Genomic DNA, 72,089 nt, shown 5'->3' with positions numbered 1-72,089 from the left:
GCAGCGTGTGTCCTTCTTCTAGCCTCTCGACCACCATGGCCGCGCTGATGACCTGAGTCGTTGCCGCAACATAGAGGAGGAGAGGCTCAGCAGGTCGAGGGGGCACCAAGATTGGAGCAGAAGTTAGCATCCTCTTGAGCTTGTCAAGGGCCTCCTCAGCCTCGACGGTCCACGTGACGCGCTCGAATTTCTTCAGGAGGTGCTACAAAGGTAGAGCTTTTCCCCAAGTCGTGAGATGAAACAACTGAGTGCTACCAGGCAACCTGTTACCTTCTGTACACCCTTGATGTCTCGAATCGGTCCCATTTTTGTGATGGCCAAGACTTTCTCGGGATTGGCCTCGATGCCACACTGGGAGACAATGTAGCCTAAGAGCATACCTCAAGGCACGCCAAAGACACATTTCTCGGGGTTGAGCTTGATGTTATTGGCCCGCAGACAACTGAACGTGGTTTCAAGGACCTTTATGAGATCCCCTACTTTCTTAGACTTGACCATGATGTCATCGACATAGGCCTCGACCATTGACCCTATATGCCCGCCAAAAACATGTACCATGCACCACTGATACATTGCCCCAGTGTTTCGAAGCCTGAAGGGCATGGTAACATAGCAGTACATACCAAAAGGGGTGATGAAGGAAGTCACGAGCTGGTCGAACTCCTTCATCTTTATTTGATGGTAGCTAGAATAAGCATCAAGGAAAGAAAGGGTTTCTCATCTAGCGGTAGAATTGACAATTTGATCAATACGTGGTAAAGGAAATTGAACTTTTGGACATGCTTTATTTAAACTTGTATAATCGACACACATCCACGTCTTTCCATTCTTTTTCTTAACGAATACAGGATTAGCTAACCACTCGGGATGATGAACCTCCTTGATGAATCTGGCAGACAAAAGCTTGTGAACCTCCTCCCTAATGATCCTGCACTTCTCCTCGTTGAAGCGGCGCAGACGTTGCTTCACTGGTTTGGAGCCGGCCCGGATCTCCAAGGCATGCTTGGCGACCTCCCTCGGTATGCCAGGCATATCAGAGGGACTCCACACAATCATGTCAGAGTTCGTGCAGAGGAAGTCGATGAGCACGGCTTCCTATTTGGCATCGAGGTCGGCGCTGATCGTCAGCACCCTGCACTTGGAGTTGCTAGGGTCGAGTGGGATCTTCTTGGTGCCTTCTGTCGACTTGAAGCTTCTGACAAGGTGCTTTGGTTCTGGAGCCTCGGCGGCGAGGGCCTCGAGACTCGAGGCAAGCTCAGTGGAGCTCTCGACTACCTCCCCATACTTGACGCACTCGACGTCGCACTCATAGGCGTGCTTGAAGGAGGAGCTGACAGTGATGACTTCCTTGGGCCTGGGCATCTTCCGCTTGAGGTATGTGTAGTTGGGGACGGCCATGAACTTTGCATATCCTGAGCGACCGATGATGGCATGGTAGGTGCCATGGAAGCCCACCACCTCGAAAGTCAGGACTACTTTTCTAAAGTTGGCCGCCGTGCCAAAGCAGACCGATAGGTCAATTCGACCTACCGGGAGGGCCTTCTTTCCCAGTACAACTCCATGGAAGCCTCCCGCGCTTGGTTGGAGCTGAGCTCTTTCGATCCCTAGGAGGTTGAGGGTCTCGAGGTAGATGATGTTGAGGCTACTGCCACCATCCATCAGCACCTTCGATAGTCAGGCATTGATGATGATGGGGTCGATGACGAGCGGGTATACACTAGGGCTGATAACGCGGTCGGGGTGGTCGCCATGGTCGAAGGTGATGGGGGTGTTGGACCAGTCGAGGTAGTGAGGCACCGCCATCTAGATCGGAAAGACTTCCCAGCACTCCCTCTTGTGCTGTTGAGATGTGAGCTATGTCGTAGGCCCGCCATAGATCATGTAGCAGTCGTGAACTACGAGGAACCCGTCATCTTCCTTGCTGACACCTCTGTCGTCGTCCTTGTCCTTCTTCTGGTCATCCTTCTTTAGACCCAGGCTGTTGAAGTATTTCTTCAGCATATGGCAACCCTTGAGCTTGTGGTGGCCCCTCCCTTGTGATAAGGACAGGGCTCCTTGAGCATCTTGTTGAAGACAGCCCCGTCAGGAGGGCCTCGAAGCTTCTTACGTTGAACCGCGACAACGAATTCGTCGTCGATGGCCTCGCGCTTGCATTGCCGCGCCTTCTTCTTCTTCTTCTTCTTCTTCTTCTTCTTCTTCTTCTTGGGTCCTCTGCTAGGGCCCTCATCGTCATCCACCCATGCCTTTCCCTTGTCATTTTCATTGCTAAAAAATGCGCCGACTGTTTCCTCGCCAGCCGCATAGTTAGCCACCACATCCATGAGCTCGTCGATGGTCTGTGGGCGATTACACTCCAGCTCTCGCACTAGGTCCTTGCACGTGGTGCCAGACACAAACGCCAAGATGACTTCGTGGTCTGGGATGTGTGGGAGCTCGGTGCGTGTTGACGGTCCTTAATGCTCACTTTTAACCGTCAACTAATCATGGAAAAGGACCGATATGCAACCAACATCCAAAATTAGGGTTTCATCTGACAAAATTCCATGAGTTTTGGTGTTTGTCTATTTCTGCAGGAGGTTATCAGGAAATACAGAGGAAAGGCCCACACGTCGGGTTTACATAGAGATATTAACGTGTGCGGCAATTTTCTATCATCTAGAAGACTCCAGAAGCCACGGGAACGAACGGGAGGCCGAGCGAGCCCGGGGGCAGGGCGCCCGCCCTCCCCCCTTGGGCGCCCGCCCAGCTACAGGAGCCAATCAGGCTCTTCCTCGCGGATCATGCTCCACCGACCTAAGGGATTAAGGAAAACCATGCGATTAAGGTCGGTTTGATCCGATGGCCCACATTCTTTTGAGGGGGCTATATAAGCAAGGCCTCATCAGCCCCTGGAGACATACCTCTTCTACAGAATAAAAGCTAGGGTTTCAATTATTCATCCAAGTAGAGAGGATCCCTCTAGTTCATCTAGTTCTAGTTCTAGTTCTAGTTTTAGTTAGTTCTAGTTGTAATCTAAAAAATAGGGAGAGAGAAGAGGAGAGCGGAGGAGGAGCCGGATCTGTCGGATCTTCCTCAACATTGTACTTTTGCTGCAACTGGTTCGTTCTTCATCGTTCTCCAAGTTCTTCAATTCATAATTCCTGAGTTCTTTAATTACTTTTATTTACATTCAAGTTATTTATTGGATTCCTGCTTTCATCAAGTGCTCTAGTCTTTGAAACGCTAGAGTAGTAATTAATAGATTAGACGTGGTGTTTAGTCTTGCAATTACCTAGAATTGCACCCAATCCTACGGATTGTTGTGGTAGCCCTAGGGTAGTGACAGCCCTAATGGTCGACGTATTCCACCTCGTTCGGATCGGTGTTTGTAGGACCGTAGTCAGAGCTTCCTAGCCCCCTTCTCATCTCTTTCTGTGGTTAGTGTTCTGATGTCCCGAAATAAATAATCTTTGAAGTAATTCTTGATTCTTAGATCAACTAGAGAAATCCTAGGAAACTTCCTCTCTTCCCACCAAGAATAATTATATACTTATCCTTGGGCGATCTTGAATCTTAATTTGTACACTCACGTTCCCTATGGAAAATCGATACTCTAGAATACTCCCGGGTGAAAGCTACATCGGTATCCGTGCGCTTGTGGATTTTTCTGTTTGCGTTTAAAATACCCAACAAGCTTTCTGGCGCCGTTGTCGGGGAACGGTAGCTGTGCTAGTTTCGAACCAAGTCGTCTGTGTATCCTTTTTCTTTTCCTTTACCACACTCACCTTACCATTTTCACCGTACCACATGGATTTCACTCCAAACCCAAATGAGCATGGAATTTATTTCATAGCCACTTTGTTTACTCCATGCTCATATGCAACATCTTCCCAATCTATTGGTCTCTCCAACATCACCACATTCAAGATCTCCAACCCCCTCTTCCTTTCTATTTAAAAAAACTTTAAAAGGGCGGTTGTCGATACATATGTCTATAATAAATATTGCAGATTCTTGACACTAGTTAACACCACTTAGATACTGGGTTGTCATCCCCAGTATGGTGCCAGAGTGTACAAAGGTATTTATAAATATCGAGGCTCTCTAGAAAATAATCTATTCTATCCGCAAGTGCACAGATAAACCACCTCATTGTAGCATTTCACTAGGAAAGTATTCCAGGTATCGTTATTTATAATTTTGCTTAAGAGAACAAGGGTGAAATTAAGATAACGATTAAATCTATCAAGGCATAGACTAGAGATAATCTTGCAAGAACATGATTACTAATGAGAAACTCGTCACACAGTCACTTACTTTGGCAGAGGGTAAGCCATAATAATAATGATAATAAAATATAAGCTCATGGGTAAATAACACAGCGATTAGAAAATAGACTACTCCTCATATATGTAAGGTGACGTCGGATTAGCTAGAGAATGGATTCTAAGTTATCTACTATCTACTAAGTCACAATCTACTTTAGTTATCTACAAGAACATATATAGTATAAAAGACTCTTCATTCATGTATAAGGAACATTGCTAAAGTAAATCAGAGCATCGCAAGACTTACTCCGCAATACAAATTCTGCCAGTCCTATCAACGGAGGGTGGACTATATAAGAATCAACGAAGCTGTCACTATCACGAACTACCACACAACCCGGCCAATAGGATATATTTGCAGGTAAATAGTATCTAAGCACCACGCCTACATATGATCTACCACTTAACTCACTACGAGAAACACAAGGCTTTTTAACGTTCAGTTACGTCACAATATATGAAATTTATGTTACAAATTAAGATTTGTGACATCAACTTGACAAAAACCAAAATGTGGAAAAGCCCGCATCATAAAATGATTATGTGACATTTATTTGGTTCATGTCACAAGCATTTGACATTGGTTTATTGTCACAAAATCGTAGGCCTTGCCACGTGGCAGCTGACATGGCAGGGAGAAAAAATGTCACAAAATGAGTTTTGGCCCACTAAAACCCACATAGCTCATGGGCTGAAATCTATTTGGAGTGGTGTTAGCTGGTCCATTATTTTTAATTACAGCCCATATAAATTTCAAGCCCACAACAATTCAGCCCATATGATTTTTTTTGTCCTCACAATGTAGCCCACTATTTCAGCCCATATATTTCTGGTCATTTTTTCTAAGCCCAAAAAATTCAGCCCATACAATCTAGTCCGCAAATTCAGCCCATTTTGTTTCCAGCCCACAAAATTCAGCCCACACAATTCAGCCCATACACAATATTTCATCATATGCAATTGTGTTCATATAATTTTTCAACACATACCAAATCAGATTCAAATTCAATACCATTACATCCATCCACCAATTCATTACACATCCGATAAGTCTCAACTCTCAAATTTCAACTTGCTAGAACATAAGTGCAGTAGCAACACAACTGCAGTAACAGCACAACACCCACGACAGTAGGAGCACATCTCTGTGGACTGCGGGCCAACATTGCGAAGAAACGTTAATTTCGGCAGAACATGAGCTATAGCTTGGCGAGGAATGTTCGGATCTTTACCTTCTTTTGTTGATTCAGCAACATAAGTCTCCATTTGAGCCTAGCAACAATAACACCAAATAATTAAGATTTCTATACTTGTGTCTGGAACATTCTATGTTTGTGAGTACAACAAGTTATCCTTGGTAGAATGGTATGAAAATTTGGTAGTAGTCTACTGGGAACATATGCTAGCTGCTGTAATTTTTGTAGATTTTATATGCACGTTTATTATATGTTCACAAACAGGGGCGAAGCGAGAAAAATTGGTCGCTGGGTCAATACTCACAGTAGTAAGTGCTAAGTCATAGGTTACAATAATAGGGTTTTTAATTTCGGTATTGTAAAAATTTCTGCCATAATAGGAAGTTAGTCACTCACCTGTTTTTAATGTCACTTGTTGCTTATTGTCCTCCTCAAGTTGAGACATCTGAAACAACACAATTAGTGTTAAATATCATATGCAAAGGCACACGAAAAGATTTTAAAACTACTGCAGACATTCTAATGTATAATTTAATTATCAGATGAATCAAATGAAAAGCTCAAGGAGGTAAGTTAATTTATATTTAACTATCTAATATACCAACACGTTAATTGTGACATAGGCTGCTCTCTACTAATTCAAAACAGTGTAAACTAAATTGCCTACTTATCTCTCTATTAATTTATATGTTCCTGAGGACCTTCCCTGCGTTCTTCACCTTCTTAAACATCCTGTAAACAAAAGTTGACAAAAACACAACTAGTGAAAAATGTGAGAGAAAATGTTAGTGGTCAGCTGTCCGGAATGTCAGCAGTCCAGGGGTTACTCGTTCAAGACAAGTTTTTATTTTGGCAGCACCTCCCTAAACAACTTTTACTTTCGCTTTGGACAGCGGGATCACTACTTACTAGGTGAACCTTACTCTCTCACTCAGAAACTATCAACCTCTCTTCCACTCTTCTCTTCCTCTCTACTCTCTTCTTACTTCACTACAAGAGCTCCTTCTCTAGAAACTGAAACTTGCGTGGTTTTCTGGAATGCTTGTGTGAAGAAGATGGAGGCAGGAGGTGGCAATTTATAGGAGGAAGAGGGGACAGGGCAGGCGCCCTCTATAGGTGGGCGGGCGCCCACCTTTCGTGCCCATCCTGGCTGCCTTTTCTCCACTCCCTCCTTTGCTTAATCTTTAAGCCAAAAAATAATTCAATGGTGGTGGTTGGTTGGTGGAAAAGTGCTGGTGAGTGGAGTTATGTTGGTGGATTAAATAATGTGATGGGATGTGTGTGAGGTGTGGTGTATGACATGTGGGACCCAAGGAGTGTGGGTCATGCTTCTAAAAGGTTGCTATAATTAAATATAGTGCAGAAAAATCTATGAGAATTAAAACTTATTGAAATGATACTGGAAAATATTTTTGTGCCTCCACAATAATTAATAAATATGGGTTGTTACACACCATAAATATTATTTATATGGGGCTTTTCATTATTATAATAATGCTATGAATAAATATGACTAATGGAAGAATTAAATATGAGAGAATTAATGATGCGGATAAATACCGATTTACCTCCCGGCGAGGGTTTGGGATTTTTTAGGTCCCCCAAGCTGGACCTCCAAATCTTTTAATCTTCTGTATTACCTTCCTCCAGAGATGGTGTCTCCAGTGGTTCTTCTTCATGAACTTCCTTCACTGTAGAGTCTCTCTCTGGTCTGGGCTTAAATGTGAAGTGTTCTTCTTTTCCGTTTATGTTGAACTTGATTTCTCCCTTCCCGACATCAATGTGGGCATTGGCAGTGCTCAGAAATGGCCTTCCAATGATGATGGATACTTTTGAGTCAGGACTCATGTCCAGTACCACGAAGTCTACCGGCACAAGGAAATCTCTGATCTTGACTGGAATGTTTTCGGCGATGCCCAACGGGTGTCGAACTGATTGATCTGCTAGTTGTAGGCACATTGATGTTGGTTCTAGGGTCGTATGCTCAAGCTTCTCGTAGACTGATGCTGGCATCACACTGACACTTGCTCCGAGATCACAAAGTGCATTGTTGAAGTGTTGGTTTCCGTTCGAGCAATGAATAGTGGGGCATCCTAGATCCTTCTTCTTCTTCCTTGGTGGTATATTGAGGATGGCTGCACTATATTCTTCTGTCTGCTTGATAACCTCAGTGGTGGGCAGTGGTCTCTTCTTGTTAAGAATATCTCTGATGTACTTTGCATATGTGGGTACCTGTATGGCATCAAGCAGAGGTATGTTGACATATAATTTCTGAATGACCTCTACAAACTTACCAAACTGCTCATCCGACTGCAGTCCTCTGTTTCTTCTAGGAAATGGCAAATAGTTGGTGTCGTAAAAATCTTTCCTCATTTCTCCAGTTCTTTGTGGTTGTAGCAGATCTTCTGCTTCAACTAGGCTTTCTTCTTCTATCACTGCTGGTTGCACTGGTGCTGATGTTCTTTGTTTCTCTTTTGGGTATGGGGGATCCCTGGTGGCTTTGCCTCCTCTAGTAGTTATGTTCTTTACCTACTCCATGTTAGGGCAACAGGTAGTGCAGCAACTAGCTTTATTAATTTAAGCTCTACCCTTTTATTAAGAGTGTTTTGCTCATCAAAGGCAGTTAATAGAAAATCCATTTTATTGTGTATATCTTTTAGAGATGATTCATTTGTGTCTAGCCTTTGTTTAACTTCATTAGTTTTTGTTTGTTGAGCAATTATCTCTTTTAATGAAAGTTGCTTGAAAGTATTACCTGAATTCATACCTTTGGTATTGGGTTGACTCAAGGTAGGTTGATATTTGTATGCTGTCTCAATGGCCCTTTGATCTTCTTTGAACTTGGCCCTCTGGTCAATGCAATGGAGCAAATTTTCCATCTTGGTTGATAATGCTTTTACTTCTTCTGGTATTTCTTCAGTTTGATGACATTGTTGAGCTTCATCTTGGAACCAGCTTTGATTTTCTGCTATCTTATCCAAAAGTATCTCTGCTTTTCCAATTGTAAGCTCCAAGAATGATCCTTTAGCAAATGCATCTAGGCACTCACGAGCCTTCTGAGTTAATCCATGGTAGAAGGTCTGCATAAGTAACCATGTGGCCATTCCATGGTGAGGACAATCTGATATGTATCCTTGAAAAGGCTCCCATGCTTTTGAAATGGTTTCTGTCTTCTGCTGTTGGAAACTGACAATATTTCCTCTTAAGGCAGTTGTTTTGCCTATAGGGAAAAACTTTGATAGAAAGGTATCTGACAAGTTCGTCCAGTTGTTGATGTTATCTTGATGAGTGTAAAACCACTTCCTTGCTTTCCCTTCTAGTGAGAATGGAAAGAGGCAAAGCAGTATGACGTCTTTGTCGACTCCATTGATGTGGATTGTGCTTCCAATTTATAAGAAATTCTGCAAGTGTGCACTAGCATCTTCATGTGCCTTTCCACTGAATTGTGTAGCTTGTACCAAATTGATGAGGCTTGACTTGAGCTCGAACTCGGGTGCTTCTTCTTCTACTGCAAATCTTGGACCAGTTGGAATGTTCTCAAGACTTGGGGCAGAGAATTCTTGCAAGGTCTTTTGTGCCATAGCTTCAGCAATTGGTAGCAAGCTTCTTCTTTCTTTCTTGATTGCTTTGGTTCTGATGATGAAGAGTTGAATGTACCCAAAGTCAATCCTGATATACCCTGTATAAAAATATAAACATAGAAAAACAACAAGGTGAACCTGCCAAAGCAGAGGTGCCTTGTTATGATTTCTCAATTAGTAGCTGTTTTGTGCAATTATTTCTCTATAGTCTAGTCTAATATTTTATATGAATAACCTTGACTGATTTCCTGACTTTCCTTACCGTTCCTATGTGTTTCCCTTTTGATTTCCCTGGCAACGGCGCCAGAAATGCTTGTTGACACTAGCTAACACCACTTAGATACTAGGTTGTCATCCCTAGCATGGTGCCAGCGTGTACAAAGGTATTTATAAATGTGGAGGCTCTCTAGAAAATAATCTATTCTATCCGCAAGCGCACAGATAAAACACCTCATTGTAGCATTTCACCAGGAAAGTATTCCAGGTATCGTTATTTATAATTTTGCTTAAGAGAACAAGGGTGAAATTAAGATAAGGATTAAATCTATCAAGGCATAGACTAGAGATAATCTTACAAGAACATGATTACTAATGAGAAACTCGTCACACAGTCACTTACTTTAGTAGGGGGTAAGCCATAATAATAATGATAATAAAATATAAGCTCATGGGTAAATAACATAGCAATTCGAAAATAGACTACTCCTCATATATGTAAGGTGACGTCGGATTAGCTAGAGAATGGATTCTAAGTTATCTACTATCTACTAAGTGACAATCTACTCTAGTTATCTACAAGATCATATATAGTATAAAAGACTCTTCATTCATGTATAAGGAACATTGCTAAAGTAATCAGAGCATCGCAAGACATACTCCGCAATACAAATTCTGCCAGTCCTATCAAAGGAGGGTGGACTATATAAGAATCAACGAAGCTGTCACTATCACAAACTACCACACAACCCGGCCAATAGGATACATTTGCAGGTAAATAATATCTAAGCTCCACGCCTACATATGATCTACCACTTAACTCCCACGTGTCAAGAGCTAAGCGCTTTGCAAACTTATACATAAACTCATTATCAATCATAACTATATCAAATATAGAACTAGAACAAACTAAGAGCATAATAAATAGAGACATAATGTAATTAGAACAAAGTATTAGAGAAAGATATGAAATAATGCCAATCTTTATTAACGAAGATCCGAATCCAGAGTGTAGTGCTCTACTTCTCTAATTCCTATCTAATCAATCCTCTAAACTTGAAGGATTAGGGAGTAGCTAATTCTAATTCTCTGTGGGAGAGATGTCTAAACCCTAACTTTGATGGCTAGCTCTGATAATGATTTCTCCTCTCTCCCCCTGGGGTGGAGAGGCCTTATATAGTCCTTTCAAGTGAATTTGGGCCGTCGGATCAAACCGACATTGATCGCACGGTTTTCCTTGATCCTTTAGGTCGGTGGAGCATGATCCAAGAGTTTGGTCCAGATTGGCCCCGAGGCCAGGGCGGGCGCCCAAGGGGGGAGGGCGGGCGCCCTGCCCCCGAGCCCGTCCGGTCTCCCGTTCATTCCCGTGGCTTCTGGACTCTTCTAGATTAAGGAAAATTGCGCGGCACGTAATTATCTCGTTGTAAACATGACATGTGGGCCTTCTCTCCATATTTTCTAATAACCCCCTGCAGAAATAGATAAGCACCAAAGCTCGTAGAATTCTGTCAGATAAAACCCTAATTCTAGATGTTTGGTGCATATTGATCCTTTTTCATGTTTAGTTGATGGTTAAATTTAGTATTTAAGGACCGTCAACATAGATCTCGTTGAGTTGATCTTGATATAGGTCAGCGTTGGAGGGGAAACCACTTCGCCGACATAAATTGATGGTTTCCCAAGGACAAGCTTAGTGTGCTAAAATAAGCACTGATCAGATCGTAACATGAGCTTTTAATTATTTGCAACATTACCTTGTGTATTGAGCATATAAGGATAATTGTAAAAAATTCCTTCAGGTATTCTTGTCACTAACCTTTCTAGGATTGGAGCAAGAATATCGGATGAATGACAAGCACATGGTATGTCCAACCAATCATCATACAACATTGAATTAAATTCATCCAAACTTGAATTTTGCAAAATTCAAGCTTGGGGGAGTACTTTACATAAAAACATCCTTTGCCATGTTGCTATGTTGGTTGTCCCTACCTTTGAGACATGCTCAATTTGTTAAATACTAATCACACTACTTCATCTCTACTTGAGTAGATCTCTATAAATGCTCTCATGCTACCTTTATTTGCTTTAGTATATGTCTAGGTTTGGAGTACTTTCATTTATCTCTTAATTAAGCATGGTGCTTAGTTTAGGAATGATGATCTTACTTCCAAGGGATTTGAAATTAAGCATGGTGCTTAGGTTAAAATGCCCTCCTAAATCAAATTAGACATGGTGTCTAGGTTGACTTTTGAGCTGATAGTATGTTATAGTAGATATTGGATATTTTGTTGGACTAACCCCTGCAGGAAAACTTTCAATATCGACCTGGGAAGTCCTGAGATAAACTCACATTGGAGACAAAGAGAGAGACACATGAAGGTTAACAATTTACACAAGGAACGCATAGCTCACAAGAGATGATCCATGGAGGGTGCCACAAACACGATGCACAACCGCTAAGAAAGGAAAGCTCCCACAAGGCGATATTGTACCATCACTCTTCAAGTAAGGTAACATCTTAAAGTACTTGACTATCACTTTTATAAGATTCTCCTTGGTTCTGGTGTTCACATGAATAAAAGAGACAAACATGTATGATTTACAACTCTAGATTAACCAACCCAATCGATTCAATATGTTTAGTCCTTCCACCTTTGTGATCCCACACTCCTAATCATATGAGCTAAAATGTTGCACACGCAATCTTTGGAAGATATATATAAAAAAACATAAGTATAGATAGATTATCTTTTCATTAGGTTGAGCGATCTGATCTGACAAATGTTTTCAATACTACACTCATGATCTTATTATCCATCAACTTTGTCTTGCTCACTATGCTTAAGGTTAGAGAAGAACAAATACACTTTTGGTTCTGTTGGTGTCTTCCACCAACAGGGCCCATGAACTTGATCTCTGCCTTGTCTCTATGAGCAGGTACGCTTCGAGCAAAATATGAAGGAGTTTTACAACTCCCAGACTCCACCAAGTGAAGAACCTGGATCTACGAGCACAAACACACTAGAGATACTGGACACTCAGGCAATCACTGCCCTGAGATGCTTGAGGACGTAAACTACATCAACAACAACTACTACTACTACAACCATCCTCAACAAAATCAAGGTTGGAATCAACAGAGGCCTAACTACTCAGGTAATTATCAAGGTAATAATTATTACAACAACAACAACAATAATAATAATAATAATAATAATAATAATAATAATAATAATAATAATAATAATAATAATAATAATAATAATAATAATAATAATAATAATAATAATAATAATAATAATAATTTTCAACCCTAAACCCTAAGCCCCATGTGAGTATGCTCATGGCATAAAACCCATAAGTACATTCACTGTGGTGGCGTAAAACTAAAATAAATATATTCCTGTCCTATAAAAAAGAAAATATAAAAATAAGATTGTGATCCTACTAAAGAGAGTAACATTTATTGAGGAGGCTCAACACGATAAAGGCTAGATACTTATGCTAACACTTAACTAGTTCCACAAAGCTTTGGTGCTATTTGAGTTCCACAGAATTCAAGGATCAAAGAAGACTAACAAACGAAGGACATCCTAAATCGCTGTCAGGGTGCTGCCGACATTCAAATACACATCCGCCACCTGCTAGCTATATTAGACTATGAACCGTACATTTACTTTTTACTGCTTATGAGCATTGAGTGTGGTCCAGCTGTGTAGACCCTTAGTAGCTTGTCATGTGGTTAAAATCAAGATTCACTTGAACGTTCACTCATACATGCTGCTTCTACTCCGGAAGTACGCATCCACATACATCCACTCATTTCCATATCCAGATTCACCCAAAATTATTCTACTCTTATCTAGGAGAGAATAACCAAAAACATTATCCTATCCCTGTTATTCCCCGTGAAATAAATGCTCGAGATATTTTGGTAACTACCACTTGCTATATTATTCCAGGAGGGTGAGTGCTCTGAAAAAAAGTGAATACGAGGAAATAAAAAGGGGCAAGTGCCCGAAACCTCGAAAAAAGAGAAAAAGTGAGACGAGAGGTAAAAATGGACAAGTGTCCGACAGTAGAATTAGGGGTACAAGATACCCACCTGAGAGAAAATAAAAATAAAATATGGAGCATCTCATTCCCCTCAAAAGTCTCAAGTGCAAGGAAGGTATGTACCCACTCAAAAGAGCAAAAGTAGAATTAGACTTTCACCATTATTTTCACCATTATCACCATTCATTCGCCACACATGCACATCTTGATTTAACTTATTGACTTGTTCTTCTGGATCCATGGTTTGACAATGCAATAAATGTCTTGTAAGTATGTATTAGCTGTCTCCCACCTATGAGTTCCAGATATCAAAACCTTATTAGAGTAGGGTGAGAGAGAAGGCAATGCCACTATGCCTCATACAAAAAATACCACATACTTTGAGAGAAGGCATACACTATTACTGCCTTGGTAAGGATCCAGAAATACCACAAAAGAGAGACTAGAGAGAGTCATACAAGGAATCTCTGAGTTTTATTCGAAAATCTGCAAAAACTCCAGAGCTATAGTTAATCGAAGAACAAGAGACATGTCGCTTGACTAGACAGTTCTATCTTTTAACTGCTCAAGACACAAGTGACGGTTGCAAGCTCCATGGTGGAAGGTAAAATGAGTAAGTTTAAATCTTAACAGTTTACCCTAACCCAGAGATGAGATCTTGAGTCCATCTTTGCTCAGGGACGAGCAAAGGTTAAGCTTGGGGGAGCTTGTTGACGGTCCTTAATGCTCACTGTTGACGGTCCTTAAGTATCAAATTTAACTATCAAATAAACAAAGAAAAGGATCCAAATGAAATCAACATCGAGACTTAGGGTTTTATCTAACAGAATTCCACGAGTTTTGGTGTTTGTCTATTTCTGTAGGGGGTTATCAGGAAATAAGGAAGAAAGGCCCACACGTCGGGATTACATAGAGATATCAACGTGCTGCGCAATTATATTACATCTAGAAGACTCCAGAAGCCACGAGACCGAAGCGGAGGCGAAACGGGGCCAGAGACAGGGCGCCCGCCCTGTCCTACTGGGCGCCCGCCCACCCCCTGTAGCCAATCACGCTCAATCTCGCGGATTATGCTCCACCGACCTAAAGGATCAAGAATAACCGTTCAATCAATGTCGGTTTGATCCGACGGCCCAGGTTCACTTGAGGGGACTATAAAACCAGACCCCCTGGCCCCTGGAGGAGGCACCCCTTGATCATTATTCATTATTCATAGACAGAGCAAAAGCTAGGGTTTAGAGATGAGAGCTCTCCTCTCTTCTCTAAACTAGAGTAGATCTAGATAGTAGCGAGATGGAGAGCGAAGGAGGATTAGAGGAGAGGCCGGCCTGTCGGTTCTTCCTCCGGTTGTACTTCGCCATGATCAAGCTCTAATCAAGCTTGCTCATGGGATGACTCTGGTAATCTACTTCTAATTCATTATGCAATTACTAATCATGTATGTTCTGGTTCACAACTCTTTTGAGTACTTCTAATCTATAGGACCCTATAGGTTAGAGTTGTAGTATAGGTGTAAGCGTGGTGCTTAGACCTAGATTACTTGTGGATATCCCCTGACTAGCTGGATCGTGTGGTAGGCCGCGTAGGTGACAGTTACGTTGGTCCCCTGTAGTCCACCTCTCGTTAGCAGGACGGGTAGGGTTTATCGGCCTATGGATAAGCATCCTTTGTGGTGTACTCTTATCACGTGGTTCGTCCCAGACATAGACATACCCCTTTGAAGTAGAGAAACCATAGTTATCCTCTCTATTCTGCTACCATCGCCCATATACTAGAATTGCTCTACTCTCTATTCCCATATTATCACTCACTGTTATCTTACCTTTAATATTGTTCTTATTCGATTCTACCATCTTTCCTATTTACACTTATTTACTTATCTTGGTTAAGTTAGAGCGTAGATCAGTTCTCCCGTTTCCCCGTGGATACAATAAAACCTTTAACCGGGTAAAAGCTTCAACGGTATCCGTGCGCTTGCAGATTATCTGTGTGCGTATAAATACCATAGTACACTCTAGTGCCATGCTGGGGATGACAACCTAGTATTCAAGTGGTGTTAGCAAGTGTCAACACTCACATTTCACCGTCAACTAATCATGGAAAAGGACCGATATGCAACCAACATCCAAAATTAGGGTTTCATCTGACAGAATTTCATGAGTTTTGGTGTTTGTCTATTTCTACAGGGGGTTATCAGGAAATACGGAGGAAAGGCCCACACGTCAGGTTTACATAGAGATATTAACATGTGCGGCAATTTTCTATCATCTAGATGACTCCAGAAGCCACGGGAATGAATGGGAGGCCGAGCGGGCCTAGGGGTAGGGCGCTCGCCCCCCTTGGGCGCCCACCCAGCTACAGGAGCCAATCAGGCTCTGCCTCGCGGATCATGCTCCACCGACCTTTGGGATTAAGGAAAACCGTGCGATTAAGGTCGGTTTGATCCGACGGCCCACATTCATTTGAGGGGGCTATATAAGCAAGGCCTCATCAGCCTCTAGAGGCATACCTCTTCTACAGAATCAAAGCTAGGGTTTCAATTATTCATCCAAGTAGAGAGGATCCCTCTAGTTCATCTAGTTCTAGTTCATCTAGTTCTAGTTCTAGTTAGTTCTAGTTGTAATCTAGAAAATAGGGAGAGAGAAGACGAGAGCGGAGGAGGAGCCAGATCTGTCAGATCTACCTCAACATCGTACTTTTGCAGCGACTGGTTCATTCTTCATCGTTCTCCAAGTTCTTCAATTCATAATTTCTGAGTTCTTTAATTACTTTTATTTACATTCAAGTTATTTATTGGATTCCCGCTTGCATCAAGTGCTCTAGTCTTTGAAACGCTAGAGTAGTAATTAATAGATTGGACGTGGTGTTTAGTCTTGCAATTACCTAGAATTGCACCCAATCCTGCGGATTGTTGTGGTAGCCCTAGGGTAGTGATAGCCCTAACGGTCGACGTATTCCACCTCGTTCGGATCGGTGTTTGTAGGACCGTAGTCAGAGCTTCCTAGCCCCCTTCTCATCTCTTTCTGTGGTTAGTGTTCTGATGTCCCGAAATAAATAATCTTTGAAGTAATTCTTGATTCTTAGATCAACTAGAGAACTCTCAGGAAACTTCCTCTCTTCCCACCAAAAATAATTATATAGTTATCCTTGGGCGATCTTGAATCTTAATTAGTACACTCACATTCCTTGTGGAAAATCGATACTCTGGAATACTCCCAGGTGAAAGCTACATCGGTATCCGTGCGCTTGTGGATTTTTCTGTTTGCGTTTAAAATACCCAACAGTGCGATGCTTGGAGAAGCGTTGAGTGTACTCGCGGAGGGATTCTCCAGGCTTCTGCTTGCATTTGCTAAGATCCCACGAGTTTCTAAGGCGGACGTATGTTCCCTTGAAGTTTCCCTCAAACACCCTGACTAGGTCGGCCCAGTCATGGATTTGGTTGGGGGGAAGTTCTTTGAGCCATCTACGGGTAGTGTCGGAGAGCAAGCGCTAGCTGTCGGATGATGGCTCGATCATCTCTGCAAACTCCGCTTAGCTGGCATGCGAGCCGAAAATCTACCAGCCATAGCTCTAGATTGGTCTCACTGTTGTATTTGGTGATGCTCATCGGAGGGCAAAGGGGTTGGGTAACAGAGTGTAGTTGATCGCCCGGCTAAAGACTCGAGGCCCCGGTGGTTTGGAAGCCCTCAGGTCTTCATCGCTGTCATAGCACCCGCCACGGCATCCCCGTGCTTCCGTCGATGGTGCTCATTGATGTCATGGCGCACGTCACGTGGCTCCCGGTTGTCGATGATGCGGTCTCAGATCAGTGCTGCCTTCTTGCCTCGAGGGGGAGTGGTGGACGGAAACCTCCCTCTCTTGGCGTGCCAGCTCGACGTGCCATTCCAAAGCTGCTCCTCGACGCCTAGAGGTTTAACTCTTGGCTTGTTGTGCCACCATGATGTGGAGCAAACCTTGAACCTCAGCCCATATGTGGCGTGCTTAGGGATTCAAGGGTTCAGGCATGTTGCGCAAGAGCATTATTACCGCCACAATGTTCTGTCCCGCCTGAGGGAAATGGTTGACAAGGCGTACTGGTTCACCATCCTCGATGATTGTTGATGGGAAATAAGACCCAGTTCTATATTCAAGCCCGTCAATAGTCCTCGATTGAAGGAAGATAAGCATCACATGAACATATTTATCACTAATAAAGTTCCACTTGTACTCTTAGCTTGTTCAATGCAGGGAAGAAGGAAATGAGCCCTGTGGGCCCCATAACCTCGGTCGGCCGACCATGGTTTGGGCCCACCAGGGGCTCCCCTCCATGGCATGAGCCATGACATACTCCGAGGAGTCAATCTCAACCCTTGGATCCAAGTGTGCTTGCCCTCAATGGTTCAAACACTTAGCACATGGATCCTTGGGCCCACATGAAAGCAAGCAAGTGTGCAACGAGACTCAACGTTGGACAACACTTCACATGGCAAGTGGGGACACCACCAGGAGGCCAGTGGTGGGCCAGGGGCCCCAAAGGTTGGTCAGCTGACCGACCAATTGGGTCATACCACCTGGCCCAGCCTCCCACCGACCTAAGGACCTTCTAGAAGGTCAGTGGGACCCACTGTCATCCAGATGGCAGGTCGGCCGACCTACATGTGGGCCCCATCTTGAGTCGGTTCACTCCCACCATCGTCCCCATGATGAACATGTGATGGAAATCCCCAACCATTGATCATATGGCGGTTCCAAGGTTGGTTTATCCAATGGTGCAAGCTGGAGGTCACGCGGATTGCTGACGTGGCAGTGGAGTAGCCCCTACTCCACCTCCTGCTATAAATACCCCCTATAGGCCTTTATCATAGCATCTCACACTTCAAGATCCACTTGTTACAATGTAGGGTAGTGGTGTTATTCTAGTGTGGGAGTTAGAGTTGAGTCGAGCGAAGCTCGGAGTCTTCGGAGTCATCTTCTGGAGAGTTTGGTATTTCTCTTTACATTTTCTCTTGTAAGACTTTGAGTATTTAATATATTTAATTTTCCTTTACTTTTCTAAGTATTTACTTTCAGTATTTACTTAGTGCAATATTCTATTGTAGTGTCCTAGTCTGTCTTGTAGTAGTTATATACTAGCTAAGTTAGTCTTAAGTGCTTGGGTTGTTTTCTCTGTCGGTAACACGGTGCTTGGACTAGATCGTATACTTAGTCTGAGTAGTAGGAGTTAGCATAAGCGTGGTGCTTAGACTAAAGCCTGCCCTTGAATACCACCGTATCAAACGTGATTGCGGGCGGTGGCAAAGTGTGACAGGCCTCTGCTTCCTAGTAGGTTCTATTCACATCGGGTACGGTCTATAGGCGCCCATAAGAAACGAGTCTGCTTGGATAGGAGTTTCATCCTCCTATTGCAGTCGACTTCCAACAAACAAGCAGTTTGTCGGTGTTTTTCCCTGGGGGGGGGGTCACACCAACGAGTAAATTTGTATGCGTGCTCCCCTTTCCGGATGGTGATGCAAGAAGACACAGAGATTTATCCTGGTTCGGGCAAAGGAAAGCCCTACGTCCAGCGGGGGGGGGGGGGAGTTTGTATTATCTTGCACCTAAGTGCTTGTACAGGGGCGAATACAAGCGTGGAATGAAATATGTCGCTCTGCTACGTGTGTGCGTGTGTGTGCTTGCGTTGTGATGTCTCCCTCTTCTATTCCTGAGTCCCTCCTTTTATAGCTCCAAGGAGAGACAAAGGGTACATGCATAGATATTAGAGTATGGATCGATAGCCGCATGGAGCGCTGACCTACTCGAGGCTTCCGTACGTCATGGCCTCGAGCCGTCCCATCTTGATAGCTTGGTGATGATTACGCGTGCTCCTGCGTGCTGTCCTGCCAGCCGCCTTGTGCTGATTCTGAGACCGCATGCTCGTATGGTATGGTGGCGGATCCGGCGGAGCAGCTGTGGTGTTGTCAGTCGATGCCCGACTCGTCCCCGAGAAGGGACCTCGTTCGGTCGAGGGTCGGGCGCCGCGTAATAGGCTGACATCCGGAGCGTTGACCTTGGGCGCCTCGAGGGGGTCCTGATTAGACGTTCCATCCTCGTTTCCTGCGTCCTGACGCACCCTGGGTCGTTCGATGGGAAAGCTGCAAAAAGAACGATGGGACAGAAGCTTGTTCCCTATCACGCCTTCCGTGACCCGGGTGTTAGGTGGGAAACGTCAGGTGCATTTAATGCTCCCGCCCGCGTGCGCGCGTCAGGCGGCGGACAGTGTCCTAACGCTCGACGTCTCTCGGTTCGCTCGAGCCCGCTTCCGTCTTCGACGGTAGTCGTTGCTCGAGCCCTGACCGATTCGCTCGACGCTATTTCCGTATTCGAGGCTGCGACCGTCGTTGGCGGCGCGTAAGTAAGATTAAGGCGTCGAATTGGGGGTCCCAACCTTCGTATGGGCAATCTCATAATGCGCATCGCTGAGGGTACCCCTTACCGATACCCTCGACAGTAGCCCCCGAGCCTTCATTCGAGCGCTAGCGCTCGAATGGAGGTTTTGACTTACGGTCGAATTTTCGTGGGGGCGCGCGAGCGACCCCGCGGGGTAGCCCCCGAGACCTCGGAGGAGTTTTTGACTCCTTCGAGGGTTATGTTATCTAATTCGCAGAAACGCTTTCGACACCAGTGGTGGAAGATTCTGACTGGCTCGTTTTTGCCCGCGGGTTTCGACGTACTCTCGATAGAGCGAGCGTCTTTCATCCCAAATTGAGTTCCTAGCGGGTAGTCCAAGTGAGAACCTGTGCCCCTTTCGAGGGGGGTCAGCTGTAGCCCGGAGGCGTCCTCATAAAGCAGGGTCGACGTGGTCGGGGATCCCGGTCTCATTCGATAGAGTCCAGTGGCTCGATGCCTCCCTTCGGGGGGATTCCTCTCGACTGTCTCGATCCTACCTTGAACATCGCCAGCAAGTCCTCGAGGCGGGCCTCGATTTTCGACCGCTCACTGGGGATCCCTGACTCTGGCGCTCGAGATCGGCTGTCGAACCCTTTCGGCGGGCCAGCCATCGACCTCCCGAGACTTTTGCGGTTATGTCCCCTGGCTTACGAGGGAAGGAAACGGTCGTGGCGGTTCGCATTTCTGCCCGTTGGGCGCGTCTTTTTAGGCGGATGACGTTGCGACACCGTATCGGCGAGGAATTCGGAGAGTCCGGCCTGTGAGGAGGGAGAGAGAGCTGTCAGGCGGCGCATTTATGGGGGAGTTACCTTACTTCTCGGATCTGTCCGTTGGCGGTCAGCTGCCTATAAATATGTCGTCGCGTCACCGCCGTTCCTCTCCCTTCCGCCTTCTCGCTCTCGTTCTTTCGCTGCCTTTGCTTTCTCGTCATCTCACGCGCACACGCCCCCTCGAGCCGTAGCGAACCCACCGTCCCGTTAGCCAAGATGCCTGTAAGACTCGTCGCCGCCGATGACTGGCGCCCGTCGTCGATGACGGAGCGCCGGCTGTTGGAGCTCGAGAAGGAGGGACTGCTGCGCCGCCGCACCTCGCTGTCGTCGCCAGAGTGGATCGCGCCGCCAGCGAGCCACAGGACGCCTCAGCCACCTGAGGGCTACGTGGTGTCCTTCGCCAAGTTCCACCGCCACGGTCTGGGCGCGCCTCCAAGCCGCTTCATGCGGGCCCTCTGCTTCCACTATGGGGTGGAGCTGCAGCACTTCTCCCCGAACGCCATCACCGTGGCGGCGGTCTTCGCCGCCGTCTGTGAGGGCTTCCTAGGGATGATGCCGCACTGGGAGCTGTGGCTCCACCTCTACAGGGGCGAGCTGTTTCACGCTTCCACCGGAACCACGGGCGTGAGGAAACCCGTGCGAGCGGGTTGCCTCAATCTGGTGCAGAAGACGGGGAAGACGGACCGGCCGCGGGAGTACATACCGGTAGGGTTGTCGACCAACCATGCCGGTTGGGACTCTCAATGGTTCTACCTGCGGAACGACGACAACCTCCTACCTCCCTACTCGGGCCGTCTGATCTTGGAGCGCCCAGCGGACTGGACGTACGGCGTCGTCCAAGCTCATCAGCCTCGGCTCGACCCTCTCCTCGACGCCCTGAAGAAGCTTCGCCAGGAAGGTTTGACCGCCGCCCTCGTCCTCTCGGCCGTCCATCATCGGAGAGTTCTCCCTCTGATGTCACGACCGCTGAGGATGGACGAGATGGGCCCTGGCGTCTCGTCTCGGGACCTCGAGGCATGTCGGATGTCCAGCGAGCCTCCGACGGACGACGAAGTCGCGGCCCGAGTCAGGGCCGCAATTGCCGGTGATTTTAAGCCGGAGCACGTCAACGGCTTCCCCATGCGACCTGACGCAGGCTCGATCGATCTGGTACGCTTTCTTCTTGCGCGCATCCTCGATTCTAGGTTTCTCCTCTAAGCCTACCTTAGTTTTGGCAGGGTCGGATTGATGTCCGGTCCTCGAGGCCTCCAGTTAAGGAGGACGAGGCCGACCGCGACAAACGGCGCCAATCCGCCGAGAAGTCGAAGTCTGCCAAGGACTCCGCAAAAAAGGGGGAGAAGAAGAAGAATCTCGACCGCCAAGCATTAGAGGCGCGTCGAGCCAAATCCAGGCAGAGGGGGGAGCCTGAGGAGGAATCCCCTAACGACGACGATGATGACGACGAGAGTAGCGACGACTCCGAGGGGATGGCATCGCGTCTCGATCGGATCCTCGAGGGGCCGCCTCGAGATGACGTCGACGCCCCCCGGACGGAGGTGCCGGAGGAGGGTCCGAGTGGGTCTCGTCGTCCCCGGCCCGACGCTCCTCCCGCGCTCAAGGCGGGCCAGGACGCACCGCGCCCTCCTCCGGCGTCCAAGGAGAGTGGTCCGGCGAGGTCCCAGGCGTCGGGGCCGCTGACTCGCGGTCGCGCTGCGGCCTCTGAGAAAGGAGACGCCGGTCGTAGGAGCACGAGTCCCGGCGCCCGCCAAGCGAGATCCGACGTTCCTAGGCCAATTTCTGCCCTTGAGAGGCCTAGCGCCCCGACGCGGGGCGGCTCGAGGCCCGCTGGTCGGGGTGGCGGAAGGCGAGCCGTTCTGCCCGTGGGGTAAGCCCTTTTGTTATTGCGGTCTTTGTCCCCTCAATCTCTCGCTTTTCCTCACATGCTGACTTTTTCTCAGGCTGAAACGGACCCTCGAGCAGGCCCAACCATCGATGGCCAAGAGGCTCAGAACGGGTGCCGCCTCAACGGAACCAGGTTTGTAGTTAATTCCCGGATGTCGCGATATTATTATGTCGGTTATCATAACGTCTGACTCTTACTCTTTGTTTTGCAGGCCCGTCAAGCACCCGACCTTCAGCCGGCGTCGAGATAGCTTCGCCTCGTCCCGCGCCTACTCCGCCGCCACCAACTCATGATGCGACTCCCCAGACACGAGTGTTGGAGGGAGCCCCCGAGCCCCCTCGATTGGGGGTCGAGGGGGAGCCTATCACCATCAGCGATACGTCTGATGGTAACGACGCATCTGGGGGCGTTCGACCCATGGAGGAAGAGGCATCGACTCCCAACGTCGCAGGACGGACCCCCTGGCCCGCAGGCCTTCGAGCCCTCGAGACGCAGAGGAAGATGGAGGAGGAGGAGGCGCGGGATCGCGAGGCGGAGCAGCCGTCACTGGAGCAGCAGCAGCAGCAACCCCAGCCGGAGAAGCAACCGCAGCTTCAGCATGACGAGCAGCAGCAGCAGCTGGGGCGGCAACAGCAGCTGGGGGGCCAAGAGAACGAGCCACTCGAGCCCCCGCCTCAGATTTTGGCCGGACCGGCGCCACAGGCGTCGCAAGAGCCCGGCGATCAAGAGGGAGATTTGCCGGTGTACGGGCCTCCCACCCCAGCGTGGCTTCTCCCGGGGGCGCCTGCCGCGATCCGGGCAGAATCGGGGCGAGCGGACGGAGTGGTGGCGCTCGCCTGCATGATGCGCACCCCCACCGACCCTGAGTCCGAGATCAAGAGGACACTCTACGGCATGGACGGGATCGCCCCAGGGTTCCTCCGGGAGCGTCGAGCGTGGGAGGACCGCTTCCCCTCTGAGGAGGACGAGATCGGGTCGTCTGGGAGTAAGGACGGTACATGGAAAACGGTGGATGACGACGGGAGGTTCCCTTGCCTCGCCGACCTGTTCTTGCGCCACGGGGGTTCCCTCGAGACCGTCGAGAACTTTCTCCGCGGCGTAAAGGTGCGGGCCGATCGGGAGATGGAGAACTGGTGTCCCGATCGGATTCGTATCCGAGCTTCCAGCGACCCGTCCGAGCCCAATATCTTCCTCGACGACAAGAAGGAGGTCGAGAAGTGGGAGCACGTCGAGGAGCTCCGCCTTTGGATGAAACACGTGGTGGGGCTCCTATCGGACGTCATCAACAACGGGCTTGGGCCAGCTTATTTTGTAAGTGTTTCTCGAGCTCCAATCTTGGTGGTGCTTTTGGGTTTCTGTGTTCTAACCCCCCTGACCCCTGATTGGCAGGATATGAGAGAGACCTCCCGCATCAAATCTAGCTTCATTCATGCCACGAGGGGCGGATGGGAGCAGCTTCCCCTCCTCAAGGATCAACTCCTCGAGTCACAGGAAAAGCTGCTTAAAGCTTATAAAGATCTTATAGCACTCGAGGAGGAGAAGAAGGTGAGGGAGGCTGCTTTGGCCGAGGCCCGAGAGGTCTCGAAGAAGGCGGAGGAGGAGGCGGTGCGGTTCGGGAGCGGGCTCTTACGGTCGAGGAGGCCGCGTCCAGAGCCCGGGAGGAGGTCCTGTCCCACAAGGGCATCATTGCGGACCTGGATAAAGAGAAGGGCCTTCTCCAGACCGACCTGGACTCCCTCCGCGATACCTTCCAGAAGATGAAGGTGGCGTTCGTGGACAGTGAGGTCGCCAGGGGTGCCGCCGAGGACGCAAAAAAGAAAGCCCTCGAAGACCTCGAGATGGAGCGAGCTCGATCCCGCAGTCTCTCTGACGACGTCGAGCGTCTGAAGGGAGAACTGCTAGAGAAGAGTGGAGCCGTCGCTCAGGCTGGCAGGGTGATCGAAGATCTCCGCGTTGCCAATACTGAGCTGACGCGCTCCAACAGAGAGATCGAGCGTGCCAATACCAGGTTGGTTGGCGAGAACACGGCTCTAGAGGAGAGTATCAAAGGTATGTTCCCTTTGTCGAATTTCCTTTTCGAGGTGTGTTTGAGTTTTTTCTAAAGCTCCTTTGTATTGGTATTTGTAGGGCTCAAGGACGAACTCCTGGTCGCCCAAGCCGAGGCTCGCAACGCCAAGGCTCAACTCGAGGCTGAGGTTGCTTTGAACCGTCGAGTGCGGACGGCGATAAGCGATCTCTCGACCTCTTGGGAGGTCGAGCCTATGGATGAGTCGAGGGAGGACTCTCGAGGTTACGCACTGGTCGACCAGCTGTGCTACTTAGGTGCGACGCTGCGAGATCGGGTGCGAGATGCCCTCCACATCGGGGTGAAGCGGGCGATGGCGGTTGTCTGCTCGGGCTTCTCCTACGACATGGAGGTAGTATCCCACGGCTTCGTCACCGACATCTCTAAGACCGACGCGGAGAACGAAGAAAGGCTTCACACTTTGATCGATGACGCGGAGGCCCCTGGAGAGAGGCTGGCCAAGCTATTTGAACCTGAGGTGCTTCCTCCTGAGACTGGCTCGGGCGGAGGTGAGGGTGGCGAGGGTCGTACCATGGACTGAGGCCTGCGAGCCTGCTCGGGGTGCCTGGGGCCCCTTGTATAAAACTTAGTTAATCCTGTTTCTGAGCGATACAGTACTTTTGTGGTTGTTAAATGTTTGTTTGTCTTTCCACTCGAGGTTCTTTTGTTTCCTTTGCGCCTACACATGTGTTCCTTGTTCGATTTTTCGTAAAACACAGCCTCGATCGCCTCGAGGGTGAGGGAGTGAGTAGAGTTTCCATAGCCCGGGGGCGTAGGTGTTCTCAGGCTCGCTATCCTTCGGTCCTCGAGGGGCTCGAGGCGCCTTGACTACTCGATCGTTCAAGGTTTACTAAGTAGGAAATAGAGAAACTTTTTGGCTTTTTCGACGCTTGGGGAGGGGTCGTCCCTCTGGTAGCCCCCGAGGGGGTGCGGACTATGATGGGTCATGGTCGGCATCCCCTTTTAACGTCGAGACTATAATTCGTAACTATTTTTGGTACAGAAAGAAACTACTCGAGGGAAAGACTTTATTTATTCATGCGTTCATTTACAAAGTCTTCGTACAAAAGGTAGGATCGTAAATCTAGGACTTCTAGGGGTAGAATCGACGTAGCTGTTCGATGTTCCATGCGTTGGTGAAGACTGCCCCCTTTTCGTCCGCCAATTTGTACGTTCCTGGCTTAAGGACCTCGGCCACCACATACGGGCCTTCCCAAGGTGGGGTTAGCTTGTGGCGTCCTTGGTTGCTTTGCCGGCGTCGTAGGACAAGGTCACCTACGTTGAGGTCCCTCTTGCGCACGTGCTTGTCGTGGTAGCGTCGGAGTCTCTGCTGATATCTAGCAGAGTTGAAGAGGGCCATGTCTCGAGCTTCCTCGAGTTGGTCGACCGCGTTTTCTTGAGCTTCTTTGTTCGATTGCTCATTGTAAGCCCTGAGTCGAGGTGACCCATACTCGAGGTCTGTGGGGAGGATAGCCTCAGAGCCGTAGACCATGAAGAACGGGGTGTATTTGGTGGCTCTGCTCGGCGTTGTCCTTAGGCTCCATAGGACCGAGGAAAGCTCCTCGACCCATCTCTTGCCGAATTTCTTCAATCGATTGTAGATCCTTGGCTTGAGTCCTTGTAAAATCATGCCATTGGCACGCTCGACTTGGCCGTTAGTTCGAGGGTGGGCTACTGCGGACCAATTCACACGGATGTGATGCTGATCACAGAAATCCAAGAACTTTCTGCCAGTAAACTGGGTGCCGTTGTCGGTGATGATGACATTGGGGATCCCAAATCGATGGATGATGTCGGAGAAGAAGAGGACGGCTTGCTCGGAGCGGATGTTAGTGATGGGTCGAGCCTCGATCCATTTAGAGAACTTGTCAATAGCCACCAGCAAATGTGTATACCCTCCTTTCGCCTTTTGTAGAGGTCCTACTAAGTCGAGCCCCCACACCGCAAACGGCCAGGTGATGGGGATCATCTGAAGAGCATGGGCGGGCAGGTGCGTCTGTTTGGCGTAGAATTGGCACCCGTGACACGAGCGTACGAGCTCGACGGCATCCGCCACGGCCGTTGGCCAGTAAAAGCCTTGCCGAAAAGCGTTTCCTACAAGGGTCCGTGGGGCGGCGTGGTGGCCACAAGCCCCCGAATGCAGGTCGTCGAGGAGTTTTCGGCCTTCTTCTATGGTGATGCAACGCTGTAAGATTCCCGTCGGGCTCCGTCGATATAGCTCGTTGTCTTCACCGTAGATCACATATGATTTGGCCCGTCGAGCGATACGACGAGCTTCTGTCCTGTCTTCTGGCAACTCACCGCGGATAAGGCAGTCGAGGAACGGTGTGCGCCAATCGAATGGTCGACCCGGTCGTCGTTCTATTTCCATCACCTCTTCCTCCATCAAGAGCGCATCGACAGCATTGGTTGGTTGGGCGATGGTGGTATCGGCGCCAGCCCCCGTGCTTAAGTCGACGGATGGCTCGTGTAGATCCTTTGAGAATACATCAGGCGGCACTGTGCCTCTGGTAGATGCAATCTTGGCGAGTTCGTCGGCTGCCTCGTTGTAGCGTCGAGCGACATGGACGAGCTCGAGGCCGTGGAATTTGTCTTCGAGTCGACGCACCTCCTTGCAGTATGCTTCCATCTTTGGGTCATGGCAACTCGAGGCTTTCATTACCTGGTCGATGACGAGTTGGGAGTCGCCTCGGACGTCGAGGCGTCGGACTCCTAACTCAATAGCGATCTTGAGACCGTTGACGAGGGCCTCATATTCTGCGACATTGTTAGATGCGGCGAAATGAATCCTGATTATGTACCTCATGTGGACGCCCAAGGGTGAGATGAACAGTAGGCCGGCCCCGGCCCCAGTTTTCATGAGTGACCCGTCGAAATACATTGTCCACAGCTCCGCCTGGACCTGAGTCGGGGGAAGCTGGGAGTCCGTCCATTCTGCGACGAAGTCTACCAGGGCTTGCGATTTGATAGCCTTTCGAGGCGCATAAGTGAGAGTCTCGCTCATGAGCTCGACCGACCACTTCGCTATCCTTCCCATGGCCTCCTTGCTCTGGATTATTTCGCCCAAAGGGAAAGAAGAGACCACCGTGATAGGATGACCAAGGAAATAATGTTGTAATTTACGGCGGGCGAGGATTACGGCGTAGATCAGCTTCTGGATTTGTGGGTAACGCGCCTTGGTCTCCGAAAGCACCTCGCTGACGAAATAGACCGGCCTTTGGACTGGCAGCGCGTGACCCTCTTCTTGTCTTTCGACCACCACCGCCGCGCTGACGACCTGGGTCGTCGACGCGACGTAGAGGAGCAGCGGCTCCGCAGGTTGAGGTGGAACCAGGACTGGTGCCGAAGTCAGCGTCTTTTTCAGCTTTTCGAGTGCTTCCTCGGCCTCGGGGGTCCAAGAAAAACGCTCGACCTTCTTCAGGAGTCGATATAATGGTAATGCCTTTTCTCCTAGTCTCGAGATGAAACGGCTCAGAGCCGCCAGGCACCCCGTGACTCTCTGGACACCCTTGATGTCTCGAATTGGCCCCATTTTCGTGATGGCCGAGACTTTCTCGGGGTTGGCCTCGATACCGCGTTGTGAAACAATGTATCCTAAGAGCATGCCTCGAGGCACGCCAAAAACGCACTTCTCGGGATTAAGCTTGATCCGGCTGGTGCGCAAGCAGCTGAAAGCAACCTCGAGGTCCTGGATCAGGTCTCCTCGTTGCTTTGACTTGACGACAATGTCGTCGACGTAGGCCTCGACCGTTGAACCTATATGTTCGCCAAATACGTGGAGCATGCAACGTTGATACGTGGCTCCCGCGTTTCGAAGCCCAAATGGCATGGTCACGTAGCAATACATCCCGAAAGGCGTGATGAAAGAGGTCGCGAGCTGGTCGGACTCTTTCATTTTTATTTGGTGATAACCAGAATATGCATCAAGGAAAGAAAGGGTTTCACATCCCGCGGTAGAATCGACAATCTGATCAATGCGTGGCAATGGAAAGGGAACTTTTGGACATGCTTTATTCAAACTAGTATAATCAACACACATCCTCATTTTCCCATTCTTTTTCTTAACTAATACAGGGTTCGCTAACCAGTCAGGATGATGAACCTCCTTGATGAATCCGGCCGTCAAAAGCTTTTGGACTTCCTCGCCAATGATCTTGCGCTTTTCCTCGTCGAATCGGCGCAACCGCTGCTTCACTGGCTTGGAACCGGCTCGAATCTCCAAGGAGTGCTCGGCGACTTCCCTCGGTATGCCCGGCATATCCGAGGGACTCCATGCAAACATATCAGCATTCGCACGGAGAAAGTCGACGAGCACGGCTTCCTATTTGGGGTCGAGGTCGGTGCTGATTGTCAGCACCTTGCCGTCGGAGTTGTTGGGGTCGAGCGGGATCTTCTTAGTACCTTCCACCGCCTCGAAGCTGCCCGCATGACGTTTAGGTTCTGGAGCCTCAGCGGCCATGGCTTCGAGCTTCGCAACGAGCTCGGTGGAGCTCTCGACCGCCTCCTCGTACTCGACGCACTCGACGTCGCACTCGTACGCGTGCTCGAAGGAAGAGCTGATGGTGATGACGCCTTTGGGACCAGGCATCTTCAGCTTCAAGTATGTGTAGTTGGGTATAGCCATGAACTTCGCGTAGCCCGGGCGTCCGATGATGGCGTGGTATGTGCCTCGGAACCCAACCACCTCAAAGGTGAGGGTCTCCTTCCTGAAGTTGGCCGCCGTTCCGAAGCAGACCGGTAGGTCGATTCGACCTACTGGCAGTGCTTTTTTCCCTGGTACGACGCCATGGAAGCCGCCGGCGCTTGGCTGGAGGCGTTCTCTATCGATACCGAGGAGATCGAGGGTCTCGAGGTAGATGATGTTGAGGCTGCTGCCGCCGTCCATCAGCACTTTCGAGAGTCGGGTGTTGACGATGATGGGGTCGACGACGAGCGGGTAGACGCCTGGGGCGACCACTTTGTCGGGGTGATCCTCTCGGTCGAAGGTGATGGGAGTGCTTGACCAGCTAAGATACTGGGGCACCGCCATCCTTGCCGCAAAGACTTCGCGACGCTCCCTCTTGCGTTGCCTCGTGGTCAACTGAGTCGAAGGCCCGCCATAGATCATGTAGCAGTCGTGGACGGCGGGGAAGCCGTCGTCATCTTTGTTGTCCTCCTTGCCGCCAGCCTTCTCCTTCTTGGAGTCATCACGCGCATCTTTTTTGAGCCCCTGACCGTCGAAATGCTTTCTCAGCATGCGACAATCCTTGAGTTTGTGGTTTGCGCCTCCCTTATGGTAAGGGCACGGCTCCTCCAACATCTTGTCGAAGATTCCCCCCTCCGGAGGGCCTCGCGGCTTCTTTCGATCCATCGTGGCGACAAGGTCGTCACCCGAATCTCCCTGGTGGAACTGCCGTACTTTCTGCTTCTTTTTATTTTTCTTGAGGCCTCGACCGAAAGTCCCTTCTTCATCGACGGGCTGCTTGCCTTTTCTTCCTTCTGAGCTGAAGAAAGCGCCGACTGCCTCCTCCCCTGCCGCGTAGTTAGCTACTACGTCCATCAGCTCGTCGACGGTCTGAGGTCGATTGCGGCCTAATTCCCGCACCAAGTCTCGACTGGTGGTGCCCGAGACAAACGCCAAGATGACGTCGTGGTCGGGGATGTGTGGTAACTCAGTGCGTTGCTTCGAGAAGCGTCGAGCGTACTCCCGAAGAGTCTCTCCTGTCTTCTGCTTGCATTTGCTGAGGTCCCACGAGTTCCCTGGCCGTATATAGGTCCCTTTGAAGTTACCCTCGAATACTCTGACCAGGTCAACCCAGTTGTGAATCTGATTGGCTGGGAGTTCCTCGAGCCATCGACGGGCGGTGTCGGAGAGGAAAAGGGGTAGTTGTCTGATGATGGCTCGATCATCCCCCCGAGCGCCGCCTAGCTGACAAGCCAGTCTGAAATCGGCCAGCCATAGCTCTGGCTTGGTTTCTCCATTGTACTTCGCGATGCTGGTTGGGGGTCGGAATGGACTAGGCAGGGGCGTGCTGCGAATTGCTCTGCTGAACACCCGCGGGCCTGGTGGCTCGGGGGCCACCCGGTCCTCGTCGCTGTCGTACCTCCCACCGCGATGCGCGCTATAACCACGTTCTTCTGCGTCTCCGTGCCGTCGGCGTCTACTTTCTTTGACGTCGTGTCGCGCGTCGTGTCGACGTTGATTGTCGGCAGGGAGGATGAGAGCGGTCTTTCTGCCTCGAGGGGGAGGTTGTTGCTGGACAGACACCTCCTCTTCGATTAGAGGCTGTTCGTCGCGCTTCTCTGTGGCAGCTCCTCGTCGTCGAGATGCCGAACTTTCGGCTTGTTGAACTGCTGCCACCTGGAGCAACGTCTGAACCTCATCCCGAATTCGTCGGGCCTGGGAATTCGATGGTTCTGGCATGTTACGCAGCAGCATCGTCGCTGCCACTACATTTTGGCCTGCTCGAGGGAAACGGCCGACAGGTTGCTCCGCCTCCGTGTCACCGACGATCTGTCGATGTACCTCTCGAGCGCGTCTGCGCACACTTCCGCCTGGCGGGTAGGGCAGGTCTTGTTCGAGGATTTGCTCGAGCAGGACGAGGCACTCGCGATCTTCGTCGAGCTTCATCTTGAGCTCCCGCAGCTGCGCGAGCTGCGCAGTTCTATCTTCCTGAGGAAGAGGGTCGAACCGTCCGTCGTTCCCAGGCGTCGTGGGGTCTTCTTGTGCCGCGGGGGCTCGTCCACCCGCAACAGCATCCCGTGTCTCGTCGGTGGTTTCTGCCGCTCCGTCGAGGTGATAGCATTCCCTCGTAGGGTCATAATTGTCTGTCTCGGAGTCGGAGTCCAGCTCGGCAGCGTGGAGACATTCACGTCCTTCCTCCAGCCATCGTTGCCTGAGGGAGGTGATCGAGTATCGTCCGGGGCCTAGACGGCGAAGGCCCCGTACTTGGGAAAGGTCCGGCAGTTCGGACGTCGGCCGCCGCTCTTCGGAGCTACGTGGGATGACCATTGGTCTTTCCACGTATGTCTGAGCGTTTGGGCATATCGTCTTGGCGAGCGATGCCGCGGCGTTGTCCAATCCGAACGGCAGTGCCGTCCCTGGAGAGAACAGCCCGCGTGGAGGCAGCCTAGCTGCGTTGGGGGAGGGTGCGCGAGACGCGTCTCCCCCCGTCGTCGCGTGGTGCTGAGTCGTCGCGCTTGTCGCTCGGTCAGACGGTGTTGCCGACCCGTGGCCCGCATCTTGCCTTGCACGAGTTGTTGGTCGTGCCGAAGCAAGGGGGCCGCGATGGTGCTGCCCGCGCCTCTTCTTAGGCGGGGAGGCGTGGTGGTGAGGGCGTCTTGGAGCCTTCGACCGTGCTGGCGTAACGCGGACTCCTCCTGGTCCTTGGACCGAGAGCAAGATCATGTCGTAGCCGAAGCCCGTAGACATGAACTCGAGACTCCCAAACCAAATCACCGTGGAGTGCGGAAGCGGCGAGGCAGGAGTAGTCATCCGGAAAGTGGTGGGAAATCGGTGAAAAACACGCAGGACCCCTACCTGGCGCGCCAACTGTCGGTGTTTTTCCCCGGGGGGGGTCACACCAACGAGTAAATTTGTATGCGTGCTCCCCTTTCCGGATGGTGATGCAAGAAGACACAGAGATTTATCCTGGTTCGGGCAAAGGAAAGCCCTACGTCCAGCGGGGGGGGGGAGTTTGTATTATCTTGCACCTAAGTGCTTGTACAGGGGCGAATACAAGCGTGGAATGAAATATGTCGCTCTGCTACGTGTGTGCGTGTGTGTGCTTGCGTTGTGATGTCTCCCTCTTCTATTCCTGAGTCCCTCCTTTTATAGCTCCAAGGAGAGACAAAGGGTACATGCATAGATATTAGAGTATGGATCGATAGCCGCATGGAGCGCTGACCTACTCGAGGCTTCCGTACGTCATGGCCTCGAGCCGTCCCATCTTGATAGCTTGGTGATGATTACGCGTGCTCCTGCGTGCTGTCCTGCCAGCCGCCTTGTGCTGATTCTGAGACCGCATGCTCGTATGGTATGGTGGCGGATCCGGCGGAGCAGCTGTGGTGTTGTCAGTCGATGCCCGACTCGTCCCCGAGAAGGGACCTCGTTCGGTCGAGGGTCGGGCGCCGCGTAATAGGCTGACATCCGGAGCGTTGACCTTGGGCGCCTCGAGGGGGTCCTGATTAGACGTTCCATCCTCGTTTCCTGCGTCCTGACGCACCCTGGGTCGTTCGATGGGAAAGCTGCAAAAAGAACGATGGGACAGAAGCTTGTTCCCTATCACGCCTTCCGTGACCCGGGTGTTAGGTGGGAAACGTCAGGTGCATTTAATGCTCCCGCCCGCGTGCGCGCGTCAGGCGGCGGACAGTGTCCTAACGCTCGACGTCTCTCGGTTCGCTCGAGCCCGCTTCCGTCTTCGACGGTAGTCGTTGCTCGAGCCCTGACCGATTCGCTCGACGCTATTTCCGTATTCGAGGCTGCGACCGTCGTTGGCGGCGCGTAAGTAAGATTAAGGCGTCGAATTGGGGGTCCCAACCTTCGTATGGGCAATCTCATAATGCGCATCGCTGAGGGTACCCCTTACCGATACCCTCGACACAGTTAAGTTTAGCGATGTTAGTGTGTGTCCGCTACTAGATTAGATTGGTTCACAGAAGTAAAGCTAGAGTCATACGAGTCTTTTCTCACTCGTTGTCTGCCCACCTAGCTAGCTCTCTACCATTTATCTTTAGATTAGGATCTATGTGAGATCACTTACCTATCCTTACCTATCCTTGACCCTTTGGATGACCTTGAGCCTAGTTAGCTCACTTCACGTTCCCCATGGAAAATACGATACCTGGAATACTCTCGGTGAAAGCTACATTGACTACCGTACGCTTGCGGTATTTCTGTTTGCCACTTCGGGAGTGTGGGGGTTTAAACCCCTATACCCTTACAGCTAGGCTTGGGCCAGGAGATTTGGCCCATCACGAGGCAGTTCAAGGCTTGATCCAACATCGGAGTTTCGTGCAAGGAAAAAAGACGTGGAGATCAAGCAGGATTCTAGTCGGTTAGAATAGGAATTGATATCGCATTATCTATGGCAATTGTAACCGACTAGGTTTAGTTTCCAGATCTGTAACCCTGCCCTCTGGACTATATAAGGAGAGGCAAGGGACCCACCTTAGGTCAACTCAAGTCACACAACACAATTCAACCCATCTCAGATCAATACAATCAGACGCAGGACGTAGGTATTACGCCCTCACGGCGGTCGAACCTAGATAAAATCCTTGTATGTGTCTTACGTCACCATCGAGTTCATAGCGAGCGCACCTGTCTACCGATAAATTACTGTTGACGGTCCTTAAGTATCAAATTTAATTATCAAATAAACAAAGAAAAGGATCCAAATGCAACCGACATCCAGACTTAGGGTTTTATCTGACAGAATTCCATGAGTTTTGCTGTTTGTCTATTTTTGTAGGGGGTTATCAGGAAATACAGAAGAAAGGTCCACACATCAGGTTTACATAGAGATATTAATGTGCTGTGAAATTATCTAACATCTAGAAGAGTCCAGAAGCCACGGGAACAAACGGGAGGCCGATCGGGCCCGAGGGCAGGGCGCCTGCCCTCCTTCCTTGGGCGCCCGCCCTAGCCTCGGGGCCAATCAGGTTCAACTTCGCGGATCATGCTCCACCAACCTAAAGGATCAAGGAAAACTGTGCGATTAATGTCGGTTTGATCCGACAGCCCACATTCATTTGGAAGGACTATATAAGCAGACCCCCTACCCCCTGAGAAGAGGACCTCTATCCCTTAGAAACCCTAATTCATTATTCATCTTGGGAGAAGAAGCCTTTGATCAAGCCCTAGAGCCACCACATCAATTAGATCTCTAGTTTAGCATAGCTACATAGGATTAGAACTAGAAGGAGTCAATCTTCGATTGGTTTCCGGATCTGTCAAGAGGATTCTTGGTAATTCCTCTACTGTTCTTCAATTGTTCATCTTTGTTCTTCAATATTATGAATATGACTTTGTTCTACTTGAATATATTGATTATGACTTTGCTCTACTTGTTTATATTCACAATTATATTATTCTTAGTTTATCATAGTTATATGTTTGGCTTAGTTAGATTGGAATTATATACATGTTTAGGATCGTATAGCGTTTATCCATGTGTACAGTGGGTAGATGATAAGTATTGTGTAGGATCGTGGTAGTGATAGCTCCATTGATTCTTATATAGTCCCCCTCTCGTGTATAGGGTTGGTAGAGCAACATTATTATAGGGGAGTGATTGCTATGTTTCTCATATTCCTTGTGTCGGTGTTTTCCCCACGGGGGGTCACACCAATGAGTAAATCTGTATGCGTGCTCCCTTTCCCAGATGGTGATGCAAGAAGACACTAAGATTTATCCTGGTTCGGGCAAGAGAAGGCCCTACGTCCAGCGGGGGGGAGAGAGTTTGTATTATCTTGCACCTAAGTGCTTGTACAGGGGTGAATACAAGCGCGGTATGAAGTGTGGAGCTCTACTATGTATGAGCGTGGTGTTGTCCCGTTCTATTCCTGAGTCCCTCCTTTTATAGCTCCAAGGAGAGACCCAGGGTACATGTATAGGCGTCAGAATAGGAGTCGATAGCAGCATGGAGCGCTGACCTACTCGTGGCTTCCGTACCGGCATGACCTCGAGCCGTCCCGTCTTAATAGCCTGGTGATGATCACGCGTGCCCCTGCATTCTGCTCTGCGCGCCGTCTTGGATTGGTTCGACGGGTGCACGCTTGTACGATCCGGCGGCAAATCCGGCGGAGTGGTTGGGATGTAGTCAGTCGACGCCCAACCCGTCCCCTGGAAGGATCTCTGTCTGGTCGAGGGTCAGACCCCGTACATTGTATTGATATCTGGAGCGCTGACTTTATACGTATCGAGGGGGTCCCGATTAGACGTCCCATCCTTATTTCCCGCACCCTGCCAGGCCCTGGGTCATTCGGCGGGAAAGCTGCAAAAAGATTGATGGGACGGAAGCCTGTTCCCTATCACGCCTCCCGTGACCTGTGCGTTAGGTGGGGAAGCATCAGGCGCATTTAATGCTCCGGCCCGCGTGCGCGCGTCAGGCGGCGGACGGCGTCCTTGCGCTCGACGCCCCCCGGTTCGCGTGAGCCTGTTCCGTATTCGACGGTAACCGGCGCTCGACGCCTGATCGATTCGCTCAACGCTATTTCCGTCTTCGAGGTTGCGGCCGTCGATGGCGGCGCATACGTAAGATTAGAGCGTCGAATTGAGGGTCTCAACCTGCGTACGGGCAATCTCATAATGCGCATCGCTGAGGGTACCCCTTACTCATACCCTCGACAGTAGCCCCCGAGCCTCCATTTGAGCGCTAGCGCTCGAGTGGAGGCTTTATTTTACGGTCGAATTTCCGTGGGGGCGCGCGAGCGACATTAGAGCGTCGAATTGAGGGTCTCAACCTGCGTACGGGCAATCTCATAATGCGCATCGCTGAGGGTACCCCTTACTCATACCCTCGACAGTAGCCCCCGAGCCTCCATTTGAGCGCTAGCGCTCGAGTGGAGGCTTTATTTTACGGTCGAATTTCCGTGGGGGCGCGCGAGCGACCCCGCGGGGGTAGCCCCCGAGCCCTCGGAGGAGTTTTTGACTCCTTCGAGGGTTATGTTGTCTAATTCGCAGAAGCGCTTTCGACACCAGTGGCGGAAGGTTCTGACTGGCTCGTTTTTCCCGGGGGTTTCGACGTACTCTCGATAGAGCGAGCGTCTTCCACCCCAAATTGAGTTCCTGGCGGGTAGTCCAAGTGAGAACCTGTGCCCCTTTCGAGGGGGTCAGCTGTAGCCCGGAGGCGTTCTCATAAAGCGGGATCGACGTGGTTGGGGATACCAGTCTCATTCGATAGAGACCGGCGGCTCGATGCCTCCCGTCGGGGGGATTCCTCTCGACTGTCTCGACCCTACCTTGAACATCGCCAGCGAGTCCTCGAGGCGGGCCTCGATCTTCGACCGCTCGCTGGGGATCCCTGACTCTGGCGCTCGAGATCGACTGTCGAACCCTTTCGACGGGCCAGCCATCGACCTCTCGAGACTCTCGCGGGTACGCCCCTTGGCTTACAAGGGAAGGAAGTGGCCATGACGGTTCGCCTTTCTGCCTGTTGGGCGCGTCTTTTTAGGCGGGTGACGTTACGACACTGTATCGGCGTGGAATTCGGAACGCCCGGCCTGTGAAGGGGGAAAGACTGTTAGGTGGCGCATTAATGGGGGGACGTTACCTCATTTCCCGGATCTGTCCGTTGGCGGATTGCGGCCTATAAATACGTCGTGGCGCCGCCGCCGTTCCTCTTCCTTCCGCCTTCTCACTTCCATTCTCTCGTTGTCTTTGCCTTCTCGCTGCCTTAGCTCTCTCGCCGTCTTACGCGCACACGCCTCCTCGTGCAGTAGCGGATCCACCGCCTCTCTGGCCTAGATGCCTGTAAGACTCATCGCCGCCGACGACTGGCGCCCGTCGTCGATGACGGAGCGCCGGTTGTTAGAGCTCGAGAAAGAGGGATTGCTGCGCCACCGTACCTCACTGTCGTCGCCAGAGTGGATCGCGCCGCCGGCGAGTCACAGGGAGCCCCAGCCGCCCGAGGGCTACGTGGTATCGTTTGCCAAGTTCCACCGCCATGGCCTGGGTGCTCCCCCGAGTCACTTCATGCGGGCCCTCTGCTTCCACTACGGGGTGGAGCTCCAGCACTTCTCCCCGAACGCCATCACCGTCGCGGCGGTCTTCGCCGCCGTGTGTGAGGGCTACTTGGGGATGATGCCGCACTGGGAGCTATGGCTCCATCTCTATAGGGGCGAGCTCTTCAACGCCCCCACTGGGACCACCGGCGTGAGGAAACCTATGCGGGCGGGTTGCCTCAATCTCGTGCTGAAGACGGGGAAGTTGGAGAGGCCGCGCGAGTACATCCCGGTGGGACTGTCGACTAACCACGCCGGCTGGGACTCCCAATGGTTCTACCTTAGGAATGACGATGGCCTGCTGCCCGCCTATACCGGGCGCTTGATCACGGAGCGACCGGATAATTGGACGTACGGCGTTGTCCAAGCTCACCAATCTCGGCTCGACCCCCTCCTCGACGTCATGAAGAAGCTGCGTTCGGAGGGCTTGACCGCCGCCCTCGTTCTCTCGGCCGTTCATCACCGGAGAGTTCTCCCTTTGATGTCTCGGCCGTTGAGGATGGATGAGATGGGCCCCGGCGTTCCATCTCGGGACCTCGAGGCGTGCCGGATGTCCAACGAGGCTCCGGCGGATGACGAGGTTGCGGCCCGAGTCAGGGCTGCAATTGCCAGTGATTTTCAGCCGGAGCATGTTAACGGCTTCCCCATGAGGCCAGATGCCGGCTCGATCGATCTGGTATGTTTTCTTCTTGCGCGCAACCTCGATTCTGGGTTCCTTTTCTTCCCCTCTCCTTTTCTTTTCTAAGTCTGCCTTCATTTTGACAGGGACGGATCGACGTCCGGTCCTCGAGGCCCCCGGTAAAGGAGGACGGGGTCGATCGTGATAAACGGCGCCAATCCGCCGAAAAGCTAAAGTCCGCCAAGGACTCTGCCAAGAAGGGAGAGAAGAAGAAGAACCTCGACCGTCAAGCGTTAGAGGCGCGTCGGGCCAAATCCAGGCAGAGGGGGGAGCCTGAGGAGGAATCCCCCAATGATGATGACGACGATGACGACGACAGCGATGATTCCGAGGGGATGGCGTCACGTCTCGACCGGATCCTCGAGGGCCCGTCTCGAGGCGACGTCGACGCCCCCCGGACAGAGACGTCAAGGGAGGGTCCGAGTGGATCTCATCGCCCCCGGGCCGACACACCTCCTGCGCCCAAGACGGGTCGAGACGCACCGCGCCCTCCCCCGGCGCCCAGAGAGAGCGGTCAGGCTAGGCCCCAGGCGAAGGGGCCACTGACTCGCGGTCGCGCCGCGGCCTCCGAGAAAGGAGAGGCCGACCGCAGGAGCGCCAGTCCCGGTGCCCGTCAGGCGGGAACTGACGCGCCTAGGCCGGCGCCTGCCCTCGAGGGACCTGGAGCCCTGACGCGGGGTGGCTCGAGGCCCGCTAGTCGGGGCGGCGGGAGGCGAGCTGTTCTCCCTGTGGGGTAAGCCCTTTCAATGTTGTGGCTTCTGTTTTCCTGTCCCTCTGCCGATCTTTTCTCATAAACTGATCTTTTCTCAGGCTAAAGCGGACCCTCGAGCAGGCCCAGCCATCCATGGCAAAGAGGCTCAAAACGGGCGCCGCCTCCAAGGAACCAGGTTCGTAGTTTATTTCTGGGCCTTGCGATGTTCTTGTGTCGGTTATTATAACGTCTGACCTTTTTACCCTTTGTTTTGTAGGCTTCTTCAGTTCCCAACCTCCAGCCGGCGTCGAGAGGGCTCCATCTCGTCCCGCGCCTACTCCGTCGCTGCCGACTTGTGATGAGGCGCCCCAGACGCAAGCGTCAGAGGGAGCCCCCGAGCCCCCTAGATTGGGGGTCGAGGGGGAACCCATTACCATCAGCGATATGTCTGATGGTAACGAAGCTTCTGGGGGTGCCCGCCCTATGGAGGAGGAAACGTCGACCCCCCACGTCGCGGGGTCGACTCCCTGGCCCGCCGGCCTCCGCACCCTCGAGGAGCAGAAGAAGAAGGAGGAGGATGAACAGCGGGAGCGCGAGGCGGCGCGGCATCTGCAGGAGCGTGAGGCGCAACAACAGCAACAGCAGCAGCGACAGCAACAGCAGCAGCAGCAGGAGGAGCAGCAACAGCAGCAGGAGCAACAGCAGCAGCAGTAGGGGCAGCAGCAACAGCAGCAGGAGCAACAGCAGCAGCAGCAGGGGGGCCAAGAGGAGGGACTGCTCGAACCCCCGCCCCAAGGTCCGGCTCAGCCGGCGCCGCCGGAGCCGCAAGAGCCCGGCGAGCAGGAAGAGGATCTGCCGGTGTACGGCCCCCCGACCCCAGCGTGGCTCCTCCCGGGGGCACCTGCCGCGATCCGGGCAGAGCCGGGGCGAGCGGATGGAGTGGTGGCGCTCGCCTGCATGATGCGCACCCCCACCGACCCCGAGTCCGAGATCAAGAGGACGATCTACGGCATGGACGGGATCGCCCCAGGGTTCCTCCGGGAGCGTCGGGCGTGGGAGAACCAAAAATATGTGAGCACATGAAGCTTCACAATAGTATCATAAGAAAATATAAAAATACCAAAAATATATGGGCACATGAAGATCCATGTCTTTAAGTCTTGTGAGTCTAATAGAAATAAAAATATGAATAATAATTTTAAATCAAAAACAAAATACTTATCTATATATTAAGGTGTGATCATAGAGTGTGTCTACAATCAGTCTAGTTTAGAGTCAAATAAAAATTAGAGAACCTTAAAATTTTATCTTGGAGATGATGAATAGTTGCTCTACAGTAATTCCTTTCAAGTGCCTAGTTTTGAACCATGAATTCTCTTGAGTTCTAGACATGACCACTTTAATATAAGAATTTACTCTAAACCTAAAATTTGTGGAGGCATTTGTTTAAGCTGAGTCTAGGTAATTGATATTATACATGAAGGTCTAAGCTGCTATTTATCTTATTCCTAGCATTACTAAGTTCTGGAGATTTATTTTCCAAAACACAAAAACTTACATGATGAGCTCTTGTATGATAAAGTTTAAATTCCTACCGAAGCCATATATGATACTTTTAGAGTTAGGAAAACCTTTGCACATTCATGCTGCTTGCTTTACATTGAGTTTAGTCAACCTTTAGAGTATACCTTATGAGAGTCTTGTCATGCTTTTAAAATTAAGATCACTTACGCTCTCCACCCAGATATGTGTTACTCCTACTCTAGGATGTAAGCGCAATCATTTTCACTTTCATCCACATCCACCTTAAAAAATGTTTTCTTCTACACTATAAGTGTGGGGGTATAAACACCAAAAAATATATACCCTATAGGTGTGGGGTTATAAACCCATATACCCTTACATCTAGAATTGGGCCAGGAGGTTTGGCCCATCACGAGACAACTTGTGACTTGATCCATCTACTTGGAGTTTCATATAAGGAAACAAGATGTGGAGATCAAGCAAGATCCTAGTCAGTTAGAATAGGAATTGAAATCGTAATATCTATGGCAATTGTAATCGACTAGGTTTAGTTTTCTAGATTTGTAACCCTGCTCTCTAGACTATATAAAGAGAGGCAAGGGACCCCCTTAAGTCAATTCAACACATCTCAGAACATACAATCGGACGCAGGACGTAGGTATTACGCCCACACGGTGGCCAAACCTGGATAAGAACTTTGTCTGTGTCTTGCGTCACCATCAAGTTCGTAGCTTGCGCACCTGTCTGGTGATAATCTACTACCATGTGTATACCGCAAGGTAGACTGTTGACCAGCTTTCGTCGACAGTGGCGCGCCAGGTAGGGGGTGTGTGTACAGCTTTCCACATGAACAAGGTGGTCATCGTCCCCACTCCTGCTTCCATGGTAGAAGGCCTCACATTCACCGTCAGCCAGATCACCTAGATGACTCACGTCGGTGGCCTCACGACTATGGCTTTGGAAGAAATCCAGATCCAATCTACAGCGACATCGGCGGTGGCCCCGACTATGACAGCCACGATCACCGTCGCTCCGGCAACATCACTGACCATGCCGACAACTCGCCCTCCGCTTCCCCACTACAATGGGAGGCGGATCAACAACTCTGACTTGCTCTAGGCCATTAATCGCGCTGACTACAAGCTTTCCAAAACTTTCGATCAGGTAAACTCGATCTCGGGCCAGACCACCAAGTTGACGCCATATGATTGTTGCGGATTGTCGAGGGTATCGGTAAGGGGTACCCTCAGCGATGCGCATTATGAGATTGCCCGTACGAAGGTTGGGACCCTCAATTCGACGCTTTAATCTTACGTATGCGCCGCCATCGACGGTCGCAGCCTCGAAGACGGAAATAGCGTCAAGCGAATCGGTCAGGGCTCGAGCAACAACTACCGTCGAAAACGGAAGCGGGCTCGAGCGAACCGAGAGGCGTCGAGCGCCAGGACACTGTCCGCCGCCTGACGCGCGCACGCGGGCGGGAGCATTGAATGCATCTGACGTTTCCCACCTAACACACGGGTCACGGAAGGCGTGATAGGGAACAAGCCTCTGTCCCATCGTTCTTTTTGCAGCCTTCCCACCGAACGACCCAGGGCGTGTCAGGACGCAGGAAACAAGGATGGAACGTCTAATCGGGACCCCCTCGAGACACCCAAGGTCAGCGCTCCAGATATCAGCATATTACGCGGCGCCCGACCCCCGACCGAACAAGGTCCCTTCCCAGGGACAAGTTTGGCGTCGACTGACAACACCACAGCTGCCCCGCCGGATCCGCCACCATACCATACGAGCATGCGACCTCAGAACCAGCACAAGGCGGCTGGCAGGGCAGCACGCAGGAGCACGCGTAATCATCACCAGGCTATCAAGATGGGACGGCTCGAGGCCATGCCGTACGGAAGCCCCGAGTAGGTCAGCGCTCCATGTGGCTATCGATCCCTACTCTAACATCTACGCATGTACCCTGTGTCTCTCCTTGGAGCTATAAAAGGAGAGATTCATGAATAGAAGAGGGGGAGATCACAACACAAGAACACACACACACACGTAGTAGAGCTACACACTTCATACCACGCTTGTATTCGCCCCTGTACAAGCACTTAGGTGCAAGATAATACAAACTCTCTCCCCCCGCTGGACGTAGGGCCTTCTCTTGCCCGAAACAGGATAAATCTCTGTGTCTTCTTGCATCACCATCCGGAAAGGGGAGCACGCATACAAATTTACTCGTTGGTGTGACCCCCCCCCCGGGGGAAAAACACCGACAGTTGGCGCGCCAGGTAGGGGTCCTGCGTGTTTTTCACCGATTTCCCACTACTTCCCGGATGGCTACTCTTGCCTCGCCGCTTCCGCGCTCCACGGTGATTTGGTTTGGGAGTCTCGAGTTCGTGTCTACGGGCTCCGGCTACGACATGATCTTGCTCTCAGTCAAAGGACCAGGAGGAGTCCGCGTTACGCCAGCACGGTTGAAGGCTCCGAGGCGCCCTCACCACCACGCCTCCCCGCCTAAGAAGAGGCGCGGGCAGCACCACCGCGGCCCCTCTGCTTCGGCACGACCAACAACTCGTGCAAGGCAGGATGTGGGCCACGGGTCGGCAACACCGTGTGACCGAGCAACAAGCACGACGACTCAACACCGCGCGACGACGGGGGGAGACGCGTCTCGCGCGCCCTCCCCCACCGCAGCCAGGCTACTTCCGCACGGGTTGTTCTCTCCAAGGGCGGCACTGCCGTTCGGGTTGGATAACGCCGCGGCGTCGCTCGCCAAGGCAACATGCCCAAACACCCAGACGTACGTAGAAAGACCAATGGTCCTCCCACGTAGCTCTGAAGCGCGGCGGCCGGCGTCCGAGCTGCCGGACCTTTCCCGAGTACGAGGCCTCCGCCGTCTAGGCCCCGGACGATACTCGATCACCTCCCTCAGACAACGATTGCTGGAGGAAGGACGTGGGTGTTTCCACGCCGCCGAACCGGACTCCGACTCCGAGACGGACAGCTATGACCCTACGAGGGAATGCTATCACATCGACGGGGTGGCAGAAACCACCGACGAGACACGGGATGCTGCTGTGGGTGGACGAGCCCCCGCGGCGCAAGAAGACCCCAGGACGCCTGGGAACGACGGACGGCTCGACCCTCTTCCTCAGGAAGATAGAACTGCGCAGCTCGCGCAGCTGCGGGAGCTCAAGATGAAGCTCGACGAAGACCGCGAGCGCCTCGTCCTGCTCGAGCAAATCCTCGAACAAGACCTGCCCTACCCGCCGGGCGGAAGTGTTCGCAGACGCGCTCGAGAGGTACATCGACAGATCGTCGGTGACGCAGAGGCGGAGCAACCTGTCGGCCGTTTCCCTCGAGCAGGCCAGAATGTAGTGGCAGCAACGATGCTGCTACGTAACATGCCAGAACCATCAAATTCCCAGGCCCGACGCATTCGAGATGAAGTTCAGACATTGCTCCAGGTGGCAGCAGTTCAACAAGCCGAAAGTTCGGCATCTCGACGGCGAGGAGCTGCCACAGAGAAGCGCGACGAACAGCCTCTAATCGAAGAGGAGGTGTCTGTCCAGCAACAACCTCCCCCTCGAGGTAGAAAGACCGCTCTCATCCTCCCTGCCGAAAATCAACGTCGACCCGACGCGCGACATGACATCAAAGAAAATAGGCGCCGCCGGCACGGAGACGCGGAAGAACGTGGTTATAGCGCGCATCGCGGAGGGAGGTACGACAGCGACGAGGACCGGGTGGCCCCCGAGCCACCGGGCCCGCGGGTGTTCAGCAGGGCGATTCGCAGCACGCCCCTGCCTAGTCCATTTCGACCCCCAACCAGCATCGCGAAGTACAATGGAGAAACCAAGCCAGAGCTATGGCTGGCCGATTTCAGGCTGGCTTGTCAGCTAGGTGGCGCTCGAGGGGATGATCGAGCCATCATCAGACAGCTACCCCTTTTCCTCTCTGACACCGCCCGTTGATGGCTCGAGGAACTCCCTGCCAATCAGATTCACAACTGGGTTGATCTGGTCAGAGTCTTCGAGGGTAACTTCAAAGGGACCTACATACGGCCAGGGAACTCGTGGGACCTCAGCAAATGCAAGCAGAAGTCAGGAGAGACTCTTCGGGAGTACGCTCGACGTTTCTCGAAGCAGCGCACCGAGTTGCCACACATCCCCGACCACGACGTCATCTTGGCGTTTGTCTCGGGCACCACCAGTCGAGACTTGGTACGGGAATTAGGCCGCAATCGACCTCAGACCGTCGACGAGCTGATGGACGTAGTAGCTAACTACGCGGCAGGGGAGGAGGCAGTCGGCGCCTTCTTCAGCTCAGAAGGAAGAAAAGGCAAGCAGCCCGTCAATGAAGGTGGAACTTCCAGCCGAGGCCTCAAGAAAAATAAAAAGAAGCAGAAAGTGCGGCAGTTCCACCAGGAAGATTCAGGTGACGACCTCGTCGCCGCCATGGATCGAAAGAAGCCGCGAGGCCCTCCGGAGGGAGGCATCTTCGACAAGATGTTGGAGGAGCCGTGCCCTTACCATAAGGGAGGCGCCAACCACAAACTCAAGGACTGTCGTATGCTGAGAAAGCATTTCGACGGTCAGGGGTTCAAAAAAGATGCGCGTGATGACTCCAAGAAGGAGAAGGCTGGCGGCAAGGAGGACAACAAAGATGACGACGGCTTCCCCGCCATCCACGACTGCTACATGATCTATGGCGGGCCTTCGACTCAGTTGACCGCGAGGCAGCGCAAAAGGGAGCGTCGCGAAGTCTTTACAGCAAGAATGGCGGTGCCCCAGTACCTTAGCTGGTCGAGCACTCCCATCACTTTCGACCGAGAAGACCACCCTGACAAGGTAGTCGCCCCAGGCGTCTACCCGCTCGTCGTCGACCCCATCATCATCAACACCCGACTCTCGAAAGTGCTGATGGATGGTGGCAGCAGCCTCAACATCATCTACCTCGAGACCCTCGACCTCCTCGGCATCGATAGAGGACGCCTCCAGCCGAGCGCCGGCGGTTTCCATGGCGTCGTACCAGGGAAAAAGGCACTGCCAGTAGGTCGAATCGACCTACCGGTCTGCTTCGGCACGGTGGCCAACTTCAGGAAGGAGACCCTCACCTTTGAGGTGGTTGGGTTCTGAGGCACGTACCACGCCATCATCGGGCGCCCGGGCTACGCCAAGTTCATGGCTATACCCAACTACACATACTTGAAGCTGAAGATGCCTGGTCCCAAAGGCGTCATCACTGTCAGTTCCTCCTTGGAGCACGCGTACGAGTGCGACGTCGAGTGCGTCGAGTACGGGGAGGCGGTCGAGAACTCCACCGAGCTCGTTGCAAAGCTCGAGGCCATGGCCGCTGAGGCTCCAGAGCCTAAACGTCATGCGGGCAACTTCGAGGCGGCGGAAGGAACTAAGAAGATCCCGCTCGACCCCAACAACTCCGACGGCAAGGTGCTGACGATCAGCACCGACCTCGACCCCAAATAGGAAGCCGTGCTCGTCGACTTTCTCCGTGCAAATGCTGATATGTTTGCATGGAGTCCCTCGGACATGCCAGGCATACCGAGGGAAGTCGCCGAGCACTCCTTGGAGATTCGAGCCGGTTCCAAGCCAGTGAAGCAGCGGTTGCGCCGATTCGACGAGGAAAAGCGCAAGATCATCGGTGAGGAAGTCCACAAGCTTTTGACGGCCGGATTCATCAAGGAGGTTCATCATCCTGACTGGTTAGCGAACCCTGTATTAGTTAAGAAAAAGAATGGGAAAATGAGGATGTGTGTTGATTATACTAGTTTAAATAAAGCATGTCCAAAAGTTCCCTTTCCATTACCACGCATTGATCAGATTGTCGATTCTACCGCGGGATGTGAAACCCTTTCTTTCCTTGATGCATATTCCGGTTACCATCAAATAAAAATGAAGGAGTCCGACCAGCTCGCGACCTCTTTCATCACGCCTTTTGGGATGTATTGCTACGTGACCATGCCATTCGGGCTTCGAAACGCCGGAGCCACGTATCAACGTTGCATGCTCCACGTTTTCGGCAAACACATAGGGTCGACGGTCGAAGCCTACGTCGACGACATTGTCGTCAAGTCAAAGCGACGAGGAGACCTGATCCAGGACCTCGAGATTGCCTTTAGCTGTCTACGCATCAGCCAGATCAAACTCAATCCCGAGAAGTGCGTCTTCGGTGTACCTCGAGGCATGCTCCTAGGCTATATCGTTTCGCAGCGCGGCATCGAGGCCAACCCCGAGAAAGTCTCGGCCATCACGAGAATGGGGCCGATCCGAGACGTCAAGGGTGTACAGAAAGTCACGGGGTGCCTGGCAGCTCTAAGCCGTTTCATCTCGAGGCTAGGAGAAAAGGCATTACCGTTATATCGACTCCTAAAGAAGGTCGAGCGCTTTTCTTGGACCCCCGAGGCCGAGGAAGCACTCGAAAAACTGAAAAAGACGCTGACCTCGGCACCAGTCCTGGTTCCACCTCAACCTGCGGAGCCGCTACTCCTCTACGTCGCGTCGACGACCCAGGTCGTCAGCGCGGCGGTGGTGGTCGAAAGACAAGAGGAGGGTCACGCGCTGCCGGTCCAAAGGCCAGTCTATTTCGTCAGCGAGGTGCTTTCGGAGACCAAGGCGCGTTACCCCCAAATCCAGAAGCTGATCTACGCCGTAATCCTTGCCCGCCGCAAACTGCAACATTACTTCCTTGGTCATCCTATCACGGTGGTCTCTTCTTTCCCCTTGGGCGAGATAATCCAGAGCAAGGAGGCCACGGGAAGAATAGCTAAGTGGTCGGTCGAGCTCATGAGCGAGACTCTCACTTACGCGCCTCGAAAGGCCATCAAATCGCAAGCCCTGGTAGACTTCATCGCGGAATGGACGGACTCCCAGCTTCCCCCAACTCAGGTCCAGGCGGAGCTGTGGACAATGTATTTCGACGGGTCACTCATGAAAACTGGGGCCGGGGCCGGCCTACTGTTCATCTCACCCTTGGGCGTCCACATGAGGTACATAATCAGGATTCATTTCGCTGCATCTAACAATGTCGCAGAATATGAGGCCCTCGTCAACGGTCTCAAGATCGCTATCGAGTTAGGAGTCCGACGCCTCGACGTCCGAGGCGACTCCCAACTCGTCATCGACCAGGTAATGAAAACCTCGAGTTGCCATGACCCAAAAATGGAAGCATACTGCAAGGAGGTGCGTCGACTCGAAGACAAATTCCACGGCCTCGAGCTTGTCCATGTCGCTCGACGCTACAACGAGGCAGCCGACGAACTCGCCAAGATTGCATCTACCAGAGGCACAGTGCCGCCTGATGCATTCTCAAAGGATCTTCACGAGCCATCCGTCGACCTAGGCACGGGGGCTGGCGTCGACACCACCATCGCCCAACCAACCAATGCTGTCGATGCGCTCTTGATGGAGGAAGAGGTGATGGAAATAGAACGACGACCGGGTCGACCATTCGATTGGTGCACACCGTTCCTCGACTGCCTTATCCGCGGTGAGTTGCCAGAAGACAGGACAGAAGCTCGTCGTGTTGCTCGACGGGCCAAATCATATGTGATCTATGGCGAAGACAACGAGCTATATCGACGGAGCCCGACGGGGGTCTTACAACGTTGCATCACCGTAGAGGAAGGCCGAAAACTCCTCGACGACCTGCACTCGGGGGCTTGCGGCCACCACGCCGCCCCACGGACCCTTGTAGGAAACGCTTTTCGGCAAGGCTTTTACTGGCCGACGGCCGTGGCGGATGCCATCGAGCTCGTACGCTCGTGTCATGGGTGCCAATTCTACGCCAAACAAACGCACCTGCCCGCCCACGCTCTTCAGATGATCCCCATCACCTGGCCGTTTGCGGTGTGGGGGCTCGATTTAGTAGGACCTCTACAAAAGGCGAAAGGAGGGTATACCCATTTGCTGGTGGCTATCGACAAGTTCTCCAAATGGATCGAGGCTCGACCCATCACCAACATCCGCTCCGAGCAGGCCGTCCTTTTCTTCTCCGACATCATCCATCGGTTTGGGATCCCCAATGTCATCATCACCGACAACGGCACCCAGTTCACTGGCAGAAAGTTCTTGGATTTCTGCGATCAGCATCACATCCGTGTGAACTGGTCCGCAGTAGCCCACCCTCGAACTAACGGCCAGGTCGAGCGTGCCAACGGCATGATTTTGCAAGGACTCAAGCCAAGGATCTACAATCGATTGAAGAAATTCGGCAAGAAATGGGTCGAGGAGCTTTCCTCAGTCCTATGGAGCCTAAGGACAACGCCAAGCAGGGCCACCAAATACACCCCGTTCTTCATGGTCTACGGCTCTGAGGCTGTCCTCCCCACAGACCTCGAGTATGGGTCACCTCGACTCAAGGCTTACAACGAGCAATCGAACAAAGAAACTCAAGAAAACGCGGTCGACCAACTCGAGGAGGCTCGAGACATGGCCCTCCTCAACTCTGCTAGATATCAGCAGAGACTCCGACATTACCACGACAAGCACGTGCGCAAGAGGGACCTCAACGTAGGCGACCTTGTCCTACGACGCCGGCAAAGCAACCAAGGACACCACAAGCTGACCCCACCTTGGGAAGGCCCGTATGTGGTGGTCGAAGTCCTTAAGCCAGGAACGTACAAATTGGCGGACGAAAAGGGGGCAGTCTTCACCAACGCATGGAACATCGAACAGCTACGTCGATTCTACCCCTAGAAGTCCTAGACTTACGATCCTACATTTTGTACGAAGACTTTGTAAATAAACGCATGAATAAATAAAGTCTTTCCCTCGAGCGGCTTCTTTCTGTACCAAAAATAGTTACAAGTTATAGTCTCGACGTCAAAAGGGGATGCCGACCATGACCCATCATAGTCCGCACCCCCTCGGGGGCTACCAGAGGGACGACCCCTCCCCAAGCGTCGAAAAAGCCAAGAAATTTTCTTTTCTTGCTTGGTAAACCTCGCACGGTTCGAGTAGCTAAGGCACCTCGAGCCCCTCAAAGGCCGAGGGATAATGAGCCGGAAAACTCCCACGCCCCTGGGCTACGGAAATCGAGTTGTTTCTGACGAAGGATCGAGCAAGGGATACAAACGTAGGAATAAAGAGAAACAAAGGAACCTCGAGCGGAAAGACAAATAAGCAGTTAACAATTACGAAAAGATACTATATCATGTAACAGCAAAATTAATAAAGTATCGTACAAGGGGCCTCAGGCGCCCTGAGCAGGCTCGCAGGCCTCAGTCAACGGCACGATCCTCACCGCCCTCACCTCCGCCCGAGCTAGCCTCAGGAGGGAGCACCTCAGGCTCGAAGAGCTTGGCCAACCTTTCCCCAGGAGCCTCCGCGTCGTCGATCAAGGCATGGAGCCTCTCCTCGTTCTCCGCGTCGGTCTTGGAGATGTCGGTGACGAAGCCATGGGACACCACCTCCATGTCATAGGAGAAGCCCGAGCAGACAACCGCCATCGCCCGCTTCACCCCGATGTGGAGAGCATCCCGCACCCGATCTCGCAGCGTTGCGCCTATGTAGCACAACTGGTCGATCAGGGCGTCGCCTCGAGTGTCCTCCCTCGACTCATCCATAGGCTCGACCTCCCAAGAGGTCGAGAGATCGCTTATTGCCGTCCGCACTCGACGGTTCAAAGCAACCTCAGCCTCGAACTGAGCCTTGGCGTTGCGAGCCTCGGCTTGGGCGGCCAGGAGTTCGTCCTTGAGCCCTATAAATACCAATACAAAGAAGCTTTAGGAAAAACTCAAGCACACCTCAAAAAGGAAAGTCGACAGAGGAAACATACCTTTGATGCTCTCCTCTAGGGCTGTGTTCTCGCCGACCAATCTGGTGTTGGCACGCTCGATCTCTCTGTTGGAGCGCGCCAGCTCAGTATTGGCGACACGGAGATCTTCGATCACCCTGCCAGCCTGAGCGACGGCTCCACTCTTCTCCAGCAATTCTCCCTTCAGACGCTCGACGTCGTCAGAGAGATTGCGGGATCGAGCTCGCTCCATCTCGAGGTCTTCGAGGGCCTTCTTCTTTGCGTCCTCGGCGGCACCCCTGGCGACCTCATTGTCCACGAACGCCACTTTCATCTTTTGGAAGGTATCGCGGAGGGAGTCCAGGTCGGCTTGGAGAAGGCCCTTCTCCTTGTCCAGGTCCACGATGACGCTCTTGTGGGACAGGGCCTCCTCCCGGGCTCTGGACGCGGCCTCCTCGACCGTAAGAGCCCGCTCCCGTAGCCGCATCGCCTCCTCCTCCGCCTTCTTCGAGACCTCTCGGGCCTCGGCCAAAGCAGCCTCCCTCACCTTCTTCTCCTCCTCGAGTGCTATGAGATCTTTGTAAGCTTTAAGCAGCTTTTCCTGCGACTCGAGGAGTTGATCCTTGAGGAGGGGAAGCTGCTCCCATCCGCCCCTCGTGGCATGTATGAAGCTAGACTTGATGCGAGAGGTCTCTTTCATATCCTGCGAATCAGGGGTCAGGGGGATTAGAACACAGAAACCCGAAAGCACCACAAAGATTGGAGCTCGAGAAACACTTACAAAATAAGCTGGCCCAAGCCCGTTGTTGATGACGTCCGATAGGAGCCCCACCACGTGTTTCATCCAAAGGCGGAGCTCCTCGACATGCTCCCACTTCTCGACTTCCTTCTTGTCATCGAGGAAGATATTGGGCTCGGACGGGTCGCTGGAAGCTCGGATACGAATCCGATCGGGACACCAGTTCTCCATCTCCCGATCAGCCCGCACCTTGACGCCGCGGAGAAAGTTCTCGACGGTCTCGAGGGAACCCCCGTGGCGCAAGAACAGGTCGGCGAGGCAAGGGAACCGCCCGTCGTCGTCCACCGTCTTCCACGTACCGTCCTTGCTCCCAGACGACCCGATCTCATCCTCCTCAGAGGGAAAGCGGTCCTCCCATGCTCGACGCTCCCGGAGGAACCCAGGGGCGATCCCGTCCATGCCGTAGAGTGTCCTCTTGATCTCGGACTCGGGGTCGGTGGGGGTGTGCATCATGCAGGCGAGCGCCACCACTCCGTCCGCTCGCCCCGACTCTGCCCGGATCGCGGCAGGCGCCCCCGGGAGGAGCCACGCTGGGGTGGGAGGCCCGTACACCGGCAAATCTCCCTCTTGATCGCCAGGCTCTTGCGACGCCAGTGGCGCCGTTTCGGCCAAAATTTGAGGCGGGGGCTCGAGTGGCTCGTCCTCTTGGCCCCCCAGCTGCTGTTGCTGCCCCAGCTGCTGCCGCTGCTCCTCCTGCTGGTGCTGCAGCTGCCCCTCCGGCTGGGGTCGCTGCTGCTGCTGGTCCAGTGACGGCTGCGTCGCCTCGCGCTCCCGCTCCTCCTCCTCCAACATCTTCCTTTGCGCCTCGAGAGCTCGAAGGCCTGCAGGCCAGGGAGTCCGTCCCGCGACGTTGGGGGTCGATGCTTCTTCCTCCATAGGTCGAGCGCCCCCAGACGCTTCGTTGCCATCAGATGTTTCGCTGATGGTGATGGGTTCCCCCTCGACCCCCAATCGAGAGGGCTCGGGGGCTCCCTCTGACACTCGCGTCTGGGGGGCCGCGTCATGAGCCGGCGGCGGCGGAGTAGGCGCGGGACGAGATAAAGCTTTCTCGACGCCGGCTGGAGGTTGGGTGCTGGACGAGCCTACAAAACAGAGGGTAAAGGTCAGACGTTATGATAACCAACGTAAGAATATCGCGACACCCAGGAATCAACTACGAACCTGGTTCCGTGGAGGCGGCACCCGTTCTGAGCCTCTTGGCCATTGATGGTTGGGCCTGCTCGAGGGTCCGTTTCAGCCTGAGAAAAAGTCGGCATCTGAGGAAAGGTGAAAGAATGGGGAGACAAAGACCGCGACATCAAAAGGGCTTACCCCACGGGGAGAACGGCTCGCCTTCCGCCACCCCGACCAGCGGGCCTCGAGCCACCCCGCGTCGGGGCTCTAGGCCCCTCGAGGGCAGGAACTGGCTCAGGTACGACGGTCCCCGCCTGGCGGGCGCCGGGACTCGCGCTCCTACGGCCGGCGTCTCCTTTCTCAGAGGCCGCGGCGCGACCGCGAGTTAGCGGCCCCGACGCCTGGGACCTAGCCGGACCACTCTCCCTAGTCGCCGGGGGAGGGCGCGGTGCGTCTTGGCCCGCCCTGAGCGCGGAAGGAGCGTCGGCCCGGGGACGACGAGATCCGCTCGGACCCTCCTCTGGCGCCTCCGTCCGGGGGGCGTCGACGTCACCCCGAGGCGGGCCTTCGAGAATCCGATCGAGGCGCGACGCCATCCCCTCGGAGTCGTCGCTACCCTCGTCGTCGTCATCGTCATCGTTGGGGGATTCTTCCTCAGGCTCCCCCCTCTGCCTGGATTTGGCTCGACGCGCCTCTAATGCTTGGCGGTCGAGATTCTTCTTCTTCTCCCCCTTCTTTGCGGAGTCCTTGGCAGACTTCAGCTTTTCGGCGGATTGGCGCCGTTTGTCGCGATCGACCTCGTCCTCCTTTACCGGAGGCCTCGAGGACCGGACATCAATCCGACCCTGCCAAAACTAAGGTAGACTTAGAAAAAAGAGAGGGGAGAAGGGAAACCCAGAATCGAGGATGCGCGCGTACCAGATCGATCGAGCCTGCGTCAGGTCTCATGGGGAAGCCGTTGACATGCTCCGGCTTAAAATCACCGGCAATTGCGGCCCTGACTCGGGCCGCGACTTCGTCGTCCGCCGGAGGCTCGCTGGACATCCGACATGCCTCGAGGTCCCGAGACGAGACGCCAGGGCCCATCTCGTCCATCCTCAACGGCCGTGACATCAGAGGGAGAACTCTCCGATGATGGACGGCCGAGAGGACGAGGGCGGCGGTCAAACCTTCCTGGTGAAGCTTCTTCAGGGCGTCGAGGAGAGGGTCGAGCCGAGACTGATGAGCTTGGACGACGCCGTACGTCCAGTCCGCTGGACGCTCCAAGATCAGACGGCCCGAGTAAGAAGGCAGGAGGTTGTCGTCGTTCCGCAGGTAGAACCATTGGGAGTCCCAGCCGGCGTGGTTGGTCGACAACCCTACCGGGATGTACTCCCGCGGCCGGTCCGTCTTCCCCGTCTTCTGCACCAGATTAAGGCAACCCGCCCGCACGGGCTTCCTTACGCCCGTGGTTCCGGTGGAGGCGTGAAACAACTCGCCCCTGTAGAGGTGGAGCCACAGCTCCCAGTGCGGCATCATCCCCAGGAAGCCCTCACACACGGCGGCGAAGACCGCCGCTACGGTGATGGCGTTCGGAGAGAAGTGCTGGAGCTCCACCCCGTAATGGAAGCAGAGGGCTCGCATGAAGCGGCTTGGAGGCGCGCCCAGACCGTGGCGGTGAAACTTGGCGAACGACACCACGTAGCCCTCGGGCGGCTGAGGCGCCCTGTGGCTCGCCGGCGGCGCGATCCACTCTGGCGACGACAGCGAGGTGCGGCGGCACAGCAGTCCCTCCTTCTCAAGCTCCAACAGCCGGCGCTCCGTCATCGACGACGGGCGCCAGTCGTCGGCGGCGACGAGTCTTACAGGCATCTCGGCTAAAGGGACGGTGGGTTCGCAACAGCTCGAGGGGGCGTATGCGCGTGAGATGGCAAGAAGGCAAAGGCAGCGAAGGAACGAGAGCGAGAAGGCGGAAGGGAGAGGAACGGCGGTGCCGCGACGACGTATTTATAGGCCGCTGTTCGCCAACGGACAGATCCGAGAAGTAAGGTAACTCCCCCCATAAATGCGCCGCCTGACAGTCCTCTCTCTCTCCTCACAGGCCGGACTCTCCGAATTCCTCGCCGATACGGTGTCGTAACGTCATCCGCCTAAAAAGGCGCGCCCAACGGGCAGAAAGGCGAACCGCCACGGCCGCTTCCTCCCCTCGTAAGCCAAGGGACGTAAGCACAAAAGTCTCGAGAGGTCGATGGCTGGCCCGCCGAAAGGGTTCGACAGCCGATCTCGAGCGCCAGAGTCAGGGATCCCCAGCGAGCGGTCGAAGATCGAGGCCTGCCTCGAGGACTCGCTGGCGATGTTCAAGGTAGGGTCGAGACAGTCGAGAGGAATCCCCCCGACGGGAGGCATCGAGCCGCCGGTCTCTATCGAATGAGATCGGTATCCCCGACCACGTCGACCCTGCTTTATGAGGACGCCTCCGGGCTACAGCTGACCCCCTCGAAAGGGGCACAGGTTCTCACTTGGACTACCCGCTAGGAGCTCAATTTGGGGTGGAAGACGCTCGCTCTATCGAGAGTACGTCGAAACCCCCGGGCAAAAACGAGCCAGTCAGAACCTTCCGCCACTGGTGTCGAAAGCGTTTCTGCGAATTAGATAACATAACCCTCGAAGGAGTCAAAAACTCCTCCGAGGGCTCGGGGGCTACCCCCGCGGGGTCGCTCGCGCGCCCCCACGAAAATTCGACCGTAAATCAAAACCTCCATTCGAGCGCTAGCGCTCAAATGGAGGCTCGGGGGCTACTGTCGAGGGTATCGGTAAGGGGTACCCTCAGCGATGCGCATTATGAGATTGCCCGTACGAAGGTTGGGACCCTCAATTCGACGCTTTAATCTTACGTACGCGCCGCCATCGACGGTCGCAGCCTCGAAGACGGAAATAGCGTCGAGCGAATCGGTCAGGGCTCGAGCGACGACTACCGTCGAAAACGGAAGCGGGCTCGAGCGAACCGAGAGGCGTCGAGCGCCAGGACACTGTCCGCCGCCTGACGCGCGCACGCGGGCGGGAGCATTGAATGCATCTGACGTTTCCCACCTAACACACGGGTCACGGAAGGCGTGATAGGGAACAAGCCTCTGTCCCATCGTTCTTTTTGCAGCCTTCCCACCGAACGACCCAGGGCGTGTCAGGACGCAGGAAACAAGGATGGAACGTCTAATCGGGACCCCCTCGAGACACCCAAGGTCAGCGCTCCAGATATCAGCATATTACGCGGCGCCCGACCCCCGACCGAACAAGGTCCCTTCCCAGGGACAAGTTTGGCGTCGACTGACAACACCACAGCTGCCCCGCCGGATCCGCCACCATACCATACGAGCATGCGACCTCAGAACCAGCACAAGGCGGCTGGCAGGGCAGCACGCAGGAGCACGCGTAATCATCACCAGGCTATCAAGATGGGACGGCTCGAGGCCATGCCGTACGGAAGCCCCGAGTAGGTCAGCGCTCCATGTGGCTATCGATCCCTACTCTAACATCTACGCATGTACCCTGTGTCTCTCCTTGGAGCTATAAAAGGAGAGATTCATGAATAGAAGAGGGGGAGATCACAACACAAGAACACACACACACACGTAGTAGAGCTACACACTTCATACCACGCTTGTATTCGCCCCTGTACAAGCACTTAGGTGCAAGATAATACAAACTCTCTCCCCCCGCTGGACGTAGGGCCTTCTCTTGCCCGAACCAGGATAAATCTCTGTGTCTTCTTGCATCACCATCCGGAAAGGGGAGCACGCATACAAATTTACTCGTTGGTGTGACCCCCCCCGGGGGAAAAACACCGACACGGATCTACTCGGCCAACTTGTGTCACTATGCACGAACAGTTGGGAACAGGCCTAACAATCAAAGTTACCCTAGAAAGACGGACCATTTAGATCAGGACAACCTCCCAGAGGACGCACCATTTGCTTTTCCCTCATGGCTTACGCAACTCGGCCAACGTGCTTCGCATCATGCCCGGCGGCTATTCGTGGACTATAAGCCAGTAGATCTGACGCCAAGTCAGGGCGTGCAACCAGCACGCCACTCCGTCAACATGGTATCCATCCGTACTTTGCTAGAAAATAATACTGTCGGCACACACTCTAGCACGGGCTCCGTCCCTACTGAGGTTTTACATCCCGAGGACGAGGACTAGGATATGGATCTCCCCCATACCCTCTCGGCTTCTCTCGCTTCCCAGTTTTTCCTCCCCAACGAGGAGATCTGGTCCTCAATATTAGCAACGATGAGCCAATGCCCGATGGGGAGACCAACAATCAAAGACGACAAGCCGTCTCCTATACGGAGGTCACTTCCGACCAGAGCCGCCGAAGTCAGGCCTCACCGTGACCCAGCGGACTTCACCGCAATCACTCGCCAGGTGCCTTCTGGCAAAAGAACAACAAAGACCATTGCAACAGTGTGGCCCATCAAGACGGCTGTGGTCGGGACACCAGCCGCAAATGTCGTGCTCGTGGCCCAGGATACGATCATGACTAGGAAGTCGATCAAGGAGAATTCTACGATGTCCGACGTAGCCTCCCTTGTAAGGACGTCCATGATCACAATAACAAACGTATCAACAACGGAGCTGCGCACGAGAATGTTCGCCGTATTGAATATGATGTTGTACACGGCCCTCCCGGGTTGAAGCAGTTCTCCTCACACCTTCGACAAGTCGTCTGGCCGCGCAACTTCAAGCTAGAGAAGCTCAAGAAGTACGACGGCAAAGAGAACCCTGAGAATTGGATCACCCTCTACAAGATCGTCGTTCAGTCAGCCACGCGGATGAGCACTATTGACACTTGCTAACACCACTTGAATACTAGGTTGTCATCCCCAGCATGGCACTAGAGTGTACTATGGTATTTATACGCACACAGATAATCCGCAAGCGCACGGATACCGTTATAGCTTTTACCCGGTTAAAGGTTTTATCGTATCCACAGGGAAACGGGAGAACCAACTACGCTCTAACTTAGCCAAGATAGATAGATAAGTGTAAATAGGAAAGATGGTAGAATTGAATAAGAACAATATTAAAGGTAAGATAACAATGGGTGATAATATGGGAATAGAGAGTAGAGCAATCTAGTATATGGGCGATGGTAGCAGAATAGAGAGGATAACTATGGTTTCTCTACTTCAAAGGGGTATGTCTACGTCTGGGATGAACCACGTGATAAGAATACACCACAAAGGATGCTTATCCATAGGCCGATAAACCCTACCCGTCCTGCTAACAGGAGGTGGACTACAGGGGACCAACGTAACTGTCACCTACGTGGCCTACCACATGATCCAGCTTGACAGGGGATATCCACAAGTAATCTAGGTCTAAGCACCACGCTTACACCTATACTACAACTCTAACCTATATTGTCCTATAGATTAGAAGTACTCAAAAGAGTTGTGAACCAGAACATACATGATTAGTAATTGCATAATAAATCAGAAGTAGATTACCAGAGTCATCCCATGAGCAAGCTTGATTAGAGCTTGATCATGACGAAGTACAACCGGAGGAAGAACCGACAGGCCGACCTCTCCTCTAATCCTCCTTCGCTCTCCATCTCGCTACTATCTAGATCTACTCTAGTTTAGAGATGAGAGGAGAGCTCTCATCTCCAAACCCTAGCTTTTGCTCTGTCTATGAATAATGAATAATGATCAAGGGGTGCCTCCTCCAGAGGCCAGGGGGTCTGGTTATATAGTCCCCTCAAGTGAATCTGGGCCGTCGGATCAAACCGACATTGATGGAACAGTTATTCTTGATCCTTTAGGTCGGTGGAGCATAATCCCCGAAGCGAGTCCTGATTGGACTCTGTAGCTGGGCGGGCGCCCAAGGGGGGAGGGCGGGCGCCCTGCCCCCGAGCCCGCTCGGCCTCCCGTTTGTTCCCGTGCCTTCTGGAGTCTTCTAGATGATAGAAAACTGCGCGGCACGTTAATATCTCTATGTAAACCCGACGTGTGGGCCTTTCTTCCATAATTCCTGATAACCCCCTGCAGAAATAGACAAACACCAAAACTTGTGGAATTCTGTCAGATAAAACCCTAAGTCTGGGTGTTGGTTGCATTTGGATCCTTTTCTTTATTTATTTGATGATTATATTTGGTACTTAAGGACCGTCAACAAGCACGTAATTGCAAACTATTTCCCCGTTGTCCTTGATCAAGCTGGCCACCAATGGCTCCTAGGCTTACCAGAAAACTCATTTGATTCATGGGAAGAGCTACACCAAGCATTCATTGACAACTTCATAGCTACTTGTGAGCAACCAGGCAACAAGTACGACCTCGAGAGAATACGGGGTCGCTAAAGCGAACCACTATAGTACTCCATCCAATGCTTCTCGGATATGCGTCTTAAGATTCAAAAAATCTCCCACGACGAAGCAATTTCTGCTTTCCTCAAAGGTCTTCATTTTCACGAAACCCTTTGGAGCAAATTATTTCGTAAGAGGCCGAGCACGGTCACCGAGCTCCTCGCTACTGCCAAAAATTACATCGATGCAAATGACATGGAGAAATTGATTAGAGAAGATGTCAGAGGAAGCCAACAGAACGACCAGCCTCCCCAACAAGATGATAATTGTGACAATCGTGGGTTGTTTGACAGTCACAATTCCCACCGCAATGATAATCGGGACCTCTGAGAAGGGTGGGACAGGTGCCGCGGCCACCGTGATGAATTCAGGGGTAAAAGACCCTGTGACAATGACCGTGAGGTCAACACAGTCAAACGATTCACTGGTCGTCGCGACTATTAGGAGGACTACAACAAAACCTTGAAAGGACCATGCCAGCTCCACCCCAAGTCCAACCACTCAATGGAAGAATGTCGTGTCCTCAAGAGTATTTACACACAGCAGGCCATCCAAGGTGATACCGCTAAATCCGCGGGCAAACATGTAGGCGCAACCGAGAAGACGAGGATGAGGACCAGGACCGGGATCCGCGCCACTAGTATGTCAATCCAACTGATGTTGTCCACTCCATCTTCGGTGGCAAAGTATCATTTGAATCCAAGAGAGAGCAAAAACTCCTCAGAAGGGCATGCCTGAACGTGGACAGCTCCGACGGTCTCATTACTAATCCAAAGTTACCTGCCTAGTCTCATCGGGAGATATCTTTCAGCACACAAGATCAGTGGGCAGCTATCCCCGAACCAGGGCGATTCCCTTTTATCATAGATCCATGCATCAGTAGCGTTCGATTCGAATGCGTGCTCATAGATGGCGGCAGTTCCATTGACATCCTGTTCCGCAACAGCCTCCCCACCCTAAAACTAACTCAAGCAGAGTTGAAGCCATATGAAGCTCAGTTTTGGGGTGTTCTGCCAGGCCAGAGCTCAATTCCTCTCATCCAGATAACGCTCCCCATGCAGTTTGGAACTCTAGTCCACTTTCGCATAGAGTTTGTAAACTTTGTGGTCGCTGATTTCGATGGAACATACCATGCCATTCTAGGCCGTCTGTCGCTTACCAAGTTTATGGCAGTTGTGCACTATTCATATTTGGTGCTCAAGATGCCAACCGAGAAAGGAATCCTCACAGTTAGGGGCAACGTCTACATAGCATACACCTGTGAGGAAGAAAGTTTCAAGATCACTAAAGCCATTGACCTCTCAATCCGAATGGCAGAAACCGCAACCCAAGCAGCGCAAGCACCCTTCGACTAGCTAGAGATCCCCGAATAGCCAGTCTCAAGGAAGAACATCAAGTCCAAGGAGCACAAAGAATTCCAACTGGTCGACAACGATCCCAAGAAGACGGTTCTCATTAGAGCCACTTTGAATCCTAAATAGGAAGACACGCTCGTCAAGTTTTTGAGGGACAACGTAAGCGTTTTCGTGTGGATACCTGTAGACATGCTCAGTGCCCCCCGCCACCTGATCGAGCACTCCTTGAACGTCTCAAAGACCGCAAGACCCATCAAGCAGAAATTACGGCGGTTCGCTCGTGACAAAAAAGGAGGCCATTAGAATAGGGGTAACACAGCTTTTAACAGCCGGATTTATCAAAGAAGTGTATCATCTGGATTGGGTCGTCAATCCGGTACTTATAAGAAACAAGAATAATGAATGGAGAATGTGTGTTGATTACACTGATCTCAACAAACACTGTTCTAAGGACCCCTTTGGTCTCCCTCGTATTGAGAGGTAGTCGATTCAACGGCCGGATGCGAACTCCTTTCTTTTCTTGATTGCTACTCTGGTTATCACCAGATCTCTTTAAAAGCTGACGATCAAATTAAAACCTCCTTTATCACCCCCTTCGGGGCATATTGCTACACGAACATGTCCTTCGGGCTAAAAAATGTCGGGGCCACATATCAACGTGCCATCTAGCAGTGCCTTCACGATAAGATACAAGATGACCTGGTCAAAGCTTACGTCAACGAGGTTATCGTAAAAACCACAGACGCCAGCACTCTGATCGACAACCTTGACCGAACCTTCAGAGCCCTCAATAGATATAAGTGGAAACTTAACCCCAATAAAATGTATTTTTGGGGTTCCCTCCGGCATACTGCTCAGCAACGTCATCAGCCAGGATGGCATAAGCCCAAATCCCTCTAAAGTCAAGGCGGTTCTCTACATGAGACCACGAAGGAACGTAAAGGACGTACAAAAGCTCACCGAGTGTATGGCTGCTCTTAGCCGTTTCATATCTCGACTAGGAGAAAAAGGGATCCCCTTCTTCAAATTACTAAAAGCATCCAAAAAGTTCACCTAGACAGATGAGGCCGATGCAGCATTTACACAACTTAAAGCTTTCCTTACGTCTCCTCCAATACTTACCGCACCTCAGCCAAACGAGGTCCTACTTCTATACATCGTAGCCACTAATCAATTTGTCTCAACGGTGCTCATGGTCGAGCGTGAAGAGCCAGGCCACGTTTACAAAGTCCAGCGACTAGTATACTTCATAAGTGAAGTCCTAAATGAGGCCAAGACCAGATATCCCTAGATATAGAAGCTGATCTATGCCATTTTAATTACTTCCAAAAAACAAAACACTATTTTGATGGCCACCACATCATGGTAACTACAAGTTTTCTGTTGGGAGACATCCTGTGCAACAAGGATGCAAATGGTTGGATAGTAAAATGGGCCATGAAATTGTGTCCCTTTTTGATGGATTTTCAGAGTCGTATGACTCTCAAATCACAAGCTCTCGTGGACTCCATCACGGAATTGACCAACCTCAATGCACCCCCAACCCAGGATACCACTGACCAGTTGCAAATGTTCTTCGATGGGTCGCTAAACATCGACGGGGCTAGAGCCGGAGTTTTCAACGTATCACCAAATAAGGACAAGCTTCGTTACATCCTTAGAATCCACTTCCTTGCGTCCAACAACGTGGCCGAGTACAAGGCATGCTTGCACGGCATACGACTAGCCGTGGAGTTGGGAATCAAGCGTCTCTATGTCTACGGCAACTCTACTTTGGTTGTCAATCAGCTCAACAAAGATTGGGATACCACACACGAAAAGATGGATTTATACTACAAGGAGATCCGCAAGCTAGAAGCAAAATTCTATGGTATCGAATATATACACGTGGTCCGGGACAAAAACCAAACAACGGATGCACTGTCAAAATTAAGGTCATCCCGGGCTCAGATCCCACATGGCATTTTTGTCCAAGATCTTGTCAAGCCAAGCACCGACGAAGGTCTGGACGGATCAAGCAAAATAGAGAAAACCGAGGCACTGTTCGTCCATACCGTTCAGGACGTTCCCCACATCACCAATGGCAATGACTGGCGTACACCCTTCATCAGATATCTCATAGACGGCACTGGTCTCCTAGACAAAACAGAGAACGAACGCCTCCTACGATGATCTAAGCATTATTTACTGGTCGATGGCCGACACATATGCAAAATTGCAAGTGCCGAGATATTGATGAAATGTGTCACCCAAGACGATGGCGTAAAACTACTCAAAGACATACATGCCGGATCCTGTGGCAACCATGTAGCCTCCTGAATGCTGGTCAGAAAGGCTTTCTGTGCAGGGTTTTACTGGCCATCCGTGGTAGCTGACGCCAAAAACTTGGTGTGTCACTGCGAAGGTTGCCAGTTCTTCGCCGAAATGATTCATGTGCCAGCCCATGAAATCAAGACCATACCCGCATCCTTGCCATTTGCCTACTAGGGTTTAGATATTATCGGGCCATTTAAACCCGCCCTGGGCAACTTTAAATTTGTTTTTTGTTCTGGTCGACAAGTTCTCTAAATGGATTGAGTACATGCCTCTAGTAAAAGCAACTTCAGAAAAGGCAGTTGAATTCCTCAACCAAGTCATACATCGTTTTGGCATCCCAACTAGTATAATCATGGACTTGGGGACTCAGTTCACCAGCACTACTTTCTGGGACTTCTGCGATGACACGGGCATAGTTGTGAAGTACATGTCGATAGCACATCCCAGAGCCAATGGACAGGTCGAGTGAGCTAACGATATGATCCTCAATGCGCTAAAAAAGAGATTGTATAGAGAAAATGACAAGGCAGCAGGAAGATGGATGAAGGAATTACCAGCTATGGTCTAGGGCCTCCGAATACAACTTAGTCGGAATACAGGCGTGTCCCCGTACTTCATGGTATACAGGGCTGAGGTTGTTCTTCCCACTGATATCAAGTTCAGATCTCTCAGGGTCGAGCACTTCGATCAGTCTTCAGCAGACAAGACCAGAGAATTTGAAATCAATTGCATAGAGGAACGCCGGCTGGACTGTTGCGTTCGAACAGCCAAGTATCTCGACGTCCTACGACGATATTACAACTGGAACGTCAAGGAGCGGTTCTTCGTGGTCGGAGACCTGGTGTTGAAATGGAAGACAAGCTAGGAAGGGATGCACAAGCTGTCCACACCTTGGGAAGGGCCCTTCATGGTCACGGATGTCACATGTCCCACTTCTTATAGATTAGCCTATCTAGACAGAACAAGCTTGCCTAACTCTTGGCATGTAGACAAGCTATGACATTTTTATCCCTAGACAAGAACATGTAATCGGTGTTTTCTTATTTATCTATGATTCATATCAAATCTTAGGTTTTGTTCTTCACGACCTATAGGCAGAACACTCATCGAGTGTGGTTTCTCCCATTTTCATCATTCAAGTTCAATAAAACAACTAAAAAACAGGGTGGTCTGCCACTCTCACTTAGTTATATCATACTAACACAGACAATCACAGCGCTTAACCATGGTTTACAAACTAAAACTTTATTACAAACTTTCATAGCAAAGTTTACAATAAAAACGCCTTTGGGAGGTCTAGTCTACATATACAGGCTACCCAGTGGTCGCTGCTCGGGCTGCTCGGTGGTCGCTGCAGCAGGCGCTTCCAGTACCGTCGACGAGGTCGGGGCCACCGGTGCCTAGCTGGTCGAGACACTAGGCGCCGATCATCCATCTCTCGCCGAAGACGATTCTGACCACATCCCAGTTGACCTATCCAAGCTTGGCTGGCTTAGTGGGACAGAAGTCCCACAGAGGTTGATGTCACCGATCACAGTCGACGACAGGTCCAACAGGCCGATGCGAAGGTCATCTGCCTCCTTCAGACCAACCTTCTTCGGGTACCCCATTACAGGCGGGACAAATCGACTAGGGGGTAGTGGACGCGCACCATGCTCAGAACATGTGCACCCACGTACTCGCCAGCGTCCTTCACAAACTGCTGAAGCTAGCCCCACACGCATTGTGCCTTCTCCATTGCCCCAAGATTCTACGCTCGGGGCTAGTTCTTAGGGAGTTCCGGGCTAATAAGGTCAAGTACTAGGGCTATATCTTTCCAAATCTGGATACATCTATTCTTCCATGTATCCCGGTCCTTGACCAGGTCCTCGAGATGCTTCTTTGTGTTTACCTTCAGTACTTCACCGAAAAATTTACTTGTCAACTCGAAGTCAAAGAATTCCAATCCACTCAATAACTCTAGACTTACCTGCAAGCTCTCTGTTGGCACTTCTTATCTTATAATTATAAACATAATTTTTATAAATAAAATAAATAGATGATAGGGCTTTTATCTAACCTTTCCACAAGCTTTGTTGTAAATATCAATTTCAGGTATGACATGTGGAAAGGCGCAAAAGACACGAGAAAGCGCACTTCGAGAAAGCATTTTCAGAAAAGGCGCAAATCAAGATTAAATGGAAAAGCCCACCAAAACAACGAACTGGATCCATCTGTAACCACCGGAAGGATCAGGGCCCAGAGACTAACCGACTACACGAAGGCGGTGGCCAGGGGGGCCCACCAGTGGTGTGGCCACACCCTAGTGTGGGCGCACCACCCGTGGTGGCAACTCGGTCCCACCTTTTTCAGGCGGTTGCATGGCAGCATGCATAGGACGTTTTCATGATATGACCATGCCAGCAAGCAAGATGACACAAGCTCCAAGTCAAGCTACAACCACTCAAGTTTTACCTACACCGACACCAGCCCAAGTCATCGATGGACCGGTTACACGTAGTCGTGCAAAGAAGCTACAACAAGAGGTCCACGCGCTACTTTGTGAGATTCATTTTAACATTAATGAGAATTATATACTACCTAAGTGTTCTACCTTGACTGTACTCAGGTATATAGAAGAAAAGAAGGATGAATCGGACCGTGAAGAATGAACCAGTGCAAGTTCCAGAAGACACTACAAAACGGACCAGAGAGTCAAAAACGGACCAGTGGAAGTCAAGAACGGAGCAGTGCAAGAATTCTTCATAACTTTTTAATCACAAAAGCTATGAAGGCCCATGAAGACTTGTTGGAACGCTTGTCGAGTCTATTTTCCAATGAATCTAGTGGCGACCAGTTTAGATACTTCATATTGCCTGCAGACCAGAATTAGTACAGACTACTCAGAAGGTCAACAGTCTGTCATGACAAAATATTGGTACAACTTGCCATGCAAAACTGTACCAATCTACAACGTTTCGTGTTGCATGGCATATATTGTTGGAAAGCTCTAGGACTCTAGTTTCACACCCAAGAAACAGTACGTCATTTGGACTTCCCAATAAAATGTTATTGTCAGTTTATTTGAAACTGCTCTAGAGGCCAACAGTCACGCGAAGCCAGTTCGGGAATCCATTCCGAGGGGTCCTTTCACATTGCCTTCCCCAGAAACTCTATTTCATTTTCATACCTATCTAGGAGGGTTGTTCCTAGTATAAATATCACCTAACTCTAAGCTATCACCAACCTTTGATTATTTGATAAACTATATGATATTGTAGCCGTGCTGCTGAGTGCCTTACTCAACCTTTGTTCTTCCTTGTTCTTCATGGACTTGTGAAGTGAATTCTATGGGTTCCCCTACTTCGTGCTCTATGACTTCCGTTCGGTTGCGCCGTATTGTGTGGATTAGTTCTGGATTGTGGTTCTGCGGTCGTTCGGAGATCGAGTCGAAGTCTTCGTAGTTTTGGTGCCTCTCTCCCCGTCGCTTGGTCGCATCCAACCTTTGTCGGGTATAAAGCTAGTTACCCGCTGTTCGTAGCAAGTTATCCTTGTTCTTTGATCTACTGTCGTGAAGATCGGGCCACCCTCGTACCGATTCCATATCGGTAACCTATCAACTGGTATCAAAGCTTTCAGTGTCACGGTAGATCTCACAATCATCCACATATCTACCTTTAGTTTATCTATCGTCTATTACTGTTTTGTTCATCACCTACAGTCCACTGAAAAGCCATAAAAAAATTCTAAAGCCCTTTGACGGTACTGTTATCTTGTGTTTTGTGTTCATCAAGTTGCTAGTCACCCTCTTTACATATATTGCGTTGTGTTTCATTTGTTATCCGCACCCCTGTTAGTATAAAAAAAGAGTTCAAATAAAAAAAAGTCAGTGAAAAAAAATCAGAAAAAAGTAGAAGAAGAGGAAAGGGGTTGTATTGCGGTTTGCTTACTGAAAAAAATCAGTTTACAAATTCAGATTCTTGGTGATTTATATACCAGCAACATTATATCATTTGAGCACAACAAATCACTTGATTTTCAGTACCGTAGCCTCCCTTGTTTAGCCACCTATAGCTCCACAAAAAAAACTGAAACCAGGACATTTGACTCGTAATCCTTGCGACCTCAGAATCACTTCTGTTGAGCTGCTACACTAGCACAATTCACTGTCCTTGAGAACAGGAAAGAGCATTGGTAAGTAAGAGGTGATGTTGTGTGATTCCACAAATTTACCCATTCCACTATATTTTGCTTTAGTGCTAACATGGCAGGATCCAACTCAAGTATTCATGGTAATCGTCATGGAGAAGGAGAACCCCCTGTTGCATGGGCTGAGTTGCGCAAATGGCAGACTCACTCTTGCAGGCCATGGAGAGGATGCTTGATGCACGCATACCTGTAGATGGGCGGAGGACTCCTTGGCATCAATCTGATGAATCTGAAAATTTTAATGGAGGACATGACCGTTTTAGAGATGGTCGTGGTGGTGGCAGGCGGGCTGGTCATCTTGGCCAAGATGGAGGACGAGCTCATGGACGTGGTCGTGGCCATCGTGTTCATTTTGATGATGAAGAATTTGATAACTTTGATCACGAAGAGGGGTCTGATGAGAATCCCTTTGCAAATGATGGGCTGCATAGGTGGCGCAATGATCGCCGGCGGCATGCTGATCATGGAGATAGAGAGCATCATCATGGTCGTCGTAATAGGGAAGATCCGGACAGCATTGCTCGTGTCAAGTTGAGTATCCCAAAATTCACTGGAAGAGAGGATGCAGATGCATATCTTGAGTGGGCTGAGCAGTGTGATCAAATTTTTAGAGTGCATAAACTCTCTGATTAGAGGTGTGTCAATCTTGCTTCAGTGGAGTTATCTGGTTATGCTCTGACTTGGTGGAATCAGATACAAGAGAATCAACTTGTGTTGGGCCGTGAACATATCAACACATGGGAAGAGATGAAGCAAGTGATGAGAAGGCGATTTGTACCGTCAAGCTATCAGCGTGACCTTCGCAATAGGTTACAAATGTTGAAGCAAGGAAAAAGATCGGTTGATGAGTATTATAAGGAGATGGAACTGTTGTTAGTGCAGACTGGAATTAGAGAGGATCCAGAGTCAAAAATGGCAAGATTTTTGGGTGGTCTCAATGAGGAAATTGCTGATTTTGTTGAGATGTTTCCATACATTACTTTGCAAGACCTTGTTGATCAAGCTATGCATATTGAAAGAAAAATTCAGCAAGAGACACGTGGAAAATCTTATGCAAGTCCTTCTATTGTAGCCCCATGGCACAAGCAGCAGTCCAACACTTCTTTCGGTGGGGGACGGTCCCAAGGTGCTTGCAGCTAGGCCCTCCTCATCTAATGCTCCTTCAAAGATGGTGGTTTCTACAACATCATCTCCCAGAAATCAGCAGCGTCATGCTACAAGCGCAGCAGCCCCAACTGTGGCTTCCTCAGCTACTACTTCCTCTGCACATAGTAGAGAAATTGTGTGCCACAAGTGCCATGGTCGTGGACATATTGCTGCACAATGTCCCAGTAGGAGGACCATGATTGTGAATGAGAATGGTGAATGGGAATCTGAAAGTGATCAAGAGGAAGAAGGTCCAAGATATGATGAGGATCATGAAAACAATGATAATGAGATCCAACCCGATGAAGGTGATAACAACTGCTTTATTTCTCTTCGTGTGCTTAGTGTTACTGCTGCAAAGGAAGAGAATGGGCAGCGACACAATCTTTTCCACACTCGAGGCATGATCAAAGAGAAGTTGTGTAGAATTATTGTTGACAATGGCAGCTGCAACAATATTGCTAGCCAAGAATTGGTTGATAGAATGGAGCTAAAACAAAGGCATCATCCTAATCCATACAAGATGCAGTGGCTGAATGATTGTGGCACGCTGCGTGTGAGCCATGTTGTGACAGTTCCTTTCTCTATTGGGAGGTATAATGATCATGTGGAGTGTGACGTGGTGCCTATGCAAGCATGCCAGCTGCTGCTAGGTAGACCATGGTTATATGATCGTGATGTTCAGATTTCTGGAAGAACCAACAAGCTGTCTTTTGTGTACAAAGGAGAGCGAATTTCTTTGCTTTCTTTGACATCGGAGGAAATCTTAAAAGATGATCTCAAGAAGAAACAGAGAGAGAGCGAGAACCACTTAAGAGTGACCCACAAATATAGTAAGGAAGAGTTTCCACAGCCAAATAAAACCCCACAGCTACAAAGAACCCAAAAACTGGGAAAACCGGGGTTGGTTATGATGGCTAGGAAAGGGGATCTAAAGGAGTTGAGTGAACCTAATGCCAAGTTCTTTGTACTCTTGTACAAGGACACTCTTTTTCCTTCTAACACCTTACCCTCTACCCTGCCAAGTGTTGTTTTTGATGTCTTACAGGATTTCGAGGATGTGTTTCCAGACGAGGTATCACCAGGGCAGCCACCCAAGAGAGGGATCGAGCATCAAATTGATTTGGTTCACTGGGCTTCCCTCCCAAATCGCGCTGCCTACCGCACCAATCCGGAGGAATCCAAGGAATCCAGCGACAAGTGGAGACTGATCAAGAAAGGGTATGTGCAAGAAAGTCTTTCACCTTGTGCTGTCCTAGTCCTTTTAGTTCCTAAGATAGATGGATCTTGGCGAATGTGTGTGGACTGCCGTGCAATTAACAACATCACTATGAGGTATAGGCATCCCATCCCAAGATTAGATGATATGTTTGATGAACTTAGTGGTGCCATAATTTTCACTAAAATTGATTTAAGGAGTGGTTATCACCAAATTCGTATGAAAGAAGGAGATGAATGGAAAACAGCCTTTAAAACAAAATTTGGGTTGTATGAATGGTTGGTGATGCCCTTCGGTTTGACAAATGCACCTAGCACGTTTATGAGATTGATGAACCATGTGCTTAGAGCTTTTATTGGAAGGTTTGTTGTTGTTTATTTTGATGACATCTTAATTTACAGGAAGTCCCTTAACAATCATGTAAAACATATCCAATGCGTGCTTGCTGTCCTACGTGAGCAACAATTGTATGCTAACCTTGAGAAGTGCACCTTTTGCACCGACAAGGTAGTATTTCTTGGATTTGTTCTCTCAGGGCAAGGTGTGGAGGTCGATGAAGAGAAGATCAAGGCTGTACAAGAATGGACGCCTCCACAGAACGTGAGTCAAGTGAGGAGCTTCCTTGGGCTTGCTGGTTTCTACCGGCGGTTTGTGAGAGATTTCAGCACCATTGCTGCCCCTATGAACGAGCTTACTAAGAAAGAAGTGCCTTTCAAATGGGAAGAAGCACATCAAAGGGCATTTGATGGGTTAAAGAAGAAGCTAACAACAGCACCAGTCCTAGCACTTCCCGATTTCGGTAAGACTTTTGAGATTGAATGTGATGCAAGCGGAATTGGTATTGGAGGTGTGCTCATGCAAGAACGAAGGCCAATTGCATACTTCAGTGAAAAGCTAAGTTGTCCAACTCTTAATTATTCAGTTTATGATAAAGAACTATATGCTCTTGTTCGTAGTTTGGAAACTTGGCAACACTATCTTTTTCCTAAAGAATTTGTAATACACTCGAACCATGAATCATTGAAACATCTTAAAGGTCAACTAAAACTGAACTGAAGACATGCAAAATGGTGTGAATTCATTGAATCTTTTCCTTATGTGGTTAAATACAAGAAAGGAAAGGAAAATGTGGTAGCTGATGCTTTGTCCCGACGTCATGCTTTGCTTACACAACTTGATGCTAAAATTCTAGGATTAGAAAGTATAAAGGAAATATACACTACTGATTCATACTTTGCTGAACCATATACCAAGTGTTGTGATGGCAAAGGATGGGAACAATATCATGTGCATGATGGATTCTTATTTCGAGCTAACAAACTATGCATTCCAGATTGCTCTGTTCGAATTTTACTTGTGCAGGAAGCTCATGCAGGTGGGCTTATGGGCCATTTTGGAGCCAAGAAGACAGAGCAAGTGTTGGCCGACCACTTCTTTTGGCCAAAGATGAGAAGAGACGTGGAGAGACATGTTCTTCGCTGCGAGTCATGCCACAAAGCTAAGTCTTGTTTGAACCCTCATGGACTTTATACTCCTCTTCCTATTCCTAATGCTCCATGGGAAGACATATCTATGGATTTTGTTCTTGGATTACCACGCACTAAGCGGGGAAAGGATTCGATTTTTGTTGTGGTTGATTGATTTAGCAAAATGGCACATTTTATTCCATGCCACAAAAGTGACGATGCTTCGCATATTGCTGATTTATTTTTCAAAGAAGTTGTGCGCTTGCATGGAGTACCACATTCTGTTGTTTCTGATCGAGATACAAAATTTTTGAGCTATTTCTAGAAAAATTTATGGGGAAAACTTGGGACACGGTTGTTGTTTTCCACAACATGTCATCCGCAAATGGATGGACAAACAGAAGTTGTGAATTGAACACTATCAATGTTACTGCGAGCTGTTCTCAAAAAGAATTTAAAACTTTGGGAAGAAAGTTTGTCACACGTTGAGCTTGCATACAATAGGGCAGTGCATTCGACTACTAAATTTTGCCCATTTGAAATTGTATATAGGTTCAAACCCACTGCTCCCATAGATCTTTTGCCTTTACCTGTGCAGGAACACTTGAACTTTGATGCAAGCAAGCAAGCTGAATTTGTCAAGAGCCTTCATGACCGAGCTCGAATCAACATTGAGAAGATGACCAAGATATATGAGAAGCGTGCAAACAAGGGTCGAAAAAAATGTTATTTGAGGCTGGAGATCTCGTTTGGGTACATCTACGCAAGGATAGATTCCCTGAACAACGCAAGAGCAAGTTGCAGCCCAGAGCTGATGGTCCCTTCAAAGTGCTTTGCAAGATCAATGACAATGCATATGAAATTGATGTCCCAAGTACATATGGTGTGAGTACAAGCTTCAATGTCACCGATTTATCTCCTTTCCTGGGATTGGACGAGTCGAGGACAACTCTTTTTGAAGCGGGGAGGATGATATGACCATGCCAGCAAGCAAGATGTCACAAGCTCCAAGTCAAGCTACAACCACTCAAGTTTTACCTACACCGACACCAGCCCAAGTCATCGATGGACCGGTTACACGTAGTCGTGCAAAGAAGCTATAACAAGAGGTCCACGCGCTACTTTGTGAGATTCATTTTAACATTAATGAGAATTATATACTATCTAAGTGTTCTACCTTGATTGTACTCAGGTATATAGAAGAAGAGAAGGATGAATCGGACCGTGAAGAATGAACCAGTGCAAGTTCCAGAAGACACTACAAAACGGACCAGAGAGTCAAAAACGGACCAGTGGAAGTCAAGAACGGACCAGTGCAAGAAATCTTCATAACTTTTTAATCACAAAAGCTATGAAGGCCCATGAGGACTTGTTGGAAAGCTTGTCGAGTCTATTTTCCAATGAATCCAGTGGAGACCAGTTTGGATACTCCATATTGCCTGCAGACCAGAATTAGTACAGACTGCTCAGAAGGTCAACAGTCTGTCGTGACAGAATGTTGGTACAACTTGCCGTGCAAAACTGTACCAATCTACAATGTTTCGTGTTGCATGGCATACATTGCTAGAAAGCTCTTGGAGTCTAGTTTCACACCCAAGAAACAGTTCATCATTTTAGACTTGCCAATAAAAAGTTATGGTCAGTTTATTGGAAACTGCTCTGGAGGCCAACAGTCACGCGAAGCTAGTTCACGAATCCATTCCGAGGAGTCCTTTCACATTGCCTTCCCTAGAAACTATATTTCATTTTTGTACCTATCTAGAGGGTTGTTCCTAGTATAAATATCCCCTACCTCTAAGCTATCAGCAACCTTTGATCATTTGATAAACTACATGATATTGCAGCCGTGCTGCTGAGTGCCTTACTCAACCTTTGTTCTTCCTTGTTCTTCCTGGACTTGTGAAGCGAATCCTCTGGGTTCCCCTACTTCGTGCTCTACGGCTTCTGTTCGGCTGCACCATATTGTGTGGATTAGTTCTGGATTGTGGTTCTATGGTCGTTCGGAGATCGAGTCGAAGTCTTCGTGGTTTCGGTGCCTCTCTCCCCGTCGCTTGGTCGCATCCAACCTTTGTTAGGTATAAACCTAGTTACCCGCTGTTCACAGCAAGTTATCCTTGTTCTTTGATCTACTGTCGTGAAGATCGGGCCATTCTCGTATTGATTCCATATCGGTAACCTATCATTTCACCTACTACCAAATTTAGATCACCCCGAACCGTCTTATGGAGCTATAAATTGAGACCCCCACTCCTCCATTTAAATATATCAAGATACAATAAAATAGAAGGAGGAGTGGTGCTTTATTTTTCC

Source organism: Sorghum bicolor, chromosome 1 (genome assembly GCF_000003195.3).
Source record: "Sorghum bicolor cultivar BTx623 chromosome 1, Sorghum_bicolor_NCBIv3, whole genome shotgun sequence".
Lineage (NCBI taxonomy): Eukaryota > Viridiplantae > Streptophyta > Magnoliopsida > Poales > Poaceae > Sorghum > Sorghum bicolor.
This window is presented reverse-complemented; position numbering follows the sequence as displayed.